The following is a 71,443-nucleotide window of genomic DNA, read 5'->3' as shown; positions in this document are numbered from 1 at the left end:
TTTTTTTATTCTATCTAAAAAGTCTTGTCTAGATTCAATCAGCAAGTTATAGATACCGGTAATAGAACCATTAACAAAAGGTTTTAAATTTAAAAGATCGTCCAGTAAATTTTTATCAGGACCTATAGGAAAAGTAGTTAATTGGAAACATAAGAAATCTCTAATTTGAAGGTATCTGTAAAAATGTGTTTTTGGGAGTGCAAATTTAGTTGACAATTGGTCAAATGAAGCAAGAGGTCCTGAGATAAACAGGTCCCAAAAACACTTAATACCTAGTTCATCCCAATCCTTATAGACTTTGTCAGTCATGGAAGGGATAAAAAAATAATTAAGGAGAATGGGAAATGATAATGAAAAATTCACTAAACCAAAAAATTTCCTAAATTGAGACCAAATCCTTAAAGTTTGCTTAACAATTATGTTATCTGTTATTTTATTTGCTGAAAAAGAAGAATATGATCCAAGAAGAGAGACAGTAAAGGAATTTTTTACAGAATTAACTTCTAAGGAGACCCATGATGGGCGATCTTTACGATAATTTTTTTAAACAAAATATACTTTATTCCAAAATAAAATTATATACAATAACCATTCAAAGACTTTCAATTCTTTACAGTTGGTACCACTACTGTCTTTACATTTTCACAGTTCTAATGTTTTGCCACCCACATGGCACTTTATTCTTTCATATTTACATTCAGGGGGTATAACCCCAACCCCTCACACATCAACTCCCACGGGAGAAGGACCCTAGACTGTGGTCCTTCCCCACCGGGCCCTTGCGGTGGCTGCACCGAGTTTGAGTGCGTCCCTCAGCACGTACTCCTGCAGCCAAGAATGTGCCAGTCGGCAGCATTCCCCCACGGACATCTCCATGTGCTGGTAGACCATCAAGTTTCGGGCCAACCAAAGAGCGTCTTTGACTGAGTTGATGATCTGCCAGCACTGGATGTTGGTCTCGGTGTGCATCCCTGGGAACAGCCCGTCGATCAGAGAGTCCTCTGTCACGCAGCTGCTGGGGATGAACGTCGACACAGCCCCTTCCATCCTCCTCTACACCTTCTCCGCGAACCCACAGTGTGCAAAGAGGTGGGTCACCGACTCCTCCTCACTGCAGTCCTCCCGTGGGCAGAGGGGTGTGGAGACGACGTTCCGGGCGTACAGGAGGGGTTGGACTGGGAGGGCCCCTCTCAACGCCAGCCAGGCGAGGTCTTGGTGCCTGTTGGTGAGGTCTGGCGATGAGGCATTTTGCCAGATGAACTGGGCAGTCTGCTCAGGGAACCACCCCACTGTGTCCATCACTTCCTTCTCCTGCAGTGTCTGCAGGACCTTACGTGCTGACCACTGCCTGATGGCCCTGTGGTCAAAGGCATTGACCTGAAAGAACTTCTCTACGAAGGACAGGTATGGCGGCAATGACCAGCTGACAGGGGTGTTGCGCGGGAAATATAATAAGACCAGAAAGTAATATTCCTTATATTGGCAGCCCAATAGTAAAACCTAAAATTGGGTAGGTCTAATCCACCCATCTCTTTATTTCTTTGTAGGTAAACTTTACTTAAACGAGCTTGCTTATTATTCCAAATATAAGATGTTAAAATTGAACCTAAAGAATCAAAGTAGGTCTTAGGGATAAAAATAGGTAAGGCCTGAAAAAGATATAAAAATTTAGGAAGAATCTTCATTTTAATCGAATTAATTCGGCCAATTAGAGATAAAGAAAGAGGAGACCATTTAGAAAGTGTCTTTTTCACATAATTCAATAAGGGGTTTAAGTTTTCTTTAAATAAATTCTTGAAGTTTTTAGTAATTGTTACACCTAGATATGTAAATTGACTTGTAACAACTTGGAATGGAAATTTGGCATTTGATGACATTAGGTCATTTAAAGGAAATAACTCACTTTTATGTAAGTTCAGCTTATATCCTGAAAAAGAACTAAACTGGGAAATTAAAGAAAGAACAGAAGGTAAAGAAGTTTCAGTGTTAGAGATAAAAAGTAAAATATCATCAGCGTATAATGAAATTTTATGAGTCATACCTTCCCTTAGTATACCAGAAATGTCCTTAGATTCTCGAAATGCTATTGCTAAGGGTTCTATAGCTAAAGCAAAAAGTAAAGGACTAAGAGGGCAACCTTGTCTAGTTCCCCGCTGTAATTTAAAGGGCTTAGAAATTTGAGAGTTAATAATAACCTGAGTGGTAGGAGACAAGTAAATTAATTTAACCCAACTAATAAAATTAGGCCCAAAATTAAACTTTTCTAAGGTCTTAAAAAGATAATTCCACTCAATCCTATCAAAGGCTTTTTCTGCATCTAAGGATAATACACACTCTGATATTTTTTTGGATGGTGAATATATCACATTCAATAACCGACGTATATTAAAATGTGAGTAACGATTTTTAATAAAACCTGTCAGGTCATGTGATATAATAGATGGTAAAATATTTTCAAGTCTTTGAGCTAAGATTTTGGATAAGATTTTTGCATCAACATTTAATAAAGTGATCGGTCTGTATGAAGAACATTCAGCTGGATTTTTATTTTTTTTAAGAATAAGAGAAATAAAAGCTTCATAAAAAGATTGAGGGAGTTTACCTGATTTAAAGGACTCTGATAAAACAGAGGATAAATAAGGTGTAAGTAATGTAGTGAAAGTTTTATAAAACTCCCCAGGAAAGCCATCAGGTCCTGGGGTCTTACCAGAATGTAAAGCACGTATAGCCTCAGCCACTTCTTCATTGGAAATAGGCTGGTACCACCTACTGTGGTACTGTGTTAGGCTATCAGCAGACAATGTAGGAATGTTGATATTACTGAAGAAAGCATTCATATAGGTATCATCTAAAGAAGAGTCAGACTGATACAACTTAAGGTAAAAGTCTTTAAATACGTTGTTAATTTCAGAATGATCGGATATCTTAGTACCATTATCTTTAAAAATTTCTGTGATTTGACGATTAACTGTAAAAGATTTTAAGCGATTGGCTAATAAACTACCTGTTCTATCCCCATGAATGTAAAATTGAGTTTTATCTCTCAACAGCTGACGTTCAATTGGGTAAGTCAGCAGAAGATTATACTTGGATTGGATTTCAATACGCTTATTATATATAGTTGGATCTGGAGATAGGGCATACTTTTGATCAAGATCTTTTAATATCGCTGCTAGGTCAGACCTTTCTTTGTCAGCTTTTTTCTTTATATAGGTAGAGTAAGAGATAATTTCTCCACGAATATATGCTGTAAAAGTATACCAGACTATAGTACCAGCAGTATCTCCTTTAAAATTTTCTATAAAGAAAAAAGTAATATGGTTTTCCAAAAACTTTAGAAATTTTTTATCAGATAACAATGATAAGTTAAAACGCCAACTTCTATTTGGTACAGAGTAAACAGGTAATCTTAAAGCCAGAAGCACAGGTGCATGATCAGACAAAGCAATCTCCTTATAATCACCAGTTTGAACCAGTGGAAGCAAGTTTCTATCTATAAAAAAGTAGTCAATCCGAGAGTACATATGATGAACCTGAGAGAAATATGAATATTCCTTTTCTTGGGGGTGTAAGAAATGCCAAATGTCGAGAATATCACATTGAAATAGAAAAGATTTAAAAAGTAGGACTGATTTATTAGTGACAGGGGTTTTCCCTGAAGAGCGATCTAATATAGGGTCAAGCCAAAAATTAAAATCTCCACCCATCACTAAGGAATACCGATTCAAATCAGGCAGAAAAGAGAAAAGACGTTCAAAGAACAAGGAGTCATCTGTATTTGGAGCGTATACATTCGCAAATACGATTAGTTTATTCTCAAGACTACCCGAAACAATAACAAAGCACCCATTTGTATCAGAAATTACATTATGTTGAATAAAGGATACATTCTGATCAAACAGGATAGAGACGCCTCTCGATCTAGATTGAGAGGGTGAATGAAAATGTATACCCTTCCATCCTTTGAAAAATCATGAAATATCATCTTTATGAATATAGGTTTCTTGGAGAAAGATTATACGAGTTTTAAGTTTCCTGATATAAGAGAAAATCTTATTTCGTTTAACAGGGTTATTTAGACCTTTCACATTAAAGCTGAGTATATTAATAAAATAATCCATCAGGTATCCTTTAGTAATGTATAAAAGGTAATCACAGACATGAAGATAGCGAATAAATAAAACAGTAAAAACCTCCAATCAGCTTTCTGGAAGAACCCATTTCTCCCCTCCCTCCCCCCAAAGAGAAAAATCAGCCAAGGGAGACTGAAGACTAATTCTAACGTTCCCAACCCAAAACTCCAGTGGCTCCAAAAATATATATGTATAGCTGTGCTGAATAAACGATTGTAAATATATGTGTACAAAAACAAAATATCAAAGTAAATAAGTTCGCTATTTACGAGAAAAAACCATGGGAAAATATAAGTATTAGTCTCGGTAAAAAGGAAAGACAGATAAGGAAAATCAATAAGTAAAACAACATATACTCGCGGGTGCAAAAAAAGAGTAAAGAAACAAATAGAAAATAATTAGAAAGGGAAGCGGTTTAGATAACTTCCTACATGGCTAATTTAAGATAGATAGATAGATAGATAGATACTTTATTCATCCCCATGGGGAAATTCAGCATTTTTTCCAATGTCCCGTACACTTGTTGTAGCAAAAACTCATTACATACAATACAATACTTAACTCAGTAATAATATGATATGCATCTAAATCACTAGCTCAAAAAGCATTAATAATAGCTTTAAAAAGTTCTTAAGTCCTGGCGGTTGAATTGTAAAGCCTAATGGCATTGGGGAGTATTGACCTCTTCATCCTGTCTGAGGAGCATTGCATCGACAGTAACCTGTCGCTGAAACTGCTTCTCTGTCTCTGGATGGTGCTATGTAGAGGATGTTCAGGGTTTTCCATAATTGACCGTAGCCTACACAGCGCCCTTCGCTCAGCTACCGATGTTAAACTCTCCAGTACTTTGCCCACGACAGAGCCCGCCTTCCTTATCAGCTTATTAAGACGTGAGGCGTCCTTCTTCTTAATGCTTCCTCCCCAACACGCCACCACAAAGAAGAGGGCGCTCTCAACAACTGACCTATAGAACATCTTCAGCATCTCACTGCAGACATTGAATGACGCCAACCTTCTAAGGAAGTACAGTCGACTCTGTGCCTTCCTGCACAAGGCATCTGTGTTGGCAGTCCAGTCTAGCTTCTCGTCCAACTGTACTCCCAGATACTTGTAGGTCTTAACCTGCTCCACACACTCTCCATTAATGATCACTGGCTCCATGTGAGTCCTAGGTCTCCTAAAGTCCACCACCATCTCCTTGGTCTTGGTGACATTGAGACGCAGGTAGTTTGAGTTGCACCATATCACAAAGTCCTGTATCAGTTTCCTATACTCCTCCTCCTGTCCATTCCTGACACACCCCACTATGGCCGTGTCATCAGCGAACTTCTGCACATGGCAGGACTCCGAGTTATATTGGAAGTCAGATGTGTACAGGGTGAACAGGACCGGAGAGAGTACGGTTCCCTGTGGCGCTCCTGTGCTGCTGACCACTGTGTCAGACCTACAGTCTCCCAACCGCACATACTGAGGTCTATCTGTCAAGTAGTCCACTATCCAATCCACCATGTAAGAGTCTACTCCCATCTCCGTTAGTTTGTGCTTTAATATCTTTAATATGCTTTAATAAGGCATTCAAGGGAGAGAAAAAAACAAAATGATAAAACGTAAAATAATGAAAAACCCATAAACCAGCAATAGAATATTGTATACTATTGAAAAACAGTAAAAGACCGAAAAGTGTATAAATAATCAAAAGATAGGAAAAGTCTGAATGAATTTAAAGTAAAGCAAAACACCCTATAGTTTCATTCCTCAGTAATTACTACATGTATACCCTACATAATTCCTTTCAGTCAAATTACTAAAAGGAAGGTAAAAATAAAAATAACACTGAGAGACTATGACGTTTTGTTTAAAAAGAGCTGAGAGAACGTAACATTAGAGGACCCATATAAAGGCGGAAAACAACAAAAGAGAAAATGGATTCAGTCTGCCTGCATATTTTGCATAGTTTGAAAGATAACAAGGCGCCAGTTACTTAATCAAACAAATGATTAAAACTTCGTAAAACCAAGAAACCTTGTTATCAACAAAGCGCCAATTACTTGATTGAACACCTGAAATTAAAACATTTAGCATAAAGCAACTCAAGGTTAAATTAAAGCATGGAGACTATATAAAAAAAATTTCAGCTTCTTCAGGCTTCGTAAACCAAGAAACCTTGTTATCAGAAGTAGTGACCTTGAGTTTACACGGATCTCTGAGAGAAAGGCGACAGCCAAGCTTAAAAAGATCAGACATGACCTCTTTAAAAGCCTGTCTAGCTCTTAGAACTTCCGGTGGATAATCTTGAACGATCCGAAACTGTTGATCACAAAATTGTAATATGCGTTTCTTCCTTGATTGACGAAGGATCTGTTCTTTAATCTGATAGTCATAAAAGCGAATGATAATAGAGCGAGGTTTGGCAGGATCCCAATTAGGCGGGGTAACTCGGTGAACGCGCTCAAATTTTGGTAGTTCCGATAGTATATCAGGGAATAAATCTTTCAGCATTTGAGCACAAAAATCGATAGGTTGATTACCCTCCAGTTTTTCAGGAAGCCCAAGAATTCTGATATTGCACCTTCGGTTCCTGGTCTCCAAATCTGTCAGTTTCTTCAGTAACGCGTCGTATTTTTTCAGTTGTTCCTTAGAAATTTTCTTGAAACCTTCGATATCCTTCTGCAACACGGGCAGAGATGCTTCGTGTAGCTTAATATGAATTCCATGGTCATTCACAGTCTGCTGTATACTTCCAAGTTTCCGATTAAGCGTTTTCAGTTCAGATTTAACCAGGTCGAAGGAATTCTGTAACAAGTCAAACTTGGATTCCAAGTCATCCAGTTTATCCAGTTTTTCGAGTCTCTCTGACATTTGTTGAGACATTTCAGCCAAAGTCTCTAAAATACCATATTTTCTAGAGTGTTTTCTACTCCTGGTGCTCTCACCGAGATAGGTTTAAACAGCAAGGTAAGCGAATAATTTCGGAGCACGTAGCTACTGCAACCTACTCCATTACAGCCACTGGAAGTCTTTACACCACGAGACACTCAAACCATTATAAGTCATTCAACTTCAGGCTTCAAATTCGTCGTCTTTGAAATACTTGCACAGAAGGAAAAAAATCGCATTCTTTAAATTGTCCAGTCTTTCTTTAAAACGTAAGAAAATCCAGATAATTACTTAAAAGAAACTTTACAAAAGCACACGAAACAAAAAAAAAGTTAGTACATTAGATGCTACAGAAAAAAAAGTCTAAATTGTTCAGAATTATCTACAGTCTTTCAACAGTTCTCCCGCTATATCTTCGGTTAAAACCCTCTAAACCAGACTTTTTCAGAGATAAAAATACATTTTAAGGTAAAAACTTTTATAACCATCAAATCTTCCAATTTCTTCACTTTACACCACGAGACAATCAAACTATCATAAATCATTCAATCTTCAAACTTCAGATTCGCCATCGGACTCGCCAGACAAAGAGTTAATAAAACGCAATGCTTCAGCTGGATCATGGAAAATAAGAATTCCAGAATTTTTAATACTGATCCTTAATTTCGTTAGATACTGTAGTGATGGAAAAAGCTTCTTTTGAAAAGCTAGTTTCATGGAAGGACCAAAAGCAGCGCGTTGTTACACAATTTCACATGGAAAATCATCAAAAAAAAACCGGACTTCTGAGCCTTGAAATGAAAATATTCTTTGTTTTCTTGCAAGCTTAATAATGCGTTCCTTGTCTCTAAAACGGAGAAAACGCACCACAATATGCCTGTTTTTACCTTCATCCAGGGATTTTAAAGCACCGGTTCTGTGAGCCGATTCAATCTCCGGGAATTGCGAACAAACCTCCGGAAATAAAGACTGAAACATTTTAGCAAAATAGTCCAGTGTGTCGGCAGATTTTTTCTTTTAATCCAACAATTAGAATATTATTCCGACGTGATCGAGCTTCCAAATCCACGATTCCTTTTTGAGCCTTTTCCAAACGAGGAGAGATCAGTCGCATTTCGATTGACTTCTTTAAGATCGACGCTCAAAGAGTCAATTTTTTCTTCAAATTTCCCTTTTAGTTGAGTTATTTCAGTGCAGATACTGCTGATTCGAGATTCTAATCTCTTAACCCAAGGGAGTTCTTCCGCATACTCGTCGGTCTTCTTAGATCTTCTGTTAGGCGGGTCCGGAGTTCGTCTGGTGGTCCTCGAAGTAGCCATAACTATTGCTGTGCAAATTCGACTGAATAAAGCTGAAATTTCAAAGTTTAAATCGGAAAAGGGAGAGATTAAAGGCGGACAGTAAGCAATAGGGTCTTACATGCCCGAAAGCTGGAGGCGGAGTCTCCTACGATGATAAATCTGTGGTAGATCCCTTCCCCTAAGAACCTCCTCCGGTTCCGGGGCCGCGCTGCCCTGCTGTCCTCTGGGTCACCGGTAAGTGACAAATTCTCTGCTTCTCTCCCCAGTCTCTGTCACCCTGGATGTCGAAGCAGCCTCTCAGGAGCTTGAGGTGTCTGAGGATCGGAAGCGGGTCAGATTGTCCCAATACGAGCCGGTACGCAGATCGACCTGGAGTCTGTTCGGTTTTCTGAATGATCGGAAGAAGTTCACTGCTCAGCCTTGTGTGCTGGGATCGGAGGGATTCACATCGGGGAGACATTACTGGGAGGTGGAGGTGGCGAGCAGTCAGAGATGGGGGCTGGGTGTCGCCGCAGAGTCTGTGGAGAGGAAGAAAGAAATCAAACTGAAACCGAAGTTTGGCGTCTGGGCCATTGGGCGAAGTGCTGACAGTTTTTATGAATTCACCTCCCCTGTGTCCCGTCTCCCTGCCGATCCCATCCCCGGGAGGGTGGAAGTTTATCTCAGTTACGAGTCCGGGACAGTTTCATTTTACAACGCGGAGACCAAGTCCCATCTCCACACCTTCACTGGGAATAAATTCACGGAGGAACTTTATCCTTTCTCTTGGACTTGGAATGAAAACGAGTGGCTGAGAATCTGCTGCCATTACAATTAGAATCGGTAAAACGGCGTGGTCCTGGGACTGGCGTGAGGAGCGCAACTCATCGGCTGTGGGACGGAAGCTGCGCTGAACAGGCTCCATTTAATTCCCAAAGACTGTACTGTGAGTCTGAAAAGGGTCCGAAGATGACTGGAAGAATTGGATCAGCCATGATCGAATGACTTAACTTATGCCGTAGCTCTGCTGATTTTAACGTGTTATCTGCATCCTTCGCACTTGGAAATAATCGCCACGTCCGCGAATTCCGCCATAGCTGCGTGCAGAGAGTCCCGTGATCCCCGACTCATAGAACCATAGAACATTACAGCACAGAAAATCGTCTTTTGGCCCTTCTTGGCTGTGCTGAACCATTTTTCTGCCTAGTCCCACTGACCTGCACCTGGACCATATCCCTCCATACCCCTCTCATCCATGTACCTGTCCAAGTTTTTCTTAAATGTTAAAAGTGAGCCCGCATTTACCACTTCATCTGGCAGCTCATTCCACACTCCCACCACTCTCTGTGTGAAGAAGCCCCCCAATGTTCCCTTTAAACTTTTCCCCTTCACTCTTAACCCATGACCTCTGTTTTATTTCTCCCCTAGCCTCAGTGGGAAAAGCCTTCTTGCATTCACTCTATCTATACCCATCATAATTTTATATACCTCTATCAAGTCTCCCCTCATTCTTCTACGCTCCAGGGAATAAAGTCCTAACCTATTCAACCTTTCTCTGTAACCCAGTTTCTCAAGTCCCGGCAACATCCTTGTAAACCTTCTCTGCACTCTTTCAACCTTATTAATATCCTTCCCGTAATTCGGTGACCAAAACTGCACACAATACTCCAAATTCGGCCTCACCAATGCCTTATACAACCTCACCATAACATTCCAACTCTTATACTCAATACTTTGATTGATCAAGGCCAATGTACCAAAAGCTCTCTTTACTACCCTATCTGCCTGCGACACCAATTTTAGGGAATTTTGTATCTGTATTCCTAGATCCCTCTGTTCTACTGCACTCCTCAGTGCCCTACCATTTACCTTGTATGTTCTGCCTTGGTTTTTCCTTCCAAAGTGCAATACCTCACACTTGTTTGCATTAAACTCCATCTGCCATGTGCAAAACCCAGTAGAGAATATGCAAATAAAAACAAAATAACACAATAATATTAAGTAACTAAGCTATAACTCTAGAGATCATGAGATAAAGAGACCCTGAAAGTGAGTCCATAGGTACTGGGAACATTTCAGTGACGGGGTAGTTCAAAAGCCTGATGGCTGAGGGTTAGTTAGATAGTGAAGGGGGACGGCAGAAATAGTGCATACGACATTGAGAACATGTTGGAACTGGAGAAGAAAGGGCGAGGAAATATGCTGCTCCTGTCAGAGGACAACATCAGCACAGGTATTGATGTATCCAGAATATGATTTGAGACCTGGGACCATTCATCGTGAGCTTGATCCAATCTCCGGCCATCCTGGTGGTGCATCTCTGTAGCCAGTTCCAGATGAAAATATACTTTGTTCAAAGGAACAGGCTTGTCACTGCAAATTGAGAATAATGCTAATCGCTTACATCATTCACAGTAGGAAGCAGGGGTACCGTACAGTGAGTATAGGACTGTTGGTCAGGTCTGGCACTGCTTGGAGTAGCATGAGAAACAGATGGCCAGGGGGCTATCACTGTGTACTCTATTAGGTCACAATAGAGCGAACAGGCAGAAAGAGGTACATGAACTCCAAAAACTGCATCCTTGAACATTACTGAGAAGCTTGGCTTTTTTTACGTGTAGTTATGCTGCCTGAAAAGGTTGCAGATCAAATTTGAATGGTTGCAGTATCTCAGGGTAGCATATGGTAACACAAGTATTGCGATAATAAATTTTATCTTGAGCTTTGAACCTTGACTTCTCTGCCTTTGAAGACTTTCACATCATCAGCATCTTCATTTACAATATTAGACCATCAGAAATGGGAGAAGCAATTTTCCATTGGAGCTATATTAGTCATCTACTGTTCGCAAGTGCCAATAAAACACTGATTTAGACAGTCTTTTCGAAGCTCTAAGGCACTCGTGAGACCACACTTGGAGTATTGTGTGCAGTTTTGGGCTCCTTATTTTAGAAAGGATATACTGACCGTGGAGAGGGTCCAGAAAATATTCACGAGAATGATTCCAGAAATGAAAGGGTTACCGTATGAGGAATGTCTGGCAGCTCTTGGGCTGTATTCCCTGGAGTTCAGGGGAATAAGGGGGGGATCGCACAGAAACATTCCAAATGTTAAAAGGCCTGAACAGATTAGATATGGCAAAGTTATTTCCCATGGTAGGGGATTCTAGGACAAGAGGGCATGACTTCAGGATTGAAGGACATCCTTTTAGAACTGAGATGCGGAGAAATTACTTTAATCAGAGTGTGGTAAATCTGTGGAAGTTGTTGCGGTGTAGAGGCCAAATCATTAGGTGTATTTAAGGCAGAGATAGATAGGTTCTTGATTATAACCATATAACAATTACAGCACGGAAACAGGCCATCTCGGCCCTTCTAGTCTGTGCCGAAAGCTTACTCTCACCTAATCCCACTGACCTGCACTCAGCCCATAACCCTCCATTCCTTTCCTGTCCATATACCTATCTAATTTCTTTTAAAAGACAATATCAAACCTGCCTCTACCATTTCCACTGGAAGGTCGTTCCACACAGCTACCACTCTCTGAGTAAAGACATTCCCCCTCATGTTACCCCTAAACTTTTGCCCCTTAACTCTCAACTCATGTCCTCTTGTTTGAATCTCCCCTGCTCTCAATGGAAAAAGCCTATCCACGTCAACTCTATCTATCCCCCTCATAATTTTAAATACCTCTATCAAGTCCCCCCTCAGCCTTCTACGCTCCAAATAATAAAGACCTAACTTGTTCAACCTTTCTCTGTAACTTAGGTGCTGAAACCCAGGTAACATTCTAGTAAACCTCCTCTGCACTCTCTCTATTTTGTTGACATCTTTCCTATAATTCAGTGACCAGGACTGTACACAATACTCCAATTTGGCCTCACCATTGCCTTGTACAATTTTAACATTACATCCCAGCTCCTATACTCAATGCTCTGATTTATAAAGGTCAGCATACCAAAGGCTTTCTTCACCACCCTATCCACATGAGATTCCACATTTAGGGAACTATGCACCATTAGGCAGGGTATGGAGTGAAAACAGGGGAGTGGGGATGACTGTAAGAATTGGATCAGCCCATGACTGAATGGCGGAGCAGACTTGATGGGCTGAATGGCCTACTTCTGCCCCTTTATCTTATGCTCTTATTGTGCATACATTTATCTATATGTCTTTTAAATGGTGTAGTTACCTGCCGCTGACACCTCCTGAGGCAGCTCGTTCGATACACCCACCACCTTCTCTGTGTAAACATTGCCCTCAGGGGCCCTTTCATTTTTTCCCCTCTTGCCTCACTTCCACAAACTTACTAACCACACACCTACACTCTCATCAAATTCATTAACATGAATAACAAACAGAATGGAGGCAGCAACGATGCCCGTGGTTCAGCACTGGTCACGGACATCCAGTGTGAAAAACAACCTTCCACTACCACCCTCTGCCTCCAACCACAAACCAGTTTTGTATCAGCTCACCCAGGACCTCATGCCACAGGGGCTGTTCCTGTGTGGCAAAGTTTGATAATTTGATGTTCAAATTATCTCAGCAAAGCCCCAGCAACTTCTTCCTTGGCTTCCCCACAAGGTCTGAGGACGGACTTGATCAGCCCCCGGAGTTCATCCAGCTTTATGTGTTTAAGACTTCCAGCATCACCGCTTGTTTGTCGTGTTTCAGGACAATACTATTTATTCTCTTCCCAAAATTCACCAGCTTCCATTCTAGTAAACACAGACGAGGGGAACCAGACCTCACTCATCCCTCTTTGCTCCACACACAGACACTGAAGGAGAACTTTTCTCTCCCTATTTCTCTTCAGATCAATGGACAGACTGAACTGAGGGAGGATAGAAAGGGCCGAGGGTAAGAGGTGTGGAACAGGAGGGTGTTCCCAAGTAAACAGACATCTTGTGAGTGAGGATCCTGAAGAGAGTTTGGAGGGGTTCGGGATCAGCATGTTCCTGTTAGAGTGAAGGTCAGCACTGATGGGATGATGGAACCCTGGCTGACGAGGGTCATTCAGAGTCTGATCAGGAAAATGATGGAGTTGTTTGTCAGGTGAAAGTAACTGGGATGGAGTGATTCCCTTGTGAAAATGAAGGAATGTAGGAGTACACTGAAGAGAGGAATCGGGAGGGCAAAAAGAAGCCACAAGATTATTTAGCAGATTCTGTGAATCTGTTGGAAGAAAAAGAGTAATTAGTGATGCGTCCCTTGACGGATCAGTTTGAAGCTGGGGGTTTCAGTGAGGAGAATAGTAATGTCCTGAAACATAAAACCCTGTTTCAACTTTGACCCTCTCACTTTAAAGCTTTATCCTCTACTAGTGTCCTCAGAGAGATTACACTGCTGGGCCTGTCTCAAAGTTAGAAGAATAAGAGGTGGTGTGACCGGGACAGACACAGTCTCTCAGGGTATTGACAGAGCAGAGGCAGGAATGATGTTTCACCTGGCTCAGCCAGAACACAGTGAATCTTTGGAATTCTCTCCACAAGGTTTCTCGATTTCTGGGGCTCCTCAGACAGGATGAAGAGGTCAATACTCCCCAATGCCATTAGGCTTTACAATTCTACCACCAGGACTTAAGAACTTTTTAAAAGCTATTATTAATGCTTTTTGAGATAGTGATTTAGATGCTTATCATATTTTTTACTGAGTTAAGTATTGTATGTAATTAGTTTTGCTACAACAAGTGTATGGGACATTGGAAAAAAAAAGTTGAATTTCCCCATGGGGATGAATAAAGTATCTATCTATCTATCTATCTATCTATCTATCTATCTATCTATCTATCTATCTATCTATCTATCTATCTATCTATCTAATGGGGATGGCACAGGAAAGTGGCTCTGAGGTCAAAGGTCAGATGTTCTGAGTGAAGGACGGGACAGACACAAGGGGCCAAAAAGCCACATCTGCTGCTATTTCTTCATACACATATCTACATTTGCGCCATTTAATATTTTGGCCTTCGGTCTGTTGGATTACACAGGGGAACCAATGCACTCTGTATAGAGCATCATCTGTATCCCATGTTTGCTGTATTCAGTCCAAAGTTCAAAGTAAATTTATTATCAAACTACATATGTCACCATATACAAACCTGAGATTCATTTTCTTGTTGGCATACTCAATAAATCCAACAACCACAATAGAATCAATGAAAGATTGCACAAACAGGGCAGCCAACCAGTGTGCAAAAGACAACAAACTCCAAATACAAGGAGAAAGAAAAACAAGAAACAGTGATAGATAAATAAATAAATAAATAAATAAATAGATAAAAATGCAATGAATATCAAGATCATGAGATGAGGTGTACTTGAAAGTGAGTCCATAGGTTGTGGGAACAGTTCAGTGATGGGGCGAGTGAATTTGAAGTTATCTGAACTGGATCATGTGGGTCCTGATGGCAGCAGTGGGAAGAGGCATGGGCCGGGTGGTGGGGGTGTGCAGCTTTCCTGCAACAATGGTCTGTGTAGATGTGCTCAGTGCTGGGGTATTGGTGATTCCAGACCAGACTGTGATGCAGCCAGTCAATATGCTCTCCACCACTCACCTATATAAGTTTGTCAAGGTTTTACATGTTGTGCTAAATCTTGGCAAACCCAGGAGGAAACAGAAACGCTGTCTGCTTTCTTTGTAGTTGTGCTGGGCCCCGGTCAGTTCCTCTGAGATGACAACACCGAGGAATTTAAAGTGGCCGACCCTCTCCACCTCAGATCCTCCAGTGTGGACTGGTTCATGGAGCTCTAGTTTCCTCTTCCCGAAGTCAATAATCAGCTCCTCAGTCTTGCTGACATTAGGAGGTTGTTGTTCTGGTGCCTCTCAGCCAGATTTTCAATCTCCTCCGATATGCTGATTCATCACCACCTTTGACTGGCCTGAGATAGTGGTGTCACCAGCAAACTTAACCCTGGCATTGGAGCTGTGCTCAGCCACACGGTCAGGAGTGTAAATCGAGTTGAGCAGGGTCCGAGAACACAGCCTTGTGGTGCATCTGTGCTGATGGAGATTGTGGAGGAGATGTTGCCAATCTGACCTGACAAGGGTGGGCAAGTGCGGAAATTGAGGATCCAATTGCACAAGAAGTTATTGAGGCCAAGATCTTGAAGCTTAGTGATTAGTTTTGAGAGGATGACAGTATTGAATGCTGAGCTGGCTTCGATAAAGAGCATCCTGATGTGTCCAGGTGTGGCCTGTATCTGGCCACAACCTGCCATTCCCTGTCTGTTCATGTGTCTGTCTGAATGCCACTGAAATGTTGTTGTTGTATCTGTTTCCACCCCCTCCCGACAACATAGGCACCTACACCGACCATTCTCTGTGTAAAAAATAAACTTGCCTCATCAATCTGCTTTAAACCTTCTCCTCTCACCTTATATTCACTCCCTGTAGTATCTGACTTTCCCACGCGGAGGATAAAGAGACTCTGACTGTCTGTAATGCCTGTGTCAGCTCTTGCTGACTTTTCCCTCGACAGCTGCTGAGTCACCGTGTTCCCAGACTTCTGTACCTTGTGTAACGCCCTGGGTCGCGTTTTTCCTGTTCTGCGGTAGGTATTTCATTCAGCAGCTCTGTGAGATCAGTCTGTTCTGCTCTCAGCCTGTTCGGCTCATTGTTCAAGATAAGGGATGATGAGGAATGTGTGTCATCCAGTCAGGATGGTGGAACTAGGGGAGGTTTTCTGGTGAGGAACACTGAAGTTGGGATTGGGACTTTTGTTTGGCCCCAATGAGGTCCCAGAACAGATCCTTGTGGGACACCACTGGTCACAACCCTCCAATCTGAATGTACTCCCTCCACCCCAACCCACTTCCTTCTGCAGACAAGCCAATTCTGAATCCACCTGGCCAAATTCCCTGGATCCCATGCCTTCTGACTTTCTGAATAAGCCTACCTTTCTGAATAAATGTGTCATCCAGTCAGGATGGTGGAACTAGGGGAGGTTTCCTGGTGAGGGACACTGAAGTTGGGATTGGGGCTTTTGTTTGGCGGTAGATGAAGAGAGAAGACACTGGAGAGAACAGGTCGTGAGATTCAATCCAGTGCGGGACCGTGATTCGATGGTCCGGTGCGGGACCGATTGAGGATGGGTGAATATGGTGAAACGTTGAGCTCCAACTTGTGAACATTTAACTGTTTAATTAAAACGGCCCTTCTCTTTTTGTTTTTCTTTACTAATCCTTTAGTTAAGATACATAAATATATTTCCTTTATTCGAATGCAGTGTACTGTCGGTTACTCCGTGGCACTAATATCTAACAGGGTGGCAAATTACACAGCATCCACACAAACCGGGGTTTGGGTGGGAGAACCGTCTCGATCTCACAAGTTTGACGAGACCAGACATTATCTTCCCGAGACTTACACAGCCAAGGAAACCAGAGGGTTTCGCTTGTGATCTCCTCAGTCTGTGATGCTCCCTCCCTGGTAAGGATGGAGGGGGAGGTGTACCAGAGTGATTCCCCACAACTCCTGCTGGACAGTGGGGAGCGGCGAGTGTGCACTTGGCATCTGTTGACACACTCCGTCCCGACTGGGTGAAAGCAGAGAGTGAGAGCGAATAACTGGAGCAATTCCGCCACCTGCTGGCCATACCGGGTATAACGGAAATGATATTTAAGATTCATTGTGCTATTTTCTGCTTCAAGTCAAGTCACTTTTTATTGTCATTTCGACCGCAATTCGACCTACCCAGGACTGCGTAAAGTGCACAAGACAGTGCAGGCATTACAATAAATAATAAACAAGACAATAGGCACAGTAGAGGGCAGTAAGATGGTGTCAGTCCAGGCTCTGATATCCTTTTAAATTGACATGTCGCTTGCCGAAGTGGGCCGTAAGGTCGGTCAGAACAAATCGAGCATTCGCACAATAAAGCAGAAAGAAGCTGAAATTTTTCGTTCTGCATATTATTTAGCTCAGAACGACAGACCATACTCTGATCACTTTGGCTTATTGGAGCTTCAGTAAAAAATGGTATTGATATTGGAATGGGACTGCATTCCCACTCTGGTGCTACAGAGATAATTAATCGCAGAGCCATTAATATGAAAAAGCAAATTTGCCAGCATATCAAGCAGATAAATGACAAATTTTCTGTTCTGTTTGATGAATCAAGAAGCCTGAGCATTGAGACTGTCCTAATAGTTTATCTGAAATGTGAAAGTGATAAGGAAGGTGATCCCCATTTTCTGTTTTTAGATCTCATTGAACAGCCTGATCAGAAAGCTGAAACGATTGAACTGTCTCAATAACCATGGGTTTGATGACTCTTACTTGAAACAGAACCTTGTAGCATTGGCTAGTGATGGGGTGAGTGTAATGCTTGGTGTCAAATCTAGTGTTGCTACAATTCTCAAGGAACATTACCCTGATGTGATAATTTGGCCCTGTCTTAATCACAAATTAGAACTTGCAGTAGGCGATTCAGAGAGAGAAGTTCATGGAATAAATCATTTCCAATCATTTAATGGACAAATTGTACTCTGTTTACAGTAGATCACCTCTAAATCAAAAGGAACTGTCTGAATGTGTCTCTCAAGTAGAACAACATATTTGCAAAATAGTCTGTGTTCTGGGCACCAGGTAGATAGCTAGCTCATTTCGAACTGTTTCAGCAGTGTGGCAAAATGATGAAGCACTGTGTTTTTATTTTGAAAAAGCAATGAAGAATGAATCAAGATCTGGGAGTGACAGAAAACCCTGTGAAGGTCTGTTCAACAGACTCTCTTCAGAACAGTTTCTATCGGACTGAGCTCTAATGTATGACACCTTGCATGAACTTGGTTTACTGTCAGAGTGTTTACAGAAACGCACTACTACGATTGTTTATGCAGACAAACTGATCCAATGGAGCATAAGATCACTGCATGGACTGAAAGAGCAACCTGGTACAAAAACTCCAGATCTGCGGAAACAGAATCAGAATCGGGTTAATTATCTCTGTTATATATGATTTGAATTGTGTTGCTCTGAGCAGCAGTGCAGTGCAGAGACATAACATCACTATGAATTATAAAATAAATAGTGCAAGTGAAGGAATAATGGGGGAATCAGTGGGAATCTGTGTGTCATCCCCGGCACAAAGAAGATGGTTGTGGTGTTTGGAGCCGATCATCTCAGCCACAGGACATCTCTGCAGGAACTCCTCAGGACAGAGTCCTCGGCCCAAACACCCTCAGCTGCTTCCTCAACGACCTTCTGTCCATCGTAAGGTCAGAGGTCGGGATGGTCACTGATGACGACACAATGTTCAGCACCATCTGCCACCCCTCAGGTAATGAAGCAGCCCACAACACAAATGCAGCAAGACCTGGACAATATCCAGGCCTGGGCTGATAGGTGGCAAGTGACAATCACACCACACAGTGTCAGGCAGTGATGTCTGAGGAAGGAATCTCTGGGAATCATGAGAATTGGGAAAATTCTTAAATATTTAAACTAGGTGCCTTACAATCTGGTGAATGATGGTAAAATTAATTAGACCAAGGGAGAAGGTGACTGAGAGGTGACGATATGACAGTCAGGTCAGTGATTAGACAGTGGACGTGTTCAGTCAGCAAGGTGAAGCTCACTGGATCAAAGGTAAACAGGTGGAGGTTGGATCGCAGACCACGGCAGGAGAGTTTATCATCAGATAAGGAGAGTCACGGCAGGAAAACAGGGTCAGAAATGAAGACAATGAATTACAGAGAGCATTGGGAAATGACTGTCAGTGAGATAGAGAGACACCACATAGAAATAATCAAAGGCTGAATACTACAGAGAAATGTAGGTTTCTGATGATTTTTTGTGAAATCCACGTCACCATTGTATAACAGAAACCCGTACGATTATTGACTCAGTATCTTTGAGATCACACTCGAAGTGTTTCCCAATGCTCACTGTAACAGGGTCTGAATAAACTGACTTGTTCCCGAAACTCATCACCGCTGTCTGGCAGGTTCTGTCTGTGCTGTTCCATCTGAACCGTGTTTAAGTGGGAGACTGGTCCCCACACCCACAACCCAACCCCCAGTCCCTCTGTCCCTCGAGCTGCTGTTGTGGACGCTGCCTGATGAAGACTGTCAGACTCAGCGACGTGGAGATTGCAGAGCAACACACTCAAAATACTGGAGGAACTCAGGGGGTCAGGCAGCAGCTGTGGAGAGGATAACAGTCGTCGTTTCAGACCGAGACCCTTGAACGCAGTTTATTCCTCTCCATATGCTGCCTGACCAGCTGAGTTCCTCCAGTATATTGTGTGTGTTGCTCTGGAATTCCAGCATCTGCAGAATCTCCTGTGTTTGTGAGTGGAGATTCCAGCCCAATGCCCCTGCTCTCTGGGGCTGATGGGGTTCAGAAGACAGGCGGGGAAATCATTTCCACACGTGGACCCTGTTCCGAACAAGTGAGACCAGATCTTTGGAGCCGGGCCGGGTCAAGCAGGGAAATGGAAATCAGGAGTTGAATGTTTTCCACACTGTGACGTGCAATGTACAGTCCTGTGGTGATTCCTGCAGACACATCTTTGTCATCGGCACAGCATCAGTCTCCTCACAGCAGATTCCCTCCACATCCCGTGTCCCATACCATTAACTGATTTAATAGTTGCTATAAATTTACATTATTCACTGTTTTTACACCTCAGTCTCTCTTTAGTCCTCCAGCTAAACGAATCGTGCTTTTGGAGGAACACCGAGGGTCGGGCAGCATCTGTGGAGAGAAATGGGCAATTGACATTTCGCGTAGAGAACCTTCGTCTGGACTGTCTCAACCCGGAATATCTTCTGTCTATTTTTCTCCACAAATGCTGTCTGACTCGCTTAGTTCCTTCCAGATTCTTGCATTTACAGTCCCTTCTGTCTCTCTTTTCAGGACTTGCCCTTTCAGTTCTGCCGTAGACTGAACCAAGCTCTTCTCTCCGGCTTTATCTAAGTTAGACTTGTTTAATGTGTTTCTGATCGCTGCTGTGGAAATGAACACGATTCCTGCTTCACTGAAAAGGAACATTCATTCCCCAGACTGCAGCGCCCCTGGTGGACAGCCGCGGTACGGCAGGCGTTCAGCAGCTCCCTGGAAGTGAAAGGATCCTGAACCAGGAAGTACCGGGAGTTAACATGGCTTCGAAAGGACAGGTCGAGAGTTTAACCGAGGAGGTAATTTGTCCCATCTGCCTGGATTTCTTCACCGATCCGCTTATACTGGAGTGTGGACACAACTACTGCCGCTCCTGCATCACACGGTGTTGGGAAAGGGAGCAGAGAAACCCCTGCCCGGAATGTAGAGAGGAGATTGCAGACCGCACCCTCAGGGTCAATCGGGCCTTGGCAAATCTGTCTGAGAAAGCTCGAAAACTAAACCTGAATCCGAAAGAGGAGGAAAGTAAACTTCACTGCGAGAAACATGGGGAAGAACTGAAGCTGTTTTGTGAGACGGACGAGACACTGATCTGCCTGATCTGTGCGACTGCGCGGGAACACAAGTCTCACAACTTCATGCTGGTTAACGAAGCCATTGAAATCTACAAGGTAAAACTAACCAGGTTTTGATCAGCTGTTTACTTAGTTGCAGATTTTGGTCTAATGTCTTTACTCTCTGATTCCCAGGGTCGGGTTAAATCTTCCTTAGACTCTCTCACTAAAAAGAAATCGGACTTCGAGGAAATGGAGCAACAACAGAAAGAGAAGATTTCTGGAGTTCAGGTGAGGCTCCTGAACAGAATTTACAAATTCGCTGTGTAGTTTTGTTCCCTTTAATGCAGGATAGCAGAGCATCGCAGCCCCAGTAACCTGGGATCGATCCTGACCCCTGGAGCTGTCTGCGTGGAGTTTGCATGTTCTCCCTGTATCCAGTACCTTCCTTTAGCCGACATTGCATTGTAATTGGCGACTGTAATTAACCTTGTGACGTTGGGTGGTCTGTGATTCAGGTCGGGGTTAGTGGGTCAGAGACGGAGTATATGTTTCAGGGAGATGTGGGGGAATGTGATGGAGGGGATTGTTCTGAGAACCAGCATAGACTTTAATGGGCTGAATGGTTACCTTCCATGTCAGAAGGAAGTACAAAAAATAGCCTCAAATAGTAAACTAGCCTCTCCTTTCATTTGACAGGAACAGACACACAGTCTTCAGTCCCAGATCACATCCCATTTTGCTGAACTGCGCCGGGTTCTCACTGAAAAAGAGCAGCGTGCACTGCGAGATCTCAGGGAAGAAGAGGAGAGGACTCTGAATCCAATGGAGAAAAATCTTCGAAAGATTCAAGAGAATTTAAGTTCCATCCAGGAGGAAATCACAAAGTTACAGGAACGGATGGATCAACAAGAAAATATCACATTCCTCATGGTGAGCGATTTCAGTTTGGATCTGTAAAAGTGCCCAGAGAAAAAATGATGTAATTTATTTCAAATACTGTAGCTGGAAACTGATTTCCACAATGTGGACGTCCTGACTGTTCAGAATTGTCATTGTCCCAAACCGGCCTCCCACAACATCTGTACATCACAGGACAGTCTGCAACCTTCTCGGGAATGAGTTACCCTGATCAGAGCACTGAGCTGGTGGTCGTTTCTGTGATTCCCACGTATAATATCCCCGATACTCAGAGTAACACCCAGTTACAGTCACAGGCTGTGAGTGTGTTTCTGATATTCTCTTCACCTCATTTCTTGTAGGATTTATTAACAACCAACTGATGCTTTATCTTTGACTATTGGTCTCAGACAAGGAGAAATATTTTCTCCACTCCCATCCCATCAAATCCATTCGGAGGTTTAAATTCCTCCATCTGATCCTCCCTGACATCATATCCAGATAAAAATACACAACCTGTCCAATCTCTCCTGCAAGTTCCATCCTCTCAGTTATGGTATAAATTTCATAAACATTCCTTGTACTTTCTCCCGTGGTTCTCCTCTTTCTTCATTCGTTTCAGTGGGAGAGAGTTAAGTGAGAATTTTCAGCAGCTTGTAATAACTTGTCTCAGATTCTTGCTGTTCGGATGCCGATGGTCAGTCTCAGTCAATTGAGATCTGTGTTTGATTTATTTCAGGAGGAAGCTCGTCGGAAGAGGAGGTAGGACATGGTCTTGACCGAAACTCTGTGTGGATTTGTAAAATAGTTCAAATATCACTGATGTTCAGTTTATAACCAGATGTATAATATTTACAGGATTGGTGATAATGACAAGACATTGTCAGTGACAGGCGGTGCCCTGCTGGTTGAAAAATTCTATCACCCCTATTTGTTCGACACAGCATTGGGAGAAGCGTTTGACGGCATTAATCGAGGTAAAACATACAGATTCATTCCGGCACCAACCCCACCTGCCGGGAGGCATCACTGCCACATGGTCAGCTGGAGATGTCAGACCCTTGAACACACCAAACCAGGGGCAAAGTACAAACAATTCACTGGTCTGTTAGGTGAATCACTGCATCCTGATCCCATTTGCACTGGACAAACAAGCCAATGCACGGGTTTGAATCCTGACATGGTAGCTCTGGAATTAATATTCCATTAATGTAATTAAAGTGGATAAAATCTGGTATCACTGTGGTGACAGGGATTGTCAGAAAAACACACCAGTCCTTCGAGCCACTCACCCTGTCTGACCTGTCCGTGACCGCAGTCTGATTGACTCAGCTCTGCCCCCTGCTGGACTCGCCAGTCTCACTGTTGTTATCAAACCACCACATTAAGACTGAGCCCGGACACACCAATCAGCATTAACACTGGTGGACACAGCATAACTGGTCTGGCAAATCTCCCTCACACACATTCTCAAGAAGGTTCAGCAGATTGTAGTCAGAGTCTCAACATTGCACATTGTTAAACCCCTCAGTAACCTGGAAACTATTCTCTTCAGACACAGTGAATGGTTTCTATTTGAACAATTCACACGTGTCACCCATATTCATCCCCCTTCACCTTCTGTTTCCATCTACACACACAGTTCACCACAGGCTTTCCACCCCCTTCCCCATCTGGTCCTGGTTCCATCTGCCATTCATCTCTCCCCTAATGGTTCCCATTGTCATAAACAGGAAAAAGTCTGCAGATGCTGGAATTCCAAATCAACACACACAAAATGCTGGAGGAACTCAGCAGGTCAGACAGCATCTATTGTAATGAATAAACAGTTGATGTTTTGGGCTGTGATCCTTCTTCAGGACTAAAATTGAAGAGGGGTGATGCCAGAATAAAAAGGTGGGGAGTGGGGAGAGAGGCTAGCGAGAAGGTGATAGGTGAAGCAGGGGGGTGGGAAAGCTAAAGGGCTGGAGAAGAAAGAATCTGATTGGAGAGGAGAGTGGACCATAAGAGAAAGGGAAGGAGGAGGGGACCCAGGGAGTAGTGATAGGGAGGTGAGAAGAGGTTAAAAGCCAGAGTGGGGAATAGAAGAAGAGGGGAGGGGATGAGAAAAATTTTACCTGAAGAGGAAATCAATATTCATGCCATCAGGTCAGAGGCTACCCAGGCAGAATACAAGGTGTTCTCCTCCATCCTGAGGATGGCCTCATCTTGGCGCAAGAGGCAGCCATGGACCGACATTTTGGAATGGGAATTAAAATGTTTGGCCACTGGCAAGTTCCCCTTTGGGTGGATTGAGTGGAATCCCCTTTACTGATAAGATTCCAGCACAGGTTGGCCTTTGTGCTCCTGTTTCTCACCCTCCCACAGCTGTCTCCCACCTTCCCATCTCCCAACTATCCCCGCAACCCCGCTCTGACTAGCGATCAAAACTTTCACTGTGTTGGTGTTGGTTTCACTTCCCAGTGTCTCCCAACTCCACAGTCTGCACTCCCCACCCTTCCACTACCTGGAGCATCGTGCCTGCCATCTTTCACCAATCTTCAGTCCACAGTCACTTCAGACTCCTGTCTCATCACTCCCCTTCTCCTCTGCTCAATCTAACCCATCATAACCTTATATATTTCTGTCAGATCACCTCCCAGTCTATTTACCTGCATTTGGTCCATATCCTTCTAAACCTCCCTGTCATCATTTCTCAGTCCCAGGGCTCAACTCCTCTCTGTGCCAGTTCCACAGAGCCCTCAATTCCCCCGTGTTACAGAAGATTATCAACCTCATTTTCTACCACATTACAGAAGCAAATGTGCTGCAGGTCCTAAAATGCAGAAAGGTCGATAAATCCCCAGGTCCTGATCAAGTGTTTCCCAGGACTTTGTGAGAAGCTCAGGAAGAAATTGAGAGGCCCTTTTGGAGATTTGTGTGTCATCGATAACTACGGGTGAGGGGCCAGAAGACTAGAGGGAGACTAATTTTGAACATTTGTTGAAGATCGACTGTAGGGAAAAGCCTGGGAAGTACAGACCAGTGAGCCTAACGTCAGAGGTGGGTTCATTAATGGAGGGGATTCTGAGAGACAGGATCTACATTTATTTGGAAAGGCGAGGACTAATCAGGGAGACCCAGCTTGGTTTTCTGCATGGACGGTACGGTAGCATAGTGGTTAGCACAACGGTTTACAGTACCAGCGACCCGGGTTCATGTCCCGTCACTGGCTGTGAGGAGTTTGTACATTCTCCCCGTGACCGTGTGGATTTCCTCTGGGTTCTCCGGTTTCACAGTCCAAACCCATACGTTTGGCAGGTTAATTGGTAATTGTAACTTGTCCCATGGTCAGGCTCGGATTAAATCAGGGGTTGCTGGGTGGTGGGGGTCATTGTAACTTGCCCCATGGTCAGGCTCGGATTAAATCAGGGATTCCTGGGTGGTGGGGGTCATTGTAACTTGCCCCATGGTCAGGCTCGGATTAAATCAGGGGTTCCTGGGTGGTGAGGGTCATTGTAACTTGTCCTATGGTCAGGCTCGGATTAAATCAGGGATTGCTGGGTGGTGGGGGTCAAAGGGCCGGAAGGGCCTATTCCGTGCTGTATCTCAATAAATAAATTACAGCTGATGAAAGTGCAGTAGACATTGTCTCCATGGAGTTCAGCGAGGGACTTGACAAGGTAGCAGAGAGTTCGATCACATGGGATACAGTACAATTCTTCTGGGTGCAGAAGACCATTCGGCCCTTCGAGCCGGCACCGCCATTCTGAGATCATGGCTGATCATCTACTGTCAATACCTGGTTCCTGCCTTGCCCCCATATCCCTTGATTCCCCTATCCGTAATATACCTATCTCGCTCCTTCTTGAAAGCATCTAGAGAATTGGCCTCCACAGCCTTCCGAGGCAGTGCATTCCAGACCTCCACAACTCTCTGGGAGAAGAAGTTTTTCCTTAACTCTGTCCTAAATGACCTACCCCTTATTCTCAAACCATACCCTCTGGTACTGGACTCTCCCAGCATCTGGAACATATTTCCTGCCTCTTGTCCAATCCCTTAATAATCTATTATGTTGCAATCAGATCCCCTCTCAATCTCCTTAATTCCAGCGTGTATAAGCCCAGTCTCTCTAACCTCTCTGCGTAAGACAGTCCGGACATCCCAGGAATTAACCTTGTGAATCTACGCTGCACTTTCTCTACAGCCAGGATGTCCTTCCTTAACCCTGGAGACCAAAACTGTACACAATACTCCAGGTGTGGTCTCACCAGGGCCCTGTACAAATGCAAGAGGATTTCCTTGCTCTTGTACTCAATTCCCTTTGTAATAAAGGCCAACATTCCATTAGCCTTCTTCTCTGCCTGCTGCACTTGCTCATTCACCTTCAGTGACTGATGAACAAGGACTCCTAGATCTCTTTGTATTTCTCCCTTACCTAACTACACCATTCAGATAATAATCTGCCTTCCTGTTCTTACTCCTAAAGTGGATAACCTCACACTTATTCACATTAAACGTCATCTGTCAGGTATCTACCCACTCACAGCCTATCCAAGTCACCCTGAATTCTCCAAACATCCTCATCACATGTCACACTGCCACCCAGCTTAGTATCATCAGCAAACTTGCTGATGTTATTCTCAATGCCTTCATCTAAATCGTTGATGTAAATCGTAAACAGCTGTGGTCCCAATACCGAGCCCTGTGGCACCCCACTAGTCACCACCTACCATTCTGAGAAACACCCATTCACCGCTACCCTTTGCTTTCTATCTGCCAGCCAGTTTTCTATCCATGTCAATATCCTCCCCCCAATGCCATGAGCTCTGATTTTACCCACCAATCTCCTATGTGGGACCTTATCAAATGCCTTCTGAAAATCAAGGTACACTACATCCACTGGATCTCCCTTGTCTAACTTCCTGGTTCCATCCTCAAAAAACTCCAATAGATTAGTCAAGCATGATTTGCCCTTGGTAAATCCATGCTGGCTTGGCCCAATCCTATCACTGCTGTCTAGATATGCCACTATTTCATCTTTAATAATGGACTCTAGCATCTTCCCCACTACTGATGTTAGGCTGATGGACGATAGTTCTCTGTTTTCTCCCTCCCTCTTTTCTTAAAAAGTGGGATAACATTAGCCATTCTCCAATCCTCAGGAACTGATCCTGAATCTAAGGAACATTGGAAAATGATTACCAATGCATCCGCAATTTCCAGGGCCACCTCCTTTAGTACCCTAGGATGCAGACCATCTGGACCTGGGGATTTGTCAGGCTTCAGTCCATTAGTCTACTCATCACCGTTTCCTTCCTAATGTCAATCTGTTTCATTTCCTCTGTTACCCTATGTCCTTGGCCCATCCATACATCTGGGAGATTGCTTGTGTCTTCCCTGGTGAAGACAGATCTAAAGTAATTATTAAATTCTTCTGCCATTTCTCTGTTTCCCATAACAATTTCACCCAATTCATTCTTCAAGGGCCCAACATTGTTCTTAACTATCTTCTTTCTCTTTACCGACCTAAAAAAGCTTTTGCTATCCTCCTTTATATTCCTGGCTCGTTTGTGTTCGTACCTCATTTTTTCTCCCCGTATTACCTTTTTAGTTAAGTTCTGTTGTTCCTTAAAAAATTTCCCAATCATCTGTCCTCCCACTCACCTTAGCTCTGTGATAGTTCCTTTTTGTTAATGCTATGCAATCTCTGACTTCCTCTGACGATCTGGAATAGGATACAGAGTTGTCTGGGTGGAGTCCTGTGACCAGTGGTTGTTCTGCAGGGATCGGTGCTGGGTCCACTGTTTTTCATCATTCATATGAATGATTTGGAGAGAATGTAGGTGACGTGTTTAGTAGGTTTGTAAAGAACTCTAAAATTGGTGGTTTCATGGACAGTGAAGAGGTTATTTATTTATTTAGAGACAGTGTGAAACAGGCCGTCCCAGACCAATGACCCACTCCACCCAGCACCCCAACTATTTAAAACCAGCCTAATCACGGGGCAATGTACAATGACCATTTAACCTACAAACCGTTATGTCTTTGTACGAGCGTCACACAGTGATAGAAACGAACAGCACAGGCCCTTCAGCCCATCTGGTCTGTACCAAAACATTTAAACTACCTGCTCCCATCGACCTGCACCGGGACCATGGTCCTCCAACTCCGACCATCCATTTACCGTCCAAACTTCACTTAAATGTTTCAATCGAGCTTGCATGCACCACTTGCACTAGCAGCTCGTTCCACATTCTCACAACCCTCTAAATGAAGAAGTTTCCCCTCATGTTCCCCTTAAACTTTTCATCTTTCACCTTTAACCCATGACCTCTGCTTGTAATCCCACCCAACCTCCATGGAAAAAGCCTGCTTGCATTTACCCTATCTATACCCCTCATTATTTTGTATACCTCTATCAAATTTCCCCTTAGTCTTCTATGTTACAGGAATAAAGTCCTAAACTATTCAATCTTTCCTCATGACTCAGGTCCTCCAGTCCCAGCAACGTCCCTGGAAATTTTCTCTGTACTCTTTCAAACTTGTTTACATCCTTCCTGTAGGTAGGTGACCAAAACTGTACACAATACTCCGAATTAGACCTCACCAACATTTCATACAACTTCAGCATAACAACCATCTCCTGTACTCAATACTTTGATTTCTGAATGCCAATGTGACAAAAGTGTTGGGAACTGTCTCGTTGTGTTCAGCGTTCTGTGTAAAGCCCCGGCCCTACGTCCTGTATCCAAGGAGGGGTCCCGGCTCTGTGTTCTGCGTTCCTGTCCTTCCTTGACCAAGGCTCTGTATTCTCATCATGTCCATGTGCCTCACCCAGCACAGGAGTACCTTGCCTAGCCCGGTGCTGGGATTCTCTCGTCCTGTGCTGCGGTTCCCTTGTCCTGTCTGGGAAGCTCTCGTCCCGTCCTGTGCCTCTCCTCGTCCTGTAGCCACGTCTTTTCCTCACCTGGTTCTGGAGTCCGAACCCGAGTCAAGACCCAGGTTCTGGGTCCTTGTCCAGTCTCTGGCCCCAAGCCCAAGCCCAGGCTCCTAGTTCCCAGTTCCATGTCCTGGTTCCCTATCCTCATCTAGTCCTAGCCCAGGCCCGGAATCCTTGTCTCGTCTGGGGCCTGTGTCATGTCCAGCGTTCTTTCTTCCTCACTTCCCTTGCTTCCTTCTCATGCCCAGTCCTATTCCTGGTAGTTCAGTGTCTGTGTCTTGCTTTTGGGTCCGTTCCCAACCTCCCCCCATGACAATTTTAAACTTGTTTACATCTTTCCTGTAGGTCATTGACTGAACCTGCGCACAATATTCAAAATTAGGCCTCATCAGTGTCTCATACAACTTCAACATAACATCCATCTCCTGTACTCAATACTTTGATTTCTGAAGGCCAAAGAAAAGCTTTTATTATGTCCCTATCAACCTGTAACACCACTTCCGATGTATTCTGGACCTGTGTTCCCAGATCTGCTGTAGAACAGAGTCCTCAGTGCCCGACCATTCACTGTGAAAGACCTACACTGGGGTCCTACCGAAGAGCAACAGCTCACACTTGTCTGCATTAAATTCCAGCTGACACTTTTCAGCCCATTTTCCCAGCTGCTCCAGATCCCACTGCAAGTAATGATGGTCTTCCTCGCTGTCCACTCCTCCCCAATCTGAGGGATGAATCCGGAGCACCCGGAGGAAATGCACGAGGTCCCGGGGAGAAAGTACAAACTCCTTACAGATGGTGTCGGAATTGAACTCTGAACTCTGGAACGCCCCGAGGTGCAACAGTATTGTGTTATCGACTACATAACCCATTGCTCATGGTTTATCCAAGATTACAATGAGATCTTGATTAATTGGGTCTCTTGGCCATTGGATGGAAATTGATTTTAAATAAGAGAGATGAGGGTGTTGCATTTTGGAAGGCAAACCAGGACAGGATTTACACAGCAATCAGGGGCCCTGGAGAGTGTTGTGGAACAGAGAGACCAGGAGGTGATTGTCTTCATCAGTCAGAATACTGAGTACAGGAGCTGGGATGTCAGGTTATGAGTGTACAAGACATTGGGAAGGCCACATTTGGAGCAGAGTAACACACACAAACTGCTGGAGGAACTCAGCAGGTCAGGCAGCAGCTCTGGATATGAATAAACAGTTGATGATTTGGGCCAAGGTTTTGTGTGTGTTGCTTTGGATTTCCAGCATCTGCAGACTTTCTTGTCTTTATGATTTGGATCACACTGTCCGGTGCTGGTGACCTTTCTACAGGAAGGACGTCATTAAACTGAGAGGGTATAAAACAGATTTACAAGGATGTTACTGGGACTGGAGGGTTTGGGTTATAAGGAGAGGCTGAATATTCTGGGTCTTTTTCCTGGAGCTCAGGAGGCTGCCAAAGGAAACCGTGGACGTGGATACAGTTACAACGATTTAAAATACACCTGGACGGGTACGTGGTTAGGAAAGTTTTAAAGGAATAATGGGCAAATACAGGTAAATGGAACTAGTTCATTAAAGCGAATTGGTCGGCACGGATGAATTCTGCCTCTTTAAATGCCTCCAGTGTTTACTCACCCCATCCTCATCTGGATCCAGTTGTTGCTCCACCCCTTCCTCATACCCGTTTCCACTGCTATCTCCCGTCTTTCTTTCCATTCGTGAGGTAAGGTCTCGGCTTGAAACATCGACTGTACATCTCCCTTATCACACGCTGCTTGACCCGCTGAGATTCTCCAGAATATCCGCTCTCCATGTTGAGGAAAAACCTCGGGAAGATGCTGATTGTCCGTCCGCTGTGCTTGGGTAAAACCCCGGGAAAGGGTCCTGTCTCCCCCCCCCCCCCCCCCGACTGTACCTGAGGCCGAGTGGCCTCTCCACCGGTCCCAGGGCCGCGCTGCCCGAGTCTCCCCCCGATTCCCGGGGCCGCGCTGCCCGAGTCTCCCCCCGATTCCCGGGGCCGCGCTGCCCGAGTCTCCCCCCGATTCCCGGGGCCGCGCTGCCCGAGTCTCCCCCCGATCCCCGGGGCCACGCTGCCCGAGTCTCCCCCCGATCCCCGGGGACGCGCTTCCCGAGTCTCCCCCGGTCCCAGGGCCGTGCTGTCCGAGTCTCCCCCCGATCCCGGGGACTCTCTAATTCTCTGCTTCTCCCCCCAGTCTCTGTCACCCTGGATGTGGAAACGGCGACTCCGCGGCTCGAGGTGTCTGAGGATCGGAAGAGTGTGAGATACACCGAGACATGGAGGAATCTCCCTGACACCGGGAAGAGGTTCATATACTGGCTTTGTGTGCTGGGATCGGAGGGATTCACATCGGGGAGACATTACTGGGAGGTGGAGGTGACGGGGAATCGGTGGTGGGATCTGGGAGTCGCCGCAGAGTCTGTGGAGAGGAAGGGAGGGGTCACAGTGAGTCCGGAGACCGGATTCTGGAGAATCGCGCGGGTTGATGACGTGATGTGGGTTCTCACCTCCCCTTTGTCCCGTCTCCCTGCCGGTCCCATCCCCGGGAGGGTGGGAGTTTATCTCAGTTACGAGTCCGGGACAGTTTCATTTTACAACGCGGAGACCAAGTCCCATCTCCACACCTTCACTGGGAATAAATACACGGAGAAACTTTATCCTTTCTTCTGGACTGGATATAAAAACGAGTGGCTGAGAATCTGCTCCGGTTCCGCTCCGGGTCTGTAAACGGGTCGGGTCCCGGGACTGGCGTCAGGAGTCAGTCAGTGTAAATATAAATGTACGGAGAGTGAAATAAACATGATTTGAGAATTATCGATCCATTAATTTTAACTCATTCAACGCATCCATCAACGGAACAGAAACACTGCGGATTCAGCAGCAGCCGCGGGCGGCGGGTCCTGAGCTCCCCGGCTCCCCCGGGTGGTAAAGTCCACCGGGACTGACAGGGTAACTGGGGCATGTGGTGGTGGTGCTGACTGGCAGAGGGAGGTCAGGGTGAATCTTGGTAATACGGGACATGTTGTGGTGGTAACACACAAAGCGTCTGGGTCTCCCACCGTGTCAGGTAACATCTGTGGAAGGAAATGGACAGGTGAGGTGTAATAGCTGAGGGAGGGGTAATAAATGAGTGAGCGGTGGAAATGTGTCAGAAACTGGGAGGTAGGAGGTGTCAGTGACAAGAGGGCAGAAGATTTTGGAATCCGACAGGAGTGGAAAGTGGACCCCGGAGTAAAGAGAGGGAGGTGGGGAGGAGTGGGTGGGTGATGGAGAGGGTGGGGAGGAGTGTGTGGGTGATGGGCAGATGGAGAGGGTGTGGATGAGTGTGTGGGTGATGGAGAGGGTGGGGAGGAGTGTGTGGGTGATGGGCAGATGGAGAGGGTGGGGAGGAGTGTGTGGGTGATGGGCAGATGGAGAGGGTGGGGAGGAGTGTGTGGGTGACGGGCAGATGGAGAGGGCGGGGAGGAGTGTCTGGGTGATGAGCAGATGGAGAGGGTGGGGGAGGAGTGTGCAGACGATGGGCAGATGGAGAGGGTGGGGGGGACTGTGTGGGTGATGGGCAGATCGAGAGGGTGGGGAGGACTGGGTGATGGAGAGGGAGGGGAGGTGTGTGTGGTTGATGGGTGGGGAGGAGTGTGTGGGTGATCGAGAGGGTGGGGAGGACTGTGTGGGTGATGGAGAGGGAGGGGAGGTGTGTGTGGTTGATGGGTGGGGAGGAGTGTGTGGGTGATGGAGAGGGTGGGGAGGAGTGTGTGGGTGATGGAGAGGGTGGGGAGGAGTGTGTGGGTGATGGGCAGATGGAGAGGGTGGGGAGGAGTGTGTGGGTGACGGGCAGATGGAGAGGGTGGGGAGGAGTGTGGGTGACAGGCAGATGGAGAGGTGGGGAGGAGTGTGTGGGTGATGGGCAGTTGGAGAGGGTGGGGAGGAGTGTGTGGGTGACGGGCAGATGGAGAGGGAGTGGAGGAGTGTGGGTGATGGGCAGATGGAGAGGGAGTGGAGGAGTGTCGGTGATGGGCAGATGGAGAGGGTGGGGAGGAGTGTGTGGGTGATGGACAGATGGATACGGTGGTGAGTGTGGGTGATGGGCAGATGGAGAGGGTGGGGAGGAGTGTGGGTGATGGGCAGATGGAGAGAGTGTGAAGGGGTTTGTGGGTGAAGGGCAGATGGAAAGGGTGGGGAGGAGTGTGTGAGTGACGGGCGGATGGACAGGGTGGTGGAGGAGTGTGTGGTTGATGGGCCGATGGAGAGGGTGGGGAGGAGTGTGTGTGTGATGGGCAGATGGAGAGGGTGGGGAGGAGTGTGTGGTTGATGGGCCGATGGAGAGGGTGGGGAGGAGTGGGTAGGTGATGGGCAGATGGAGAGGGAGGTGAGGAGGAGTGTGTGGGTGATGGGCAGATTGAGACGGTGGGGTGGAGTGTGTGGATGATGGGAAGATGGAGAGGTGGGGAGGAGTGTGTGGTTGATGGGCCGATGGAGAGGTGGGGAGGAGTGTGTGGTTGATGGGCAGATGGAGAGGGTGGGGAGGAGTGTGTGGGTCACGGGCAGATGGACAGGGTGGGGAGGAGTGTTGGTGATGGGCAGATGGAGAGGGTGGGGGAGGAGTGTGGGTGATGGGCAGATGGAGAGGTGGGGAGGAGTGTGTGGGTGATGGGCAGATGGAGAGGGTGGGGAGGAGTGTGGGTGATGGGCAGATGGAGATGGTTGGGAGGAGTGTGTGGGGGATGGGCAGATGGAGAGGGTGGGGAGGAGTGTGTGGGTGATGGGCAGATGGATCAGGAGGAGAGAGACGATTAAACCGGAAAAGTGACAGAGGGAGCGACTAACTTAACTCTTTATTATCAAGTTACCTGAGAGAACCCTCCTTAAGCTCTCTGTCTAGGGGGCTGCTTCGAAGGTCTCTCTCCTCTGAAGCAAATACAGTTCTTTTTATACCATGCAGTCATTACACAGATACAATATAGAACATAGAATAGTACAGCACAGTACAGGCCCTTCAGCCCACAATGTTGTGCCGACCCTCAAACCCTGCCTCCCATATAACCCCCCTACCTTAAATTCGTCCATATACCTGTCTAGTAGTCTCTTAAACTTCACTAGTGTATCTGCCTCCACCACTGACTCAGACAGTGCATTCCACGCACCAACCACTCTCCGAGTGAAAAACCTTCCTCTAATATCCCCCTTGAACTTCCCTCCCCTTACCTTAAAGCCATGTCCTCTTGTACTGAGCAGTGGTGCCCTGGGGAAGAGGCGCTGGCTGTCCACTCTGTCTATTCCTCTTAATATCTTGTACAACTCTATCATGTCTCCTCTCATCCTCCTCTCCAAAGAGTAAAGCCCTAGCTCCCTTAATCTCTGATCATAATCCATACTCTCTAAACCAGGCAGCATCCTGGTAAATCTCCTCTGTACCCTTTCCAATGCTTCCACATCCTTTTTATACTGAGGTGACCCGAACTGGACACAGTACTCCAAGTGTGGCCTAACTAGAGTTTTATAGAGCTGCATCATTACATTGCGACTCTTAAACTCTATCCCTCGACTTATGAAAACTAACACCCCATAAGCTTTCTTAACTACCCTATCTACCTGTGAGGCAACTTTCAGAGATCTGTGGACAAGTACCTCCAGATCCCTCTGCTCCTCCACACTACCAAGTATCCTGCCATTTACTTTGTACTCTGCCTTGGAGTTTGTCCTTCCAAAGTGTACCACCTCACACTTCTCCAGGTTGAACTCCATCTGCCACTTCTCAGCCCACTTCTGCGTTCTATAATGTCACTCTGCAATCTTCGACAATCCTCTACACTATCTAGATAGATAGATACTTTATTCATCCCCATGGGGAAATTCAACTTTTTTCCAATGTCCTATACACTTGTTGTAGCAAAACTAATTACATACAATACTTAACTCAGTAAAAAAAATATGATATGCATCTAAATCACCATCTCAAAAAGCATTAATAATAGCTTTAAAAAGTTCTCAAGTCCTGGCGGTAGAATTGTAAAGCCTAATGGCATTGGGGAGTATTGACCTCTTCATCCTATTGCATCGATAGTAACCTGTCGCTGAAACTGCTTCTCTGTCTCTGGATGGTGCTATGTAGAGGATGTTCAGAGTTTTCCATAATTGACCGTAGCCTACTCAGCGCCCTTCGCTCAGCTACCGATGTTAAACTCTCCAGTACTTTGCCCACGACAGAGCCCGCCTTCCTTACCAGCTTATTAAGACGTGAGGCTTCCCTCTTCTTAATGCTTCCTCCCCAACACACCACCACAAAGAAGAGGGCGCTCTCCACAACTGACCTATAGAACATCTTCAGCATCTCACTACAGACATTGAATGACGCCAACCTTCTTAGGAAGTACATTCGACTCTGTGCCTTCCTGCACAAGGCATCTGTGTTGGCAGTCCAACACTACCAACCTTTGTGTCGTCTGCAAACTTGCCAACCCACCCTTCTACCTCCACATCCAGGTGGTTAATAAAAATCACAAAAAGTAGAGGTCCCAGAACAGATCCTTGTGGGACACCACTGGTCACAACCCTCCAATCTGAATGTACTCCCCCCCGCCCCCAACCACGACCCTCTTCCTTCTGCAGGCAAGCCAATTCTGAATCCACCTGGCCAAATTCCCTGGATCCCATGCCTTCTGACTTTCTGAATAAGCCTACATTTCTGAATAAATGTGTCATCCAGTCAGGATGGTGGAACTAGGGGAGGTTTCTCTGGTGAGGGACACTGAAGTTGGGATTGGGGGTAGATGAAGAGAGAAGATTCTGGAGAGAACAGGTCGTGAGATTCGATCCGGTGCGGGACCGTGATTCGAGGGTCCGGTGCCGAGACCGATTGAGGTTCGGTGAATATGGTGAAACGTTGAGCTCCAACTTGTGAACATTTAACTGTTTAATTAAAATAGCCCTTCTCTTTTTGTTTTTCTTTACTAACCCTTTAGTTAAGATTCATAAATATATTTCCTTTATTTGAATGCAGTGTACTTTCGGTTACTCCGTGGCACTAATATCTAACAGGGCAGCAAGGATGGGGGGGGGGGGGAGGGGAAGGTGTACCAGAGTGATTCCCCACAACCCCTGCTGGACAGTGGGGAGCGGCGAGTGTGCACTTGGCATCTGTTGACACACTCCGTCCCGACTGGGTGAAAGCAGAGAGTGAGAGCGAATAACTGGAGCAATCCCGCCACCTGCTGGTCACACAGGGTATAACGGAAATGATATTTAAGATTCATTGAGCAAACACGAGGAAATCTGCAGAAGCTGGAAATTCAAACAACACACAAAATGCTGGTGGAACACATCAGGCCAGGCAGCATCTATAGGAGAAGCACTGTCGACGTTTCCGGCCGAGACCCTGACGAAGTTAGTCCTGACAAAGGGTCTCAGCCCAAAACGTCGACAGTGCTTCTCCTATAGATGCTGCCTGGCCTGCTGTGTTCCACCAGCATTTTGTGTGTGTTGTTTTAAGATTCATGTTATTTTCTGCTTCAAGTCAAGTCAAGTGACTTTTTATTGCCATTTCGACCATAACTGCTGGTACAATACACAGTAAAAATGAGACAATGTTTTCAGGACCATGGTGCTGCATGAAACAATACAAAAACTACACTGGACTGCAGACCTACCCAGGACTGCGTAAAGTGCACAAGACAGTGCAGGCATTACAATAAATAATAAACAAGACAATAGGCACAGTAGAGGGCAGTAAGATGGTGTCAGTCCAGGCTCTGATATCTTTTTAAATTGACATGTCGCTTGCCGAAGTGGGCCGTAAGGTCGGTCAGAACAAATCGAGCATTCGCACAATAAAGCAGAAAGAAGCTGAAATTTTTCGTTCTGCATATTATTTAGCTCAGAACGACAGACCATACTCTGATCACTTTGGCTTATTGGAGCTTCAGTAAAAAATGGCATTGACATTGGAATGGGACTGCATTCCCACACTGGTGCTACAGAGATAATTAATCGCAGAGCCATTAATATGATAAAGCAAATTTGCCAGCATATCAAGCAGATAAATGACAAATTTTCTGTTCTCATTGATGAATCAAGAAGCCTGAGCATTGAGACTGTCCTAATAGTTTATTTGAAATGTGAAAGTGATAAGGAAGGTGATCCCCATTTTCTGTTTTTAGATCTCATTGAACAGCCTGATCAGAAAGCTGAAACGATTGAACTGTCTCAATAACCATGGGTTTGATGACTCTTACTTGAAACAGAACCTTGTAGCATTTGCTAGTGATGGGGTGAGTGTAATGCTTGGTGTCAAATCTAGTGTTGCTACAATTCTCAAGGAACATTACCCTGATGTGATAATTTGGCCCTGTCTTAATCACAGATTAAAACTTGCAGTAGGTGATTCTGTGAGAGAAGTTCATGGAATAAATCATTTCCAATCATTTAATGGACAAATTGTACTCTGTTTACAGTAGATCACCTCTAAATCAAAAGGAACTGTCTGAATGTGTCTCTCAAGTAGAACAACACATTTGCAAATCTCACTGTTGTGGAGGGAAGGAGTTGTCTTTACAGTTGTGTGTGGGGGGAGGGGTGATCCGATGGATGAACGGAGAGATTATGGGATGTTGGGAAGGTTTACACACATGACTGGAAGAGGTCGGATCAGACAGGTCACTGGGCCTGACTAATCTGCGGAAACAGATTCAGAATCGGGTTAATTATCTCTGTTATATATGATGTGAAATGTGTTGCTTTCAGCAGCAGTGCAGTGCAGAGACATGACATCACTATGAATTATAAAATAAATAGTGCAAGTGAAGGAATAATGGGGGAATCAGTGGGAATCTTTGTGTCATCTCCGGCACAAAGACGATGGTTGTGGTGTTTGGAGCCGATCATCTCAGCCACAGGACATCTCTGCAGGAACTCCTCAGGACAGAGTCCTCGGCCCAAACACCCTCAGCTGCTTCCTCAATGACCTTCTGTCCAAGGTTATTTTTCATATTAATGGCTCTGCAATTAGCTATCTCTGTAGAACCAATGTGGAAACCCTTCCTCAGACATCACTTCCTGACACTGTGTGGTGTGATTGTCACTTGCCACCTATCAGCCCAGGCCTGGATATTGTCCAGGTCTTGCTGCATTTGTGTTGTGGGCTGCTTCATTACCTGAGGGGTGGTAGATGGTGCTGAACATTGTGTCGTCATCAGTGACCATCCCGACCTCTGACCTTACGATGGACAGAAGGTCGTTGAGGAAGCAGCTGAGGGTGTTTGGGCCGAGGACTCTGTCCTGAGGAGTTCCTGCAGAGATGTCCTGTGGCTGAGATGATCGGCTCCAAACACCACAAACATCTTCTTTGTGCCAGGGATGACACACAGATTCCCACTGATTCCCCCATTATTCCTTCACTTGCACTATTCAATAGGTTTTGATCAGCTGTTTACTTAGTTGCAGATTTTGGTCTAATGTCTTCACTCTCTGATTCCCAGGGTCGGGTTAAATCTTCCTTAGACTCTCGCACTAAAAAGAAATCAGACTTTGAGGAAATGGAGCAACAACAGAAAGAGAAGATTTCTGGAGTTCGGGTGAGGCTTCCAGAGCAGAATTTACAAATTTGCTGTGTAGTTTTGTTCCATTTAAGGCAGAATTGCAGAGTATCGCAGCTCCAGTAACCTGGGATCGATCCTGACCCCTGGAGCTGTCTGGTGGAGTTTGCATGTTCTCCCCGTAACCAGTACCTTCCTTTAGCCGACATTGCATGGTTGAACGGTAAATTGGCGACTGTAATTAACCTTGTGACGTTGGGTGGTCTGTGAATCAGGTCAGAGTTAGTGGGTCAGAGACGGAGTATATGTTTCAGGGAGATGTGGGGGAATGTGATGGAGGGGATTGTTCTAGGAAGCAGCAGAGACGTTAATGGGCTGAATGGTTACCTTCCATGTCAGAAGGAAATACAAAAAATAGCCTCAAATAGTAAACTAGCCTCTCCTTTCATTTGACAGGAACAGTCACACAGCCTTCAGTCCCAGATCACATCCCAGTTTGCTGAACTGCGCCGGGTTCTCACTGAGAAAGAGCAGCGTGCACTCCGAGATCTCAGGGAAGAAGAAGAGAGGACTCTGAATCCAATGGAGAAAAATCTTCGAGAGATTCAAGAGAATTTAAATTCTATCCAGGAGGAAATCTTAAAGTTACAGGAACGAATGGATCTACAAGAAAATATCACATTCCTCATGGTGAGAGATTTCAGTTTGGTTCTGTAAAAGTGCCCAGTCACAACATGATGTATTTGATCTCAAATACTGTTGTTGGAAACTGATTTCCACCATGCCAACGTCTTGACTGTAAAGGATTGTCATTGTCCCAAACCAGCCTCCCACAACATCTGTACATCACAGGACAGTCTGCAACCTTCTTGGGAATGAGTTACTCTGATCAGAGCACTGAGCTGGTGATCGTTTCTGTGATTCCCATGTATAATATCCCCGATACTCAGAGTAACACCCAGTTACAGTCACAGTGAGTGTGTTTCTGATATTCTCTTCACCACATTTCTTGTGGGATTTATTAACAACCAAATGATGTCTTATCTTTGACTTTTGGTCTCACACAAGCAGAAATACTTTCTCCTCTCCCACCCCATCAAATCCATTCAGAATGTTAAATTCCTCCATCTGATCCTGTTACGTACCTGTGGGTATCTTGTACCTGTCACGTGACCATGATGTAATTGAGGCTATGCTGGACATGAGATAATGTTCTTGTGATGGTGGAGTGACGTCATTTTCCCACCGGTGAGAGGTCATGTGATAGTTTTTCTTCAATGGGTATAAAAGGAGAGCCCCTCCCTGTGTTGGGGGGCAGTCTGGTTGAATTCGCCAGACACTCGTGTTTCGCTGCGTATTCAACGTTATGACGCAGTTTTATTTGAAAGTGGAGTTTTACTTTCTGCCTGAAGTCAAAGATTATTGCCGGCAGTTTTGCTACAACACTGCCAGTTAAAATCCAGTCGGAGAGTGAAGATTTGTCTAAGTTCTGGAAGCTGAAAGATCCAGGAAAGTTGATGTGGGCTGTGAAGCAGGTTCAATCTTTATTTAATCTTCGCATGATGAATTAGTAACCTGTGTCTGTGTTAACTCCTGCTTTGCAAAAAAGAGCAGAGTTGGATGCAGAGTTTCGCCAAGGAAAGGTCAGTGTCTTTAAACCGCTTTATTTCCTTCAATCGTAAATCCCTCGGCAAAGCATACTTCGGCTGGGATCAGCAGTAACGTCGTGAAAGAGGATTTAATTACTTCAAGGAAAGTCTGTCCTTTGACTGTGTAAATCTTTTTGGACTTTTTGCAATACTACTGTAAAGAACGTTTCTCACTTTAAGAACTGTTGGAGCTGATGTATCACAGCTGACTTCCGGTTAAGTTAGTCGTTTGTTTACTTTTGGGTTTTTTAGCAGTGTTTAATAAATGTTTTACTTGTGTCATAAAAACCTCTCTCATTGTTGCTGGATTGTAACAATCCTTCTTAACTTCGTATCCAGATAAAAATACACAACTTGTCCAGTCTCTCCTGTGAGTTCCATCCTTTCAGTTATGGTATACCCATATTTCATACCCATTCCTTGTACTTTCTCCCGTGGTTCCCCTCTTTCTCCATTCGTTTCAGTGGGAGAGAGTTAAGTGGGAATTTTCAGCAACTTGTAATAACTTGTCTCAGATTGCTGCTGTTCGGATGCCGACGATCTTCTCAATTGAGATCTGTGTTTTATTTATTTCAGGAGGAAGCTCGTCGGAAGAGGAGGTAGGACATGGTCTTTACTGAAACTCTGTATGGATTTGCAAAATAGTTCAAATATCACTGATGTTCAGTTTATAACCAGAAGTATAATATTTACAGGATTAGTAATGAAGAACAGACATTGTGAGTGACAGATGGTGCCCTGCTGGTTGAAACATTCTATCTCCTCTATTTGGTCGACATAGTATTGGGAGAACCGTTGGACAGCATTAAGCGAGGTGAAACATACAGTGAATGGTTTCTATTTGAACAATTCACACACGTGTCACACATTGTCAACACACACTAGACATGTGAAGACACACTGTAACATACAAATAGTTCAATATGCACACTCACCTTCATTGTGTAAACACACTCACTGATATTTACCACGACCCACACACACGCACACATTAATACATTCATTTATCGATAATATCCAAATGCACCATCAGAGTGGGACACATTGTCAGAGACACAGACACATTTCCGTGTGTTTGTCCCATATCCTTCTAACCATTGCCTATTGTTGTACCTGTCTAAATTGATTTTATAATATTTTAATTTTACCTTTTTCTACTGCTTCCTTTGGCAGCAAATTCCACACGTACCCACTTCCCTCACAGTGAGAAAGTTGCCCTGCAAATCTCTTGAAAAACTTTCCCCTCTCACCTTCAATCTCTGCCCTCTAGTTCTGGACTCCCCTGGAGTTCCCTGGTGTGACCTTCCAGCCCTTCTTACGGCAGCACCTGAGCCACCCTCCAGTCTTCCAGCAGCTCACCTGTGGGGAAATGTGAAGCAAATATATCTGCCAGAGTCTCTGCAAATTCATCCTCTGTCCTAATGAGGGGCTGTGGGGAGAGGGTTTGTGGGAAAGGAGACCTTTATCACCCATATTCATTCCCCTTCACCTTCTGTTTCCATCTACACACACAGTTCACCACAGGCTTTCCACCCCTCCCCCATCTGGTCCTGGTTCCATCTGCCATTCATCTCTCCCCTAATGGTTCCCATTGTCATAAACAGGAAAAAGTCTGCAGATGCTGGAAATCCAAATCAACACACACAAATTGCTGGAGGAACTCAGCAGGTCAGGCAGTATCTATTGTAATGAATAAACAATTGATGATTTGGGCTGTGATCCTTCTTCAGGACTAAAATTGAAGGGGGGAGATGCCGGAATAAAAAGGTGGGGAGTGGGGAGAGAGGCTAGCGAGAAGGTGATAGGTGAAGCCAGGGGGGTGGGAATGTTAAAGGGCTGGAGAGGAAGGAATCTGATTGGAGAGGAGAGTGGACCATAAGAGAAAGGGAAGGAGGAGGGGACCCAGGGAGTAGTGACAGGGAGGTGAGAAGAGGTTAAAGGCCAGAGTGGGGAATAGAAGAGGGGAGGGAGGTGAGAAAAAATTTACCTGAAGAGGAAATCAATATTCATGCTATCAGGTCAGAGGCTACCCAGGCAGAATACAAGGTGTTCTCCTCCATCCTGAGGATGGCCTCATCTTGGCGCAAGAGGCAGCCATGGACCGACATTTTGGAATGGGAATTAAAATGTTTGGCCACTGGGAAGTTCCCCTTTGGGAGGATAGAGTGGAACCTCCTTTACTGATAAGATTCCAGCACAGGTTAGCCTTTGTGCTCCTGTTTCTCACCCTCCCACAGCTGTCTCCCACCTTCCCATCTCCCAACTATCCCCGCAACCCCGCTCTGACTAGCGATCAAAATTTTCACTGTGTTGGTGTTGGTTTCACTTCCCAGTGTCTCCCAACTCCACAGTCCACACTCCCCACCCTTCCGCTACCTGGAACAAGCTGCCTGCCATCTTTCACCAATCTTCAGTCCACAGTCACTTCAGACTCCTGTCTCATCACTCCCCTTCTCCTCTGCTCAATCTAACCCCTCATAACCTTATATATCTCTGTCAGATCACCTCCCAGTCCATTTACCTGCATTTGGTCCGTATCCTTCTAAACCTCCCTGTCATCATTTCTCAGTCCCAGGGCTCAGCTCCTCTTCTGTGCCAGTTCCACAGGGCCCTCAATCCCCCCGTGTTACAGAAGATGATCAACCTCATTTTCTACCACATTACAGAAGCAAATGTGCTGCAGGTCCTAAAATGCAGAAAGGTCGATAAATCCCCAGGTCCTGATCAAGTGTATCCCAGGACTTTGTGAGAAGCTCAGGAGGAAAGTGTGGGGCCCTATTGGAGATTTGTGTGTCATCGATAGCGATGGGTGATAGGCCAGGGAGACTAATGTTGAACACTTATTGAAGATCGACTGTAGGGAAAAGCCAGGGAAGTACAGACCAGTGAGCCTAACATAAGAGGTGGGTTCATTAATGGAGAGGATTCTGAGAGACAGGATCTACATTTATTTGGAAAGGTGAGGACTAATCAGAGACCCAGCGTGGTTTTCTGCATGGACGGTACGGTAGCATAGTGGTTAGCACAACGGTTTACAGTACCAGTGACCCGGGTTCATGTCCCGTCACTGCCTGTGAGGAGTTTGTACGTTCTCCCTGTGACCGTGTGGATTTCCTCTGGGTTCTCCGGTTTCACAGTCCAAACCCGTACGATTGGCAGGTTAATTGGTCATTGTAACTTGTCCCATGGTCAGGCTCGGATTAAATCAGGGGTTGCTGGGTGGTGGGGGTCATTGTAACTTGTCCCATGGTCAGGCTCAGATTAAACCATGGTCAGGCTCAGATTAAATCAGGCGTTGCTGGGTGGTGGGGGGTCATTGTAACTTGTCCCATGGTCAGGCTCGGATTAAATCAGGGGTTTCTGGGTGGTGGGGGGGTCATTGTAACTTGTCCCATGGTCAGGCTCAGATTAAATCAGGGGTTGCTGGGTGGTGGGGGTCATTGTAACTTGTCCCATGGTCAGGCTGGGATTAAATCAGGGGTTTCTGGATGGTGGGGGTCATTGTAACGTCCCATGGTCAGGCTCAGATTAAATCAGGGGTTGCTAGGTGGTGGGGGTCATTGTAACTTGTCCCATGGTCAGGGTCGGATTAAATCAGGGGTTGCTGGGTGGTGGGGGTCATTGTAACTTGTCCCATGGTCAGGCTCAGATTAAATGAGGGGTTGCTGGGTGGTAGGGGTCATTGTAACTTGTCCCATGGTCAGGCTCGGATTAAATCGGGTTTCTGGGTGGTGGGGGTCATTGTAACTTGTCCCATGGTCAGGCTCGGATTAAATCAGGGGTTGCTGGGTTGTGGGGGTCATTGTAACTTGTCCCATGGTCAGGCTCGGATTAAATCAGGGGTTGCTGGGTGGTGGGGGTCATTGTAACTTGTCCCATGATCAGGCTGGGAATAAATCAGGGGTTTCTGGATGGTGGGGGTCATTGTAACTTGTCCCATGGTCAGGCTCGGATTAAATCAGGGGTTGCTGGGTGGTGGGGGTCATTGTAACTTGTCCCATGGTCAGGCTCAGATTAAATCAGGCGTTGCTGGGTGGTGGGGGGTCATTGTAACTTGTCCCATGGTCAGGCTCGGATTAAATCAGGGGTTTCTGGGTGGTGGGGGGGTCATTGTAACTTGTCCCATGGTCAGGCTCAGATTAAATCAGGGGTTGCTGGGTGGTGGGGGTCATTGTAACTTGTCCCATGGTCAGGCTCGGATTAAATCAGGGGTTTCTGGGTGGTGGGGGGGTCATTGTAACTTGTCCCATGGTCAGGCTCAGATTAAATCAGGGGTTGCTGGGTGGTGGGGGTCATTGTAACTTGTCCCATGGTCAGGCTCGGATTAAATCAGGGGTTGCTAGGTGGTGGGGGTCATTGTAACTTGTCCCATGGTCAGGCTCGGATTAAATCAGGGGTTGCTGGGTGGTGGGGGTTATTGTAACTTGTCCCATGGTCAGGCTTGGATTAAATCAGGGGTTGCTGGGTGGTGGGGGTCATTGTAACTTGTCCCATGGTCAGGCTCGGATTAAATCAGAGATTGCTGGGTGGTGGGAGTCATTGTAACTTGTCCCATGGTCAGGCTCGGATTAAATCAGGGGTTGCTGGGTGGTGGGGGTCATTGTAACTTGTCCCATGGTCAGGCTCGGATTAAATCAGGGGTTGCTGGGTGGTGGGGGCCATTGTAACTTGTCCCATGGTCAGGCTCGGATTAAATGAGGGGTTGCTGGGTGGTAGGGGTCATTGTAACTTGTCCCATGGTGAGGCTCGGATTAAATCGGGTTTCTGGGTGGTGGGGGTCATTGTAACTTGTCCCATGGTCAGGCTCGGATTAAATCAGGGGTTGCTGGGTTGTGGGGGTCATTGTAACTTGTCCCATGGTCAGGCTCGGATTAAATCAGGGGTTGCTGGGTGGTGGGGGTCATTGTAACTTGTCCCATGATCAGGCTGGGATTAAATCAGGGGTTTCTGGATGGTGGGGGTCATTGTAACTTGTCCCATGGTCAGGCTTGGATTAAATCAGGGGTTGCTGGGTGGTGTGGGTCATTGTAACTTGTCCCATGGTCAGGCTCGGATTAAATCAGGGGTTGCTGGGTGGTGGGGGTCATCGTAACTTGTCCCATGGTCAGGCTCAAATTAAATCAGGGGTTGCTGGGTGGTGGGGGTCATTGTAACTTGTCCCAAGGTCAGGCTCGGATTAAATCAGGGGTTGCTGGGGTGGTGGGGGTCATTGTAACTTGTCCCATGGTCAGGCTCGGATTAAATCAGGGGTTGCTGGGTGGTGGGGGCCATTGTAACTTGTCCCATGGTCAGGCTCGGATTAAATCGGGTTGCTGGGTGGTGGGGGTCAAAGGGCCGGAAGGGCCTATTCCGTGCTGTATCTCAATAAATAAATTACAGCTGATGAAAGTGCAGTAGACATCGTCTCCATGGAGTTTAGCGAGGGATTTGACAAGGTAGCAGAGAGTTAGATCACATGGGATACAGTACGATCTGGAATAGGATACAGAGTTGTCTGGGTGGAGTCCTGTGACCAGTGGTTGTTCTGCAGGGATCGGTGCTGGGTCCACTGTTTTTCATCATTCATATGAATGATTTGGAGAGAATGTAGGTGACGTGTTTAGTAGGTTTGTGAAGGACTCTAAAACTGGTGGTTTCATGGACAGTGAAGAGGTTATTTATTTATTTAGAGACAGTGTGAAACAGGCCGTCCCAGACCAACGACCCGCTCCACCCAGCACCCCAACTATTTAAAACCAACCTAATCACGGGACAATATACAATGACCATTTAACCTGCAAACCGTTATGTTTTTGTATGAGCGTCACAGAGTGATAGAAACTAACAGCACAGGCCTACAGCCCACCTGGTCTGTACCGAAGCATTTTGTTACGTATCCAGGCAACAATAAATATATATGAGTTAGGCAAGGGTTTTTATAACAAATAACATGTTTATTAAACACTGAAAACAAACCCCCCAAAAGTAAACAAACACTAGCGTAACCGGAAATCAGCTGCTGCGCGGCAGATTCACAGTTCTTAATAGCGTTGCAGTTCAAACAGTTCTTAAAGCGGTATTGAAAAAAAACAGTTATTTAAAGCGATATGCCGAAAGTTCAAAAGTTCACAGTCCATTTAAAAGGAGAGACTTTTTAAGGCGATTTCAATTCTCTTCCACGTCGTTGTCCTTCGATCCCCGGCGTCGAACTTTCCCACGAAGAATTTTATGAAATATAACGGCTTAAAGGCACTGACCTTCCTTCCACACTATTCTCAAATCCTTTCTGGTCAAACCCAGGGATTAACAGCAAGAATAGTCAACGGAATCCTTCCGAATGAGGATCAAATAAGGTCGAAACCCATCCACCGTCGAAAATCGATTCTCCTCGATCTTTAACTTCCGAACTCCCGATATTCACTCTCCACTAGCAGTATTGTAAGAAACTGCTGGCAATGACCTGTTAAACTTTAGGCATTATATAAAACTTCATTTTTCAACTAAACTGCGTCATAACATTAAATCACACAGTGACATGAAGTCAGCTTGGCAAACCCAGCCACGAACTGCCCCACCCCACAGGGTGGGTCTTCCTTTTATAACCTGTAAAAAAAAACTGTCACATGACCTCTACTGGCAGGAAAATGACATCACTCCACCATCACAAGTCCATTACCTCAAGTCCAGTATAGCTTCAACCCCAGTCACGTGACAAGGGTACCACTGTCACGTGTCACGGGTACGTAACAATTTAAACTACCTGCTCCCATCGACCTGCACCGGGACCATGGTCCTCCAACTCCGAACATCCATGTACCGTCCAAACTTCTCTTAAATGTTTAAATCGAGCTTGCATGCACCACTTGCTCTGGCAGTTCATTCCACCTTCTCACTACACACTGAATGATGCAGTTTCACCTCATGTTCCCCTTAAACTTTTCATCTTTCATCCTCAGTGCCCGACCATTCACTGTGAAAGACCGACACTGGGGTCCTACCGAAGAGCAACAGCTCACACTTGTCTGCATTAAATTCCAGCTGACACTTTTCAGCCCATTTTCCCAGCTGCCCCAGATCCCACTGCAAGTAATGATGGTCTTCCTCACTGTCCACTCCTCCCCAATCTGAGGGATGAATTGGGAGAACCCGGAGGAAATGCACGAGGTCCCGGGGAGAAAGTACAAACTCCTTACAGATGGTGTCGGAATTGAACTCTGAACTCTGGAATACCCCAAGGTGCAACAGTATTGTGTTATCCACTACATAACCCTGTTGCTCATCGTTTATCCAAGATTACGAGATCCTGGGCCATTGGATGGAAACTAATTTTAATTCAGAGAGATGAGGGTGTTGCATTTTGGAAGGTAAACCAGGACAGGATTTACACATCAATCGGGGGCCCTGGAGAGTGTTGTGGAACAGAGCGACCAGGAGGTGATTGCCTTCATCAGTCAGAATACTGAGTACAGGAGCTGGGACGTCACGTTATGAGTGTACAAGACATTGGGAAGGCCACATTTGGAGCAGAGTAACTCACACAAACTGCTGGAGGAACTCAGCAGGTCAGGCAGCAGCTCTGGATATGAATAAACAGTTGATGATTTGGGCCAAGGTTTTGTGTGTGTTGCTTTGGATTTCCAGCATCTGCCTTACCTCCTCTAAATGCCTCCAGTGTTTACTCACCCCATCCTCATCTGGATCCAGTTGTTGCTCCGCCCCTTCCTCACACCCATTTCCAATGCTATCTCCCGTCTTTCTTTCCAATCTTGAAGTAAATCTTATTTCCAATCTTATTTCCACTTGGCATGATTAACTTATTATTATTTATTTATGGTTTCATATTGCTATATTTCTACACTATTCTTGGTTGGTGCGGTTGTAACCAAACCCAATTTCCCTCGGGATCAATAAAGTATGTCTGTCTGTCTGTCTGTAAGGTCTTGGCCTGACACATCGACTGTACATCTCCCTTAACACATGCCGCTTGACCCGCTGCGATCCTCCAGAATTTTGTGTGTTGATCGAGAAAAATCTGCTCTCCATCCCGGTGGAAAAACCTCGGGAAGATACTGGTTGTCCATCCGTTGTGTTTGGGTAAAACCCCTTCAGTGGGAATAAATTCACGGGGAAACTTTACCTTTACTTCGGGACTGGATATAAAAACCAGTGGCTGAGAATCTGCTCCGGTTCCGCTCTGGGTCTGTAAACGGGTCGGGTCCGGGACCAGAGTCAGGAGTAAGTCAGTGTAAATATAAATGTGCGGAGAGTGAAATAAACATGATGCGAGAATTATTGATCCATTAATTTTAACTCGTTCACCACATCCGTCAACGGAACAGAAACACTGCGGATTCAGCAGCAGCCGCGGGCGGCGGGTCCTGAGCTCCCCGGCTCCCCAGGGTGCTAAAGTCCACCGGGACTGACAGGGTAACTGGGACAAGTGGTGGTGGTGCTGACTGGGAGAGGGAGGTCAGGGTGAATCTTGGTAACACGGGACATGTTGTGATGGTAACACACAAAGCACCGGGGTCTCCCAGCGTGTCAGGTAACATCTGTGGAAGGAAATGGGCAGGTGAGGGGTGGATCCAGGTGAGGGGGTGGTAGGTAGATGGGTGAGGGTGGAAGTGTGTCAGGAACTGGGAGGTGAGAGGTATCAGTGACAATAGGGTGATGGGATTGGTGGGTCAGGAGGAGAGAGACGATTAAACAGGAAAAGTGACAGAGGGAGCGATTACCAGAAGTTTGAGAATTCGATGTTGATGCCGTCAGGTTGCTGGGCACCCTGGTGGAACATGAGGAGCCGTTCCTCTAATTTACGAGACAAATGGAGCCGGGATCTCTACTGAATCATATTCAGTTTAAGACCATAAGATATAGAAGCAGAAGTAGGCCATTCGGCCCATCAGATCTGCTCTGCCATTCAGTCATGGGCTGATCCGATTCTTCCAGTCATCCCCATCCCCTGCCTTCACCCAATACCCTTCGATCCCCTGGCTGATCAGGAACCTATCGATCTCTGCCTTAAACACACCCAATGACTTGGCCTCCACAGCTGCTCGTGGCAACAAATTCCACAGATTTACCACCCTCTGACTAAAGTAATTTCTCCGCATCTCAGATGTAAAAGGACGTCCTTCAATCCTGAAATCGTGCCCTCTTTGTTGTAAACTTCTTTCGATCTACCCGATGCAAAGACACCATGTACTGTGGTGAAAGTAACTTTAACTCTTTATTAGCAAGTTACCTGAGAGAAACCTCCTTAAGCACTCTGTCTAGGGGGCTGCTTCAAAGGTCTCTCTCCTCTGAAGGAAATACCATTCTTTTTGTATACATGCAGTCACGTACACAGATACATGTGGGTTCACCCCCTTAGTTTCTGTACAGATGAGTATTGTTAACTTTATCAGTCATAAATTGTTTGTATAAAAGTTCTAATTGTCACTAAGTCTGGATACAGACAGACAAAGCCTCCTGCCCTTGAAAATAGCCACTCTTTTTAATTCTTATCTTGCCGGTGCCATAAGGGGTACAAAGCAGAATATGTTTCACACAGCAATTATTCAAGCATTGATACAAGTTACTCTAAGCAAAAACAGCAGTGGAGCACTGATCGCGTACCAAGGATGATGTCACCCACTCAGTTTATCTTATGAGAAAACATTTGTGCTTCTATACTTCTTTCTCAAGCTCTCAGCTGCTATGACCCTTACAAAAAATAGCCAGGGCCTACGAGATGCTAACTTCTTAACATTACTTCTTGTCCTAGAATCCTTTCTAAGATAAGGCACCCAGAACTGCACACAATACTCCAAGTGTGGTCTCATGAGTGCCTTATAGAGCCTCAACATCACATCACGTGAGTTTCCCCACGATTACTGAGGGCCTGTGCAACTGAACTGGGAGAACCACTACAGCGCATCTTCAACATGAGTCTAGATCAGAGAAGAGTACCCAGACAGTGGAAAACATCTTGTATTGTCCCGGTACCGAAGAAACCACAACCAAAGGAGTTGAATGACTTCAGACCTGTTGCCTTGACGTCGCACGTGATGAAGACCATGGAGCGGCTGATAATACAGAATCTGAGGCCACAAACCAGGCACGCCCGGGATCCGCTTCAGTTTGCGTATAAGGAGAAGGTGGGAGTGGAGGATGCTATCACGTATTTGCTGCACAAATCACTCTCTCACCTAGATGGGGTCAGTTGTGCTGTGAGGATTACATTCCTTGACTTCTCTAGTGCCTTTAACACCATCCAGCCCAAGATCTTAAAGCACAAACTAACGGAGATGGGAGTAGACTCTCACATGGTGGATTGGATAGTGGACTACTTGACTGATAGACCTCAGTATGTGCGGTTGGGAGACTGTAGGTCTGACACAGTGGTCAGCAGCACAGGAGCGCCACAGGGAACCGTACTCTCTCCGGTCCTGTTCACCCTGTACACATCTGACTTCCAATATAACTCGGAGTCCTGCCATGTGCAGAAGTTCGCTGATGACACGGCCATAGTGGGGTGTGTCAGGAATGGACAGGAGGAGGAGTATAGGAAACTGATACAGGACTTTGTGATATGGTGCAACTCAAACTACCTGCGTCTCAATGTCACCAAGACCAAGGAGATGGTGGTGGACTTTAGGAGATCTAGGCCTCATATGGAGCCAGTGATCATTAATGGAGAATGTGTGGAGCAGGTTAAGACCTACAAGTATCTGGGAGTACAGTTGGACGAGAAGCTAGACTGGACTGCCAACACAGATGCCTTGTGCAGGAAGGCACAGAGTCGGCTGTACTTCCTTAGAAGGTTGGCGTCATTCAATGTCTGCAGTGAGATGCTGATGATGTTCTATAGGTCAGTTGTTGAGAGCGCCCTCTTCTTTGTGGTGGCGTGTTGGGGAGGAAGCATTAAGAAGAAGGACGCCTCACGTCTTAATAAGCTGATAAGGAAGGCGGGCTCTGTCGTGGGCAAAGTACTGGAGAGTTTAACATCGGTAGCTGAGCGAAGGGCGCTGAGTAGGCTACGGTCAATTATGGAAAACCCTGAACATCCTCTACATAGCACCATCCAGAGACAGAGAAGCAGTTTCAGCGACAGGTTACTGTCGATGCAATGCTCCTCAGACAGGATGAAGAGGTCAATACTCCCCAATGCCATTAGGCTTTACAATTCAACTGCCAGGACTTAAGAACTTTTTTTTTAAAGCTATTATTAATGCTTTTTGAGTTAGTGATTTAGATGCATATCATATTATTACTGAGTTAAGTATTGTATGTACAACAAGTGTATGGGACATTGGAAAAAATGTTGAATTTCCCCATGGGGATGAATAAAGTATCTATCTATCTATCTATCTATCTATCTATCTATCTATCTATCTATCCCTGCTCTTATATTCTATACCTCCAGAAATGAATGCCAACATTGCATTCACCTTCTTCACAACCGACTCAACCTGGAGGTTAACCCTCAGGGTATCCTGCACTAGGACTCCCAAGTCCTTTTGCATCTCTGCATTTTGAATTCTCTCCCCATCTAAATAATAATCTGCCCATTTATTCCTTCCACCAAAGTGAATGACCATACACTTTCCAACATTATATTTAATTTGCCACTTCTTTTCCTATCCCTCTAAACTATCTAAGTCTCTCTGCAGGCTCTCTGCTTCCTCAACACCACCCGCTCCTCCACCTATCTTTGTATCATCGGCAAATTTAGCCAAAAATCCATTAATCCCATAGTCCAAATCATTGACATACATCGGAAAAAGCAGTGATCCCAACATCGACCCCTGTGGAACTCCACTGGTAAACAGCAGGCAGCCAGAATAGGATCCCTTTATTCCCACTGTCTGATTTCTGTCAATCAGCCAATGCTCCACCCACGCTAGTAACTTCCCTGTAATTCCATGGGCTCTTAACTTGCTAAGCAGCCTCATGTGCAGCAACTTGTCAAAAGCCTTCTGAAAATCCAAGTACACCACAGATACTACATCTCCTTTGTCTACCCTGTTTGTAATTTCCTCAAAAATTTGCAGTAGGTTAGTCAGGCAGGATTTTCAGGTGCAATGTGTCCTTTTTGTACAGGTTGTTCCTCCCCCAGTGATCCAGGAACCGGAAACCCTGCTCGCTACACCAGTCTCTCAGCCACACATTAATATGCCTGTTCGTGCTATTCTTGTGCTCGTTACCACTTGTCACAGGCAGCAATCCTGAGATTACTACCCCGGAGGTCCTCCTTTTCAGCTCCCGATCCAACTCCCTGAATTCTCTCTTCAGAACCTCCTCCCTTTTTCTACCAGTGTCATTGGTACGAACGTGTACCAAGACTTCTGGCTGGTCACCCTCTCCCTTCAGAATACTCTGCACCCGATCCGAGACATCCCATACCCTGGCACCTGGGAGGCAACACACCATGCGGGTATCTCCATCAGGCTGACAGAGCCTCCTGTCTTTTCCCCTCACTGTGGAATCCCCTCTGACTACCGCATTCCTCATCTTCTTCTCTCCCTTCTGCACCACAGAACCAGGCTCAGTGCCAGAGACCCGATCACTGTGGTCATCCTCTGTCAGGGTCACCCCCCTCAACAGCATCCAAAACGGACCAAGTATATAACCAGGAAATGCTGGAAAAACACGGCAGGTTGGTCAGGATCTGTGGAGAGAGGAACAGGCTTCACATTCCACGTCGGTGACCTCTCCCGGAATTGATTCAAACACTGCCTGATCTGTTGTGGGTTTCAAGTAATTTCTGTTTTGTTTTAGTTCTTCCAGCATCTGATTGAAGAAAAAATGGGAGTGCAGTGTAATTTCCTCCGGAAAGGGGGATAAAGGAGGAGGAATGTGATAGGAGAGGGGAGTGAACCATTAGAGAAACCGATGCTCAGGTTGGATCTACCCGGAGAGGTACAGTGAAGGTGAGAGAGACGGGGACATGATATTTTGGAGCCGGAAGTGTGGCAACACATGCAGGCTGATCCCAGCACAATCCTCGGGCAGTCTGTGTTGGCCATTGACGCAATGGAGAAATGTAAATGGTGAAGCCCCCTGTGTGTATTTGTGTATGGCGGAGACAGAGAGAGAGTCCGAGACTTGCTCTATGTTGAGGAGAGACGCGGACAGAGTTTTGGATACAAAGTGAATCAGTAGAAACAGCATGAGCACAGGGAAGTGGTATTGATCATGTCTAATGGGAGAGCAGGTGCGAGGGGCTGAATGGCCTCCTTGCTTCTGTTTCTGATGTTCTTCAGAGCAGTGTACAGACTGACCAGAGGGAGGATAGAAGTGTCTGGGGAATAAATAGAGATGTAAAGCAGGAGGGTGACAAGGTGATTAAATATCGATTATTTAAATTGTCAGGCAAATCTCTTCGACACTGAAATGTGGGATCTTGATGCAGCAGAAGATTGTGAGGTGTTGGATACACTGGGATTACTCAAACACGAATGCAGGAAAACTTCCTGACTTCCCCCCTGTACAGCCCTGCTCTGATGTGAGGTCCCACTCTTCCTAATGAGACTAATGGAGGTGACAGCACACACACCGGCCCTTCGACGTAACATGTCCCTGACAACCAAGGTGGCTTCCTCAGCACGTCCCACTTGACGGCATTTGGCCAGCATTCCTCTAAACATTTTCAATCAAGAACTTGTCTAAATGTCTTTAAAATGTTTCAGTTCTATCAGCGTCTACCATTTCCTCTGGCAGCTCATCCCATTTACCGACTGTTGTGAGTGAGGAAACAGACTCGATAGGTATCACAGACAAGGAGTCTGGACAGACAATCTTCGTAGTAAAGGATTTTATTTACAGAAGGCAAACGTGGGAAAATGGCTACAGGAGCAACACACACACACGCACAATTTACAGTAGTTGCATCGGCAATAAAACACACGCGGACAATTAATAACGAACGTGGGAAAACTGGATGGGAACAAAGTACACACATACACTCACACTCAATACGACTAGGAGACGCAGAAGATTCTTCAAGAAGTATTAAACTTTAATTTGCAAATCAAAGCTGAGACAGTCAGTGAGCTAGTCGCTGATTGCCCCCCGATCCTTGTACATAGCATTTTTTATAGCAATCTCCTGGTTTAGTTGCATTAGCATATCCAATCGGTCTACAGGTGCGTATCACAAGTACATCCGCCACTATTGTTTCTACCCATTGACTTAATCATGTTCTAATCTACATCTCTTAGCTACTTCTCATTAACACACCATTGTCTTCTACATTCTTAAGATTTCATTCTCCTACTAAAATGCATAGTAAATAGCAAGTTCAAACTACATGATCTACATCAAGGCTGACTACATAGTTTTGTTTACATAGCGAACAAATTCAAAGCAAAACTTCTCTTAGCTACCTCTCATTACCACACCATTGTCTTCTACATTCAATTGTGTACATGCATAGCAAATAGCAAACTCAGACTACATAATCCACATCTCTCAGCTTCTTCTTATTAACACACCATTGTCTTCTACATTCCTAAGATTTCATTCTCTAGCAAATAGCAAGTTGCAACTTTTATACTCCAATAAAGGCAGGTTCGCTATTGTCATTTAAAGTAAAATTGGATAGGTATATGGACAGGAAAGGAATGGAGGGTTATGGGCTGAGTGCGAGCGTCGGCACGGACTAGAAGAGCCGAGATGGCCTGTTTCCGTGCTGTAATTGTTATATGGTTATATGGTTCAATATTGCAACCTGCAGGAGCCCCGACCTGACTTGAGGGTCCTGCCTTCTGTAAGATCTCACTGTTGTGGAGGGACGGAGTTGTGTTCAGTTGTGTGTGTGCGTGGAGGGGTGATCCGATGGATGAACGGAGAGATTATGGGATGTTGGGAGAGTTTCCACACATGATTGGAAGAGGTCGGATCAGACAGGTCACTGGGCCTGACTAATCTGCGGAAACTGAATCAGAATCGGGTTAATTATCTCTGTTATATATGATGTGAAATGTGTTGCTTTCAGCAGCAGTGCAGTGCAGAGACATAACATCACTATGAATGATAAAATAAATAGTGCAAGTGAAGGAATAATGGGGGAATCAGTGGGAATCTGTGTGTCATCCCCGGCACAAAGACGATGGTTGTGGTGTTTGGAGCCGATCATCTCAGCCACAGGACATCTCTGGAGGAACTCCTCAGGACAGAGTCCTCGGCCCAAACACCCTCAGCTGCTTCCTCAATGACCTTCTGTCCATCGTAAGGTCAGAGGTCAAAGATATCTCTGACATACTCAAAGATACTCCACTGAGTCAATAATCGTACGGGTTCCTGTTATACAATGGTGACATGTGGATTTCACAAAAAATCATCAGAAACCTGATGGCATGAACATTGACTTCTCTAACTTCCGTTAATGACCCTCCTCCCCTTCTTACCCCATCCCTGATTTATTCATTTTCCCCCTCCCCTCTTTTTTCTCTCTCTCTGCCCATCACTCTTCCAGTTCTCCACCTCCCTCTGGTGCTCCCCTCCCCCTTTCTTGCCCCCGAGGCCTCCCGTCCCATGATCCTTTCCAAGAATCTCCTGTGTTTGTGAGTGGAGATTCCAGCCCAGTGCCCCTGTCTCTGGGGCTGACGGGGTTCAGAAGACAGGCGGGGAAATCATTTCCTCACCTGGACCCTGTTCCGAACAAGTGAGACCAGACCTTTGGAGCCGGGCCGGGTCAAGCAGGGAAATGGAAATCAGGAGTTGAATGTTTTCCACACTGTGACGTACAATGTCCAGTCCTGTGGTGATTCCTGCAGACACATCTTTGTCATCGCCACAGCATCAGTCTCCTCACAGCAGATTCTCTCCACATCCCGTGTCCCATACCATTAACTGATTTAATAGTTGCTATAAATTTATATTTTTCACAGTTTTTACACCTCAGTCTCCTTTTGGTCCTCCAGCTAAACGAATCGTGCTTTTGGAGGAACACCGAGGGTCAGGCAGCATCTGTGGAGAGAAATGGGCAATTGACATTTCAGGTAGAGAACCTTCGTCTGGACTGTCTCAACCCGGAATATCTTCTGTCTATTTTTCTCCACAAATGCTGTCTGACTCGTTTAGTTCCTTCCAGACTCTTGCATTTACAGTCCCTTGTGTCTCTCTTTTCAGGACTTGCCCTTTCACTTCTGCCGTAGACTGAACCAAGCTCTTCTCTCCGGCTTTATCTATGTTAGACTTGTTTAATGTGTTTCTGATCTCTGCTGTGGAAATGAACACGATTCCTGCTTCACTGAAAAGGAACTTTCATTCCCGAGAATGTAGCGCCCCTGGTGGACATGCGCGGTAGCGCAGGGTTCAGCAGCTCCCCGTAGTGAAACCGGGAGTTAACATGGCTTCGAAAGGACAGGTCGAGAGTTTAACCGAGGAGGTAATTTGTCCCATCTGCCTGGATTTCTTCACCGACCCGGTTATACTGGAGTGTGGACACAACTTCTGCCGCTCCTGTATCACACAGTGTTGGGAAAGGGAGAAGAGAAACTCCTGCCCGGAATGTAGAGAGGAGATTGCAGACCGCACCCTCAGGGTCAATCGGGCCTTGGCAAATCCGTCTGAGAAAGCTCGAAAACTAAACCTGAATCCCAAAGAGAAGGAAGGTAAACTTCACTGCGAGAAACATGGGGAAGAACTGAAGCTGTTTTGTGAGACGTACAAGACACTGATCTGCCTGATCTGTGCGACTGCGCGGGAACACAAGTCTCACAACTTCATGCCGGTTAGCGAAGCCGTTGAAATCTACAAGGTAAAAGTAACCAGGTTTTGATCAGCTGTTTACTTAGTTGAAGATTTTGGTCTAATGTCTTTACTCTCTGATTCCCAGGGTCGGGTTAAATCTTCCTTAGACTCTCTCACTAAAAAAAAATCAGACTTCGAGGAAATGGAGCAACAACAGAAAGAGAAGATTTCTGGAGTTCGGGTGAGGCTTCCAGAGCAGAATTTACAAATTCGCTGTGTAGTTTTGTTCCCTTTAATGCAGAATAGCAGAGTATCGCAGCCCCAGTAACCTGGGATCGATCCTGACTCCTGGAGCTGTCTGCGTGGAATTTGCATGTTCTCCCCGTAACCAGTACCTTCCTTTAGCCGACATTGCATGGTTGAACGGTAAATTGGCGACTGTAATTAACCTTGTGACGTTGGGTGGTCTGTGAATCCGGTCGGGGTTAGTGGGTCAGAGACGGAGTATATGTTTCAGGGAGACGTGGGGGAATGTGATGGAGGGGATTGTTCTAGGAAGCAGAAAAGACATTAATGGGCTGAATGGTTACCTTCCATGTCAGAAGGAAATACAAAAAATAGCCTCAAATAGTAAACTAGTCTCTCCTTTCATTGACAGGAACAGTCACACAGCCTTCAGTCCCAGATCACATCCCAGTTTGCTGAACTGCGCCGGGTTCTCACTGAGAAAGAGCAGCGTGCACTCCGAGATCTCAGGGAAGAAGAGGAGAGGACTCTGAATCTCATGGAGAAAAATCTTCGAGAGATTCAAGAGAATTTAAATTCCATCCAGGAGGAAATCTCAAAGTTACAGGAACGAATGGATCAACAAGAAAATATCACATTCCTCATGGTGAGAGATTTCAGTTTGGTTCTGTAAAAGTGCACAGTCACAACATGATGTAATTTACCTCAAATACTGTTGTTGGAAACTGATTTCCACCATGTGGACATCCTGACTGTTCAGAATTGTCATTGTCCCAAACCGGCCTCCCACAACATCTGTACATCACAGGACAGTCTGCAACCTTCTCGGGAATGAGTTACTCTGATCAGAGCACTGAGCTGGTGGTCGTTTCTGTGATTCCCACATATAGTATCCCCGATACTCAGAGTAACACCCAGTTACAGTCACAGGCTGTGAGTGTGTTTCTGATATTCTGTTCACCACATTTCTTGTGGGATTTATTAACAACCCACTTTATCTTTAACTATTGGTCTCAGACAAGGAGAAATATTTTCTCCACTCCCATCCCATCAAATCCATTCAGAGGTTTAAATTCCTCCATCTGATCCTCCCTGACATCATATCCAGATAAAAATACACAACCTGTCCAGTCTCTCCTGTAAGTTCCATCCTCTCAGTTATGGTATAAATTTCATACCCATTCCTTGTACTTTCTCCCGTGGTTCTCCTCTTTCTCCATTCGTTTCAGTGGGAATGAGTTAAGTGGGAATTTTCAGCAGTTTGTAATAACTTGTCTCAGATTCTTGCTGTTCGGATGCCGATGGTCAGTCTCAGTCAATTGAGATCTGTGTTTGATTTATTTCAGGAGGAAGCTCGTTGGAAGAGGAGGTAGGACATGGTCTTGACTGAAACTCTGTGTGGATTTGTAAAATAGTTCAAATATCACTGATGTTCAGTTTATAACTAGATGTATAATATTTACAGGATTAGTGATGAAGTCAAGACATTGTCAGTGACAGACGGTGCCCTGCTGGTTGAAAAATTCTATCACCCCTATTTGTTCGACACAGCATTGGGAGAAGCGTTTGACGGCATTAATCGAGGTAAAACATACAGATTCATTCCGGCACCAACCCCACCTGCCAGGAGGCATCACTGCCACATGGTCAGCTGGAGATGTCAGACCCTTAAACACACCGAACCAGGGGCAAATATACCAACAACTCACTGGTCAAATCACTGCATCCTGATCCCATTTGCACTGGACAAACAAGCCAATGCACGGGTTTGAATCCTGACATGGTAGCTCTGGAATTAATATTCCATTAATGTAATTAAAGTGGATAAAATCTGGTATCACTGTGGTGACAGGGATTGTCAGAATAATACACCAGTCCTTCGAGCCACTCACCCTGTCTGACCTGTCCGTGACCGCAGTCTGATTGACTCAGCTCTGCCCCCTGCTGGACTCGCCAGTCTCACTGTTGTGATCAAACCACCACATTGAGACTGAGCCCAGACACACCAACCAGCATTAACACTGGTGGACACAGCATAACTGGTCTGGCAAATCTCCCTCACACACATTCACAAGAAGGTTCAGCAGATTGTAGTCAGAGCCTCAGCATTGCACATTGTTAGTCGCCTCGGTAACCTGGAAACTATTCTCTTCAGACACAGTGAATGGTTTCTATTTGAACAATTCACACACGTGTCACACATTGTCAACACACACTGGACATGTGAAGACACACTGTAACATCCAAATAGTTCAATGTGCACACTCACCTTCATTGTGTAAACACACTCACTGATATTTACCACAACCAACACACACGCACACAATGATACATTAATATATTGATAATATCCAAATGCATTGTCAGAGACACAGACACATTTCCTGTGTTTGTCCCATATCCTTCTAACCATTGCCTATTGTTGTACCTGTCTAAATTGATTTTATAATATTTTAATTTTACCTCTTTCTACGGCTTCCTTTGGCAGCAAATTCCACACGTACCCACTTCCCTCACAGTGAGAAAGTTGCCCTACATATCTCTTGAAAAACTTTCCCCTCTCACCTTCAGTCTCTGCCCTCTAGTTCTGGACTCCCCTGGAGTTCCCTGGTGTGACCTTCCAGCCCTTCTTACGGCAGCACCTGAGCCACCCTCCAGTCTTCCAGCAGCTCACCTGTGGGGAAATGTGAAGCAAATATATCTGCCAGAGTCTCTGCAAATTCATCCTCTGTCCTAATGAGGGGCTGTGGGGAGAGGGTTTGTGGGAAAGGAGACCCTTATCACCCATATTCATCCCCCTTCACCTTCTGTTTCCATCTACACACACAGTTCACCACGGGCTTTCCACCCCTCCCCCATCTGGTCCTGGTTCCATCTGCCATTCATCTCTCCCCTAATGGTTCCCATTGTCATAAACAGGAAAAAGTCTGCAGATGCTGGAAATCCAAATCAACACACACAAAATGCTGGAGGAACTCAGCAGGTCAGACAGCATCTAATTGTAATGAATAAACAGTTGATGTTTTGGGCTGTGATCCTTCTTCAGGACTAAAATTGAAGAGGGGTGATGCCGGAATAAAAAGTGGGGAGTGGGGAGAGAGACTAGCGAGAAGGTGATAGGTGAAGCCAGGGGGTGTGAATGCTAAAGGCTGGAGAAGGAAGGAATCTGATTGGAGAGGAGAGTGGACCATAAGAGAAAGGGAAGGAGGAGGGGACCCAGGGAGTAGTGGTAGGGAGATGAGAAGAGGTTAAAGGCCAGAGTGGGGAATAGAAGAGGGGAGGGGATGAGAAAAAATTTACCTGAAGAAGAAATCAATATTCATGCCATCAGGTCAGAGGCTACCCCGGCAGAAATAAAGGTGTTACTCAAATGTTTGGTCACTGAGAAGTTCCCCTTTGGGCGGATAGAGAGGAAACTTCTTTACTGATCAGATTCCAGTACAGGTTGACCTTTGTGCTCCTGTTTCTCACCCTCCCACAGCTGTCTCCCACCTTCCCATCTCCCAAACTTCCCCGCAACCCCGCTCCGACAAGCGATCAAAACTTTCACTGTGTTGGTCTCCACCTGTCATTCACTTCCCAGTGTCTCCCAACTCCACAGTCTGCACTCCCCACCCTTCCGCTACCTGGAACAAGCTGCCTGCCATCTTTCACCAATCTTCAGTCCACAGTCACTTCAGACTCCTGTCTGATCACTCCCCTTCTCCTCTGCTCAATCTACACCCCTCATAACCTTATATATTTCTGTCAGATCACCTCTCAGTCCATTTACCTGCATTTGGCCCGTATCTTTCTAAACCTCCCCGTCATCATTTCTCAGTCCCAGGGCTCAGCTCCTCTCTGTGCCAGTTCCACAGGGCTCTCAATTCCCCCGTGTTACAGAAGATGATCGACTTCATTTTCTACCACATTACAGAAGCAAATGTGCTGCAGGTCCTAAAATGCAGAAAGGTCGATAAATCCCCAGGTCCTGATCAAGTGTATCCCAGGACATTCTGAGAAGCTCAGGAAGAGATTGTGAGGCCCTTTTGGAGATATGTGTGTCATTGATTGCTACGGGTGAGGGGCCAGAAGACTGGAGGGAGACTAATTTTGAACATTTGTTGAAGATTGACTGTAGGGAAAAACCTGGGAAGTACAGACCAGTGAGCCTAACGTCAGAGGTGGGTTCATTAATGGAGGGGATTCTGAGAGACAGGATCTACATTCATTCGGAAAGGTGAGGACTAATCAGGGAGACCCAGCTTGGTTTTCTGCATGGACGGTACGGTAGCATAGTGGTTAGCACAACGGTTTACAGTACCAGTGACCCGGGTTCATGTCCCGTCACTGGCTGTAAGGAGTTTGTACGTTCTCCCTGTGACCGTGTGGATTTCCTACGGGTTCTCCGGTTTCACAGTCCAAACCCGTACCGGTTGGCAGGTTAATTGGTCATTGTAACTTGTCCCATGATCCGGCTCGGATTAAATCAGGGGTTGCTGGGTGGTGGGGGTCATTGTAACTTGTCCCATGGTCAGCCTCGGATTAAATCAGGGGTTGCTGGGTGGTGGGGGTCATTGTAACTTGTCCCATGGTCAGCCTCGGATTAAATCAGGGGTTGCTGGGTGGTGGGGGTCATTGTAACTTGTCCCATGGTCAGGCTCGGATTAAATCAGGGGTTGCTGGGTGGTGGGGGTCATCGTAACTTGTCCCATGGTCAGGCTCAGATTAAATCAGGGGTTGCTGGGTGGTGGGGGTCATCGTAACTTGTCCCATGGTCAGGCTCGGATTAAATCAGGGGTTGCTGGGTGGTGGGGGTCATTGTGACTTGTTCCATGGTCAGGCTCGGATTAAATCAGGGGTTGCTGGGTGTTGGGGGTCATTGTAACTTGTCCCATGGTCAGGCTCGGATTAAATCAGGGGTTGCTGGGTGGTGGGGGTCATTGTAACTTGTCCCATGGTCAGGCTCGGATTAAATCAGGGGTTGCTGGGTGGTGGGGGTCAAAGGGTCGGATGGGCCTATTCCGTGCTGTATCTCAATAAATAAATTACAGCTGATGGAAGTGCAGTAGACATCGTCTCTATGGAGATTAGCGAGGGATTTGACAAGGTAGCAGAGAGTTAGATCACATGGGATACAGTACAATCTGGAATAGGATACAGATTTGTCTGGGTGGAGTCCTGTGACCAGTGGTTGTTCTGCAGGGATCGGTGCTGGGTCCACTGTTTTTCATCATTCTTATGAATGATTTGGAGAGAATGTAGGTGACGTGTTTAGTAGGTTTGTGAAGGACTCTAAAATTGGTGGTTTCATGGACAGTGAAGAGGTTATTTATTTATTTAGAGACAGTGTGAAACAGGCCGTCCCAGACCAATGACCCGCTCCACCCAGCACCCCAACTATTTAAAACCAGCCTAATCACGGGGCGATGTACAATGACCATTTAACCTACAAACCGTTATGTCTTTGTACGAGCGTCACACAGTGATAGAAACTAACAGCACAGGCCCTTCAGCCCATCTGGTCTGTACCGAAGCATTTAAACTACCTGCTCCCATCGACCTGCACCGGGACCATGGTCCTCCAACTCCGACCATCCATGTACCGTCCAAACTTCACTTAAATGTTTCAATCGAGCTTGCATGCCCCACTTGCACTGGCAGCTCGTTCCACACTCTCACAACCCTCTGAATGAAGCAGTTTTCCCTCATCTTCCCCTTAAACTTTTCATCTTTCACCTTTAACCCATGACCTCTGGTTGTAATCCCACCCAACCTCCATGGAAAAAGCCTGCTTGCATTTACCCTATCTATACCCCTCATAAGTTTGTATACCTCTATCAAATCTCCCCTCTGTCTTCTATCTTACAGGAATAAAGTCGTAAACTATTCAATCTTTCCTTATGACTCATGTCCTCCAATCCCAGCTACATTCCTGGAAATTTTCTCTGTACTGTTTCAAACTTGTTTACATCTTTCCTGTTGGTAGGTGACCAAAACTGTACACAATATTCCAAATTAGACCTCAACAACATCTCATACAACTTCAGCATAACAACCATCTCCTGTACTCAATACTTTGACTTCTGAAGGCCAATGTGACAAAAGTGTTGGGAACTGTCTCGTTGTGTTCAGCGTTCTGTGTAAAGCCCCGGCCCTACGTCCTATATCCAAGGAGGGGTCCCGGCTCTGTGTTCTGCGTTCCTGTTCTCCCTCGACCCAGGCTCTGTGTTCTCGTCATGTCCATGTGCCTCACCCAGCACAGGAATACCTTGCCTAGCCCGGTGCTGGGATTCTCTCGTCCTGTGCTGCGGTTCACTTGTCCTGTCCGGGAATCTCTCGTCCAGTCCTGTGCCTCTCCTCGTCCTGTAGCCACGTCTTTTCCTCACCTGGTTCTGGAGTCCGAGCCAGAGTCAAGACCCAGGTTCTGGGTCCTTGTCCAGTCTCTGGCCCCAAGCCCAAGCCCAGGCTCCTAGTTCCCAGTTCCATGTCCTGGTTCCCTATCCTCGTCTAGTCCTAGCCCAGGCCCGGAATCCTTGCCTCGTCCGGGGCCTGTGTCATCTCCAGCGTCCTTTCTTCCTCACTTCCCTTGCTTCCTTCTCATGCCCAGTCCTATTCCTGGTAGTTCAGTGTCTGTGTCTTGCTTTTGGGTCCATTCCCAACCTCCCCGCATGACAATTGTAAACTTGTTTACATCTTTCCTGTAGGTCATTGAATGAACCTGCGCACAATATTCAAAATTAGGCCTCACCAACATCTCATACAACTTCAACATAACATCCATCTCCTGTACTCAATACTTTGATTTAGGAAGGCCAATGAAGTGCTTTTTTTATGACCCTATCTACCTGTAACACCACTTTCGGTGTATTCTGGACCTGTTTTCCCCGATCTGCTGTGGAACAGAGTCCTCAGTGCCCGACCATTCACTGTGAAAGACCGACACTGGGGTCCTACCGAAGAGCAACAGCTCACACTTGTCTGCATTAAATTCCAGCTGACACTTTTCAGCCCATTTTCCCAGCTGCTCCAGATCCCACTGCAAGCAATGATGGTCTTCCTTGCTGTCCACTCCTCCCCAATCTGAGGGATGAATCCGCAGCACCCGGAGGAAATACACAAGGTGACAGGGAGAAAGTACAAACTCCTTACGGATGGTGTCAGAATTGAACTCTGAACTCCGGAATGCCCCGAGGTGCAACAGGATTGTGTTATCCACTACATAACCCTGTTGCTCATGGTTTATCCAAGATTACAAGATCCTGGGCCATTGGATGGAAATTGATTTTAATTCAGAGAAATGTGGGTGTTGCATTTTGGAAGGCAAACCAGGACAGGATTTACACATAAATCGGGGGCCCTGCAGAGTGTTGTTGAACAGAGAGACCAGGAGGTGATTGTCTTCATCAGTCAGAATACTGAGTACAGGAGCTGGGACATCACGTTATGAGTGTACAAGACATTGGGAAGGCCACATTTGGAGCAGAGTAACACACACAAACTGCTGGAGGAACTCAGCAGGTCAGGCTGAATAAACACTCAATGATTTGGGCCAGGGTTTTGTGTGTGTTGCTTTGGATTTCCAGCATCTGCAGATTTTCTTGTCTTTATGATTTGGATCACACTGTCCAGTGCTGGTGACCTTTCTACAGGAAGAATGTCATTAAACTGAGAGGGTATAAAGCAGATTTACAAGGATGTTACTGGGACGGGAGGGTTTGGGTTATAAGGAGAGGCTGAATATTCTGGGTCTTTTTCCTGGAGCTCAGGAGGCTGCCAAAGGAAACCGTGGAGGTGGATACAGTTACAATGATTTAAAATCCACCTGGACGGGTACGTGGTTAGGAAAGGTTTAAAGGAATAATGGGCAAATACAGGTAAACGGAACTAGTTCATTAAAGTGGGTTGGGTGGCACGGATGAATTCTGCCTCTTTAAATGCCTCCAGTGTTTACTCACCCCATCCTCATCTGGATCCAGTTGTTGCTCCACCCCTTCCTCGTACCCGTTTCCACTGCTATCTCCCATCTTTCTTTCCGTTCGTGAGGTAAGGTCTTGGCTTGACACACCGACTGTACATCTTATCACACGCTGCTTGACCCGCTGAGATTCTCCAGAATTTTGTGTTTGTTGATCGAGGAAAATCCGATCTCCATGGTGAGGAAAAATCTCGGGAAGATGCCGGTTGTCCATCCGCTGCGTTTGGGTAAAACCCCGGGAAAGGGTCCTGCCGCCCACCCGATCCCGGGGCCGCGCTGCCCGAGTCTCCCCCCGATCCCCGGGGCCGCGCTTCCCGAGTCTCCCCCCGATCCCGGGGCCGCGCTGCCCGAGTCTCCCCCCGATCCCCGGGGCCGCGCTGCCCGAGTCTCCCCCGATCCCCAGGGCCGCGCTGCCCGAGTCTCCCCCCGATCCCCGGGGCCGCGCTGCCCGAGTCTCCCCCCGGTCCCGGGGCCGCGCTGACCGAGTCTCCCCCCCCCATCACGGGGCCGCGCTGCCCGAGTCTCCCCCCCATCACGGGGCCGCGCTGCCCGAGTCTCCCCCGATCCCCGGGGCCGCGCTGCCCGAGTCTCCCCCCCCATCACGGGGCCGCGCTGCCCGAGTCTCCCCCGATCCCCGGGGCCGCGCTGCCCGAGTCTCCCCCGATCCCCGGCGCTGGTGTCTGGGAGTCGCCGCAGAGTCTGTGAAGAGGAAGGGAGGGGTCAGACCGAGTCCGGAGACCGGATTCTGGATCATCGCGCGGATTAATGACGAGATGTGGGTTTTCACGTCTCCCTGATGGTCCCATCCCCGGGAGGGTGGGAGTTTATCTCAGTTACGAGTCCGGGACAGTTTTATTTTACAACGCAGAGACCAAGTCCCATCTCCATACCTTCACTGGGAATAAATTCACGGAGACACTTTATCCTTTCTTCGGGCCTTGGGGAAAAAACGAGTGGCTGAGAATCTGCTCCGGTTCCGCTCCGGGTCTGTAAACGGGTCGGGTCCGGGACCGGCGTCAGGAGTCAGTCAGTGTAAATATAAATGTGCGGAGAGTGAAATAAACACGATGTGAGAATTATCGGTCCATTAATTTTAACTCGTTAACCGCATCCGTCAACAGAACAGAAACACTGCGGATTCAGCAGCAGCCGCGGGCGGCGGGTCCTGAGCTCCCCGGCTCCCCCGCGTGCTAAAGTCCACCGGGACTGACAGGGTAACTGGGGCAAGTGGTGGTGGTGCTGACTGGGAGAGGGAGGTCAGGGTTAATCTTGGTAACACGGGGCATGTTGTGATGGTAACACACAAAGCGTCTGGGTCTCCCAGCATGTCAGGTAACATCTGTGGAGGGGTGGATCCAGGTGAGGGGTAATAGATGAGGGACGGGTGGAAATGAGTCAGAAGCTGGGAGGTGAGAGGTGTCAGTGACAAAGGGCTGAAGTTTTTGGAATCTGACAGGAGGGGAAGTGGACCCCGGAGTAAAGGGAGGGAGGTGCGGATGAGTGTGTGGGCGATGGAGAGGGTGGGGAGGAGTGTGGGTGATGGGCAGATGGAGAGGGTGGGGAGGAGTGTGGGTGATGGGCAGATGGAGAGGTTGGGGGGAGTGTGTGGGTGATGGTCAGGTGGATACGGTGGGGAGGAGTATGTGGGTGATGGGCAGATGGAGAGAGTGGGGAGGAGTGTGTGGGGGATGGGCAGATGGAGAAGGTGGGGAGGAGTGTGTGGGTGATGGGCAGATGGAGAGGATGGGGGGAGTGTGTGGGTGATGGGCAGATGGAGAGGGTGGGGAGGAGTGTGTGGGTGATGGGCAGATGGAGAGAGTGGGGAGGTGTGTGGGTGATGGGCAGATGGAGAGGTTGGGGGAGGAGTGTATGGGTGATTGGCAGATGGAGAGGTTGGGGGGAGTGTGTGGGTGATGGGCAGATGGAGAGGCTGGGGAGGAGTGTGTGGGTGATGGGCAGATGGAGAGGGTGGGGAGGAGTGTGTGGGTGATGGGCAGATGGAGAGGGTGGGGAGGAGTGTGTTAGTGACGGGCAGATGAAGAGTTTGGGGGGAGTAGTGTGGGTGACGGGCAGATGGAGAGGGTGGGGGAGGAGTGTGTGGGTGATGGGCAGATGGAGAGGATGGGGGGAGTGTGTGGGTGATGGGCAGATGGAGAGAGTGGGGAGGTGTGTGGGTGATGGGCAGATGGAGAGGTTGGAGGAGGAGTGTATGGGTGATTGGCAGATGAAGAGTTTGGGGGGAGTGTGTGGGTGATGGGCAGATGGAGAGGCTGGGGAGGAGTGTGTGGGTGATGGGCAGATGGAGAGGGTGGGGAGGAGTGTGTGGGTGATGGGCAGATGGAGAGGGTGGGGAGGAGTGTGTTAGTGACGGGCAGATGAAGAGTTTGGGGGGAGTAGTGTGGGTGACGGGCAGATGGAGAGGGTGGGGGAGGAGTGTGTGGGTGATGGGCAGATGGAGAGGGTGGGGGAGGAGTGTGTGGGTGATGGGGAGATGGAGAGGGTGGGAGGAGTGTGTGGGTGATGGGCAGATGGAGAGGGTGGGGAGGAATGTGTGGGTGATGGGCAGATGGAGAGGGTGGGGAGGAGTGTGTGTGTGATGGGCAGATGGAGAGGGTGGGGGGAGTGTGTGTGTGATGGGCAGATGGAGAGGGTGGGGAGGAGTGTGTGGGTGATGGGCAGATGGAGAGTTGGGGAGGAGTGTGTGGGTGATGGGCAGATGGAGAGGGTGGGGGTGGAGTGTGTGGTTGATGGGCAGATGGAGAGGCTGGGGAGGAGTGTGTGGGTGACGAGCAGATGGATCAGGAGGAGAGAGACGATTAAACAGGAAAAGTGACATAGGGAGCGACTACCAGAAGTTTGAGAAATCGATGTCAGGTTGCCGGCCACCCTGGTGGAACATGAGGAGCCGTTCCTCTAATTTATGAGACAAATGGAGCCGGGATCTCTACATTGAATCAGATTATGTCGTGGTTTTTCGTGCTTTACAAATGACCAGGAGACGCAGAAGATTCTTCAAGAAGGGTTAAACTTTAACTTGCAAATCAAAGCTGAGACAGTCATTGAGCTAGTCGCTGATTGCCCCTCGATCCTCCCTCGGACACGGCAGCTTTTATAGCAAATCTCCAGTTGCATACTGCACGTACATCATGTCCCTTTTGTTCCTATCAATTGGCTTAATCATGTTTTAATCTATAGCTACCTCTCATTAACACACCATTGTCTTCTACATTCCTAAGATTTCATTCTACTAAATTGAGTACATGCATAGAAAATAATAAACTCAGAACTGAGCAATGTTCTAATCTACATCTCTTAGCTACCTTTCTTTAACACACCATTGTCATCTTAAGACTGCAGTCTCCTACCAAATTGGGTACATGCATAGCAAATAAGAAACTCAGAACTGAGCAATGTTCTAATCTACATTTCTTTAGCTCTTTAGTTACCTCTACATTCCTAAGATTTCATTCTACTAAATTGAGTACATGCATAGCAAATAACCGACTTCATAGTTAAAGTTTATACTTTTATACTCCAATAATATTCAGTTTAAGACCATAAGATATAGTAGAGGTAGGCCATTCGGCCCATCAATTCTGCTCTACTGTTCAATCATCGGCTGATCTGATTCTTCCAGTCATCCCCATCCCCTGCCTTCTCCCAATACCCTTTCATCCCCTGGCTGATCAAGAACCTATCGATCTCTGCCTTAAACACACCCAATGACTTGGCAACCAATTCCACAGATTTACCACCCTCTGACTAAAGTAATTTTTCCACATCTCAGACCTAAAAGGACATCCTTCAATCCTGAAGTCGTGCCCTCTTTGTTGTAAACTTCTTTCGATCTACTCGATGCAAAGACACCACGTACTATGGTGAAAGTAACTTTAACTCTTTATTAGCAAGTCACCTGAGAGAACCCTCCTTAAGCTCTCTGTCTAGGGGGCTGCTTCGAAGGTCTCTCTCCTCTGAAGCAAATACAGTTCTTTTTATACCATGCAGTCATTACACAGATACAATATAGAACATAGAATAGTACAGCACAGTACAGGCCCTTCGGCCCACAATGTTGTGCCGACCCTCAAACCCTGCCTCCCATATAACCCCCCTACCTTAAATTCGTCCATATACCTGTCTAGTAGTCTCTTAAACTTCACTAGTCTATCTGCCTCGACCACTGACTCAGGCAGTGCATTCCACGCACCAACCACTCTCTGAGTGAAAAACCTTCCTCTAATATCCCCCTTGAACTTCCCTCCCCTTACCTTAAAGCCATGTCCTCTTGTACTGAGCAGTGGTGCCCTGGGGAAGAGGCGCTGGCTGTCCACTCTGTCTATTCCTCTTTAATATCTTGTACAACTCTATTATGTCCCCTCTCATTCTCCTTCTCTCCAAAGAGTAAAACCCTACCTCCCTTAATCTTTGATCATAACCCATACTCTCTAAACCAGCCGGCATCCTGGTAAATCTCCTCTGTACCCTTTCCAATGCTTCCACATCCTTCCTGTCGTGAGGTGACCCAAACTGGACACAGTACTCCAAGTGTGGCCTAACTAGAGTTTTATAGAGCTGCATCATTACATCGCGTCTCTTAAAATCTATCCCTCGACTTACGAAAACTAGCACCCCGTAATCTTTCTTAACTACCCTATCTACCTGTGAGCCAACTTTCAGGGATCTGTGGACATGTACCCCCAGATCCCTCTGCTCCTCCACACTACCAAGTATCCTGCCATTTACTTTGTACTCTGCCTTGGAGTTTGTCCTTCCAAAGTGTACCACCTCACACTTCTCCAGGTTGAACTCCATCTGCCACTTCTCAGCCCATTTCTGCATCCTATCAATGTCTCTCTGCAATCTTCCACAATCCTCTACACTATCTACAACACCACCAAACTTTCTGTCGTCTGCAAACTTGCCAACCCACCCTTCTCCCTCCACATCCAGGTGGTTAATAAAAATCACAAAAAGTAGAGGTCCCAGAACCAATCCTTGTGGGACACCACTGGTCACAACCCTCCAATCTGAATGTACTCCCTCCACCCCAACCCGCTTCCTTCTGCAGGCAAGCCAATTCTGAATCCACCTGGCCAAACTTCCCTGGATCCCATGCCTTCTGACTTTCTGAATAACCCTACATTTCTGAATAAATGTGTCATCCAGTCAGGATGGTGGAACTAGTGGAGGTTTTTCTGGTGAGGGACACTGAAGTTGTGCTTGGGGCTTTTGTTCGGGGGTAGATGAAGAGAGAAGATTCTGGAGAGAACAGGTCGTGAGATTCGATCCGGTGCGGGACCGTGATTCGATGGTCCAGTGCCGAGACCGATTGAGTATCGGTGAATATGGTGAAACGTTGAGCTCCAACTTGTGAACATTTAACTGTTTAATTAAAATGGCCCTTCTCTTTTTGTTTTTCTTTACTAACCCTTAAGTTAAGATTCATAAATATATTTCCTTTATTTGAATGCAGTGTACTTTCGGTTACTCCGTGGCACTAATATCTAACAGGGCAGCAAGGATGGGGGGTGGGGGGGGGGTGAAGGTGTACCAGAGTGATTCCCCACAACTCCTGCTGGACAGTGGGGAGCGGCGAGTGTGCACTTGGCATCTGTTGACACACTCCGTCCCGACTGGGTGAAAGCAAAGAGTGAGAGCGAATAACTGGAGCAATTCCGCCACCTGCTGGCCATACCGGGTATGAAGAAAATGATATTTAAGATTCATTGAGCAAACACGAGGAAATCTGCAGAAGCTGGAAATTCAAACAACACACACAAAATGCTGGTGGAACACATCAGGCCAGGCAGCATCTATAGGAGAAGCACTGTCGACGTTTCGGGCCAAGACCCTGATGAAGTTAGTCCTGACGAAAGGTCTCGGCCTGAAACGTCGACAGTGCTTCTCCTATAGATGCTGCCTGGCCTGCTGTGTTCCACCAGCATTTTGTGTGTGTTGTTTTAAGATTCATGTTATTTTCTGCTTCAAGTCAAGTCAAGTCACTTTTTATTGTCATTTCGACCATAATTGCTGGTACAGTACACAGTAAAAACGAGACAACGTTTTCAGGACCATGGTGCAACATGAAACAATACAAAAACTACACTGGACTACAGACCTACCCAGGACTGCGTAAAGTGCACAAGACAGTGCAGGCATTACAATAAATAATAAACAAGACAATAGGCACAGTAGAGGGAAGTAAGATGGTGTCAGTCCAGGCTCTGATATCTTTTTAAATTGACATGTCGCTTGCCGAAGTGGGCCGTAAGGTCGGTCAGAACAAATCGAGCATTCGCACAATAAAGCAGAAAGAAGCTGAAATTTTTCGTTCTGCATATTATTTAGCTCAGAACGACAGACCATACTCTGATCACTTTGGCTTATTGGAGCTTCAGTAAAAAGTGGCATTGACATTGGAATGGAACTGCATTCCCACACTGGTGCTACAGAGATAATTAATCGCAGAGCCATTAATATGATAAAGCAAATTTGCCAGCATATCAAGCAGATAAATGACAAATTTTCTGTTCTCATTGATGAATCAAGAAGCCTGAGCATTGAGACTGTCCTAATAGTTTATCTGAAATGTGAAAGTGATAAGGAAGGTGATCCCCATTTTCTGTTTTTAGATCTCATTGAACTGCCTGATCAGAAAGCTGAAACTATTGAACTGTCTCAATAACCATGGGTTTGATGACTCTTACTTGAAACAGAACCTTGTAGCATTTGCTAGTGATGGGGTGAGTGTAATGCTTGGTGTCAAATCTAGTGTTGCTACAATGCTCAAGGAACATTACCCTGATGTGATAATTTGGCCCTGTCTTAATCACAGATTAGAACTTGCAGTAGGTGATTCTGCGAGAGAAGTTCATGGAATAAAT

General features: G+C 46.2%; 2 protein-coding genes and 1 long non-coding RNA gene across 6 annotated transcripts; all 3 read left to right on the top strand.

Moving 5' to 3' along the window:
* Positions 1 to 20,385: 20,385 nt before the first annotated feature.
* Positions 20,386 to 36,742, top strand: LOC140719716 (zinc-binding protein A33-like). 4 transcript variants are annotated; one of them, XR_012096986.1, is made up of 8 exons: positions 20,386 to 20,804; positions 20,883 to 20,978; positions 21,387 to 21,620; positions 22,327 to 22,349; positions 22,446 to 22,564; positions 29,949 to 30,012; positions 30,716 to 30,827; positions 36,675 to 36,742. XR_012096986.1 is itself a non-coding variant. In XM_073034540.1 (7 exons), the coding sequence occupies exons 1-7, from the start codon at positions 20,394 to 20,396 to the stop codon at positions 36,682 to 36,684; spliced, it is 1,005 nt and encodes a 334-aa protein (XP_072890641.1). In that variant the 5' UTR covers positions 20,386 to 20,393; the 3' UTR covers positions 36,685 to 36,736. The 4 variants fall into 4 exon arrangements, 3 of the variants coding, with proteins under 3 accessions (XP_072890641.1, XP_072890648.1, XP_072890633.1); XM_073034540.1 differs by lacking the exon at positions 29,949 to 30,012 and having other exon boundaries at positions 36,675 to 36,736; XM_073034547.1 differs by lacking the exon at positions 36,675 to 36,742 and having other exon boundaries at positions 30,716 to 30,896.
* A 1,772-nt stretch (positions 36,743 to 38,514) lies between these two features.
* Positions 38,515 to 56,418, top strand: LOC140719712 (uncharacterized). Its single transcript, XR_012096981.1, has 4 exons — positions 38,515 to 38,738; positions 40,274 to 40,296; positions 40,393 to 40,511; positions 55,793 to 56,418. It is a non-coding gene; the product is annotated as an uncharacterized lncRNA (long non-coding RNA).
* A 129-nt stretch (positions 56,419 to 56,547) lies between these two features.
* Positions 56,548 to 64,550, top strand: LOC140719702 (uncharacterized). Its single transcript, XM_073034513.1, has 5 exons — positions 56,548 to 56,597; positions 57,015 to 57,248; positions 57,949 to 57,971; positions 58,068 to 58,186; positions 64,351 to 64,550. Exons 1-5 carry the CDS (start codon positions 56,559 to 56,561, stop codon positions 64,392 to 64,394), a joined length of 459 nt encoding a protein of 152 aa, XP_072890614.1. The 5' UTR covers positions 56,548 to 56,558; the 3' UTR covers positions 64,395 to 64,550.
* The last annotated feature ends 6,893 nt before the right edge of the window (positions 64,551 to 71,443 follow it).

The sequence above is a fragment of the Hemitrygon akajei genome, chromosome 2, assembly GCF_048418815.1.
Source record: "Hemitrygon akajei chromosome 2, sHemAka1.3, whole genome shotgun sequence".
Classification (NCBI taxonomy): domain Eukaryota; kingdom Metazoa; phylum Chordata; class Chondrichthyes; order Myliobatiformes; family Dasyatidae; genus Hemitrygon; species Hemitrygon akajei.
The sequence above is the reverse complement of the archived record's forward strand: the minus strand, read 5'-3'. Positions and strand labels throughout refer to the sequence as shown.

Coding starts and splice junctions, on each gene's coding strand:
- LOC140719702 (XM_073034513.1), top strand. CDS start 56,559: ATGGAGCAACAACAGAAAGAGAAGATTTCTGGAGTTCGG. Junction 57,249..57,948: donor AAAATATCACATTCCTCATG/GTGAGAGATTTC, acceptor GATTTATTTCAG/GAGGAAGCTCGTTGGAAGAG. Junction 58,187..64,350: donor GTTTGACGGCATTAATCGAG/GTAAAACATACA, acceptor CCTGGAGCTCAG/GAGGCTGCCAAAGGAAACCG.
- LOC140719716 (XM_073034532.1), top strand. CDS start 20,394: ATGGCTTCGAAAGGACAGGTCGAGAGTTTAACCGAGGAGGTAATTTGT. Junction 20,805..20,882: donor AAGCCATTGAAATCTACAAG/GTAAAACTAACC, acceptor TCTGATTCCCAG/GGTCGGGTTAAATCTTCCTT. Junction 21,621..22,326: donor AAAATATCACATTCCTCATG/GTGAGCGATTTC, acceptor GATTTATTTCAG/GAGGAAGCTCGTCGGAAGAG.